The 67,180-nt window shown below is 39.4% G+C and overlaps 3 protein-coding genes across 7 annotated transcripts in view; 1 reads left to right on the forward strand and 2 right to left on the reverse strand.

The window, feature by feature from the left end:
- The window catches only part of LOC126624933 (mitogen-activated protein kinase kinase kinase YODA-like), a 6,976-nt gene extending 6,044 nt beyond the window's left edge, over positions 1 to 932 (reverse strand). For 4 of the 5 annotated variants that reach the window (XR_007624266.1, XM_050293979.1, XM_050293981.1 and 1 more), the window contains exons 1-2: positions 755 to 932; positions 1 to 104 (exon numbers count right to left, since the gene is read on the reverse strand). The exon at positions 1 to 104 is cut by the window's left edge. The gene's annotated coding sequence lies outside the window, so the exon portion shown is untranslated. The remainder of the gene's footprint in view (positions 105 to 754) is intronic. The other variant, XM_050293980.1, reaches the window with a different exon arrangement.
- Positions 933 to 12,105: 11,173 nt separating this feature from the next.
- On the forward strand, positions 12,106 to 12,895 carry LOC126625510 (uncharacterized). The gene is made up of 2 exons (XM_050294584.1): positions 12,106 to 12,456; positions 12,617 to 12,895. The coding sequence occupies exons 1-2, from the start codon at positions 12,106 to 12,108 to the stop codon at positions 12,893 to 12,895; spliced, it is 630 nt and encodes a 209-aa protein (XP_050150541.1).
- Positions 12,896 to 56,019: 43,124 nt separating this feature from the next.
- LOC126626485 (cytochrome P450 86A22-like) lies at positions 56,020 to 58,434 on the reverse strand. The gene has a single exon (XM_050295808.1). It carries the CDS (start codon positions 58,079 to 58,081, stop codon positions 56,474 to 56,476), a length of 1,608 nt encoding a protein of 535 aa, XP_050151765.1. The 5' UTR covers positions 58,082 to 58,434; the 3' UTR covers positions 56,020 to 56,473.
- Positions 58,435 to 67,180: the final 8,746 nt, after the last annotated feature.

The following is a 67,180-nucleotide window of genomic DNA, read 5'->3' on the forward strand; positions in this document are numbered from 1 at the left end:
GTATCCATAAAACCTCTGTATGACAAAACTCAAACAGTCAGCGATAACTCATTTAGGCAGGAGTCCCAGAGGAGCGATTCAATGCAAATTATGCCAACAAGAACCTGTATAGATATTCCAAGCATTTTGTCATTAGCTCTTGCCAAGAACAAATACAATAGACAATTAATTACATAAATGTACGTCGCATAACAACGTAAATTTGAATTATCAGTAGGTGGGGAACCCATTACTCATGTGTTGACAAGCATGCATAAACAACCATAATTCTGATTCACGAACCACTGTCGAGGTCACACATTCCGATTATAAATGTTGGCTTTTTATGTGGAAAGGAACAAACCTCACCAAAACTTTCGAAAGCCAACTGCTTTTTTATTTGCAAAGATTATTTACTAAATAGAGAAATTCACAGCTCAGATCTACGAAATTCGGTAACCCATTTCGACAAATTCAATTGCATAAAGTAAATATCTTCAAATCCAAAAGAAATCAGAAATTGAATAAAATTTCACTCCCACCACCAAACAACATTAACTTCTTACAATTACGAAATTACTACTATTTAAACAAAGAAAATACAAAAAATTAAGCTAATCAAACACAATGGCGGAGAAAACACAAGCTCAAAATCCGTGACGGAGCCGTAATTTCCCAGCGGAAATGCAAAATATTTTCAAATAATTCAATTCTCTGAAGCTCGAGAGAAATTCAAGCCACTAAACTGACTAAAGCAGAAACCCTAATTACTTACAGCGCGGCAGTGTACGTAGAGCCAGAAACGACGTCGCTTGGAGGAAAGCTGGAAACTCAGTGTCTGTCTGTCCCTCTCCGGCACGGCGGAGCGAGGAAGGTGAAAAGATGCCGAGCACGGAAGAAATGTTTTGGAGTGAGCGGTAAAGTGTGCCTCTGGTGAGTGTTGAGAAATATAATAATTAAAGTGAGTAATTTATTAAATTTAATCGTTAATTAAATCCAGAAAAAAGGTAGCGACCATCGCGGTGTATTATGATTTCGTGTTATCGTTAAGGATCACCGTTGGTTTTGGTAGCGATGACCACGGTCGTTGTGGTTTGTGGTTAGTAACGATTTGAGATGAAGGGTGTATGGAGTTTGGGGTGTGGTGAGAGTAGTAGACTTTTTATGTTTATTATAGTTTTTTAACGGCATCTTACTTTATTTTATATTTTTGGAACAGCTTAATACTCCATCCTCATTTCATTTGTGATTTCACAAGAGGATTTGCTAACCACCCGTTGGGGTGGGACATACCCTGCTAACTTGAGGAAGTGGAACTTTAGGCCGATTCGATTTCAATCGGTTCAGTTTTTTGTCAAAATTGAAAACTGACGTAAAGTTGTAGTTCGGGTGGGTTCAATTTCGTTCAGTTTTTTTTATTTAGTTTTTTGGTTTCGGTTTTTTTGGTTCGGTTTCAGTTTGGTTGCTGTTATTTTACTGAATATTGTTTTTCTTCTAATTTTAAAATGGGAAATTTTATTTGAACCCATCTAACATCTTTTTAAACCCAAATTAAATTTTAAATGTGAAATTTCTTTATTACCCTATTGTATAAAATTAACAAGAAAATTAAAAGATTTATTAGTAAACCCACCCCAATAATCAAGCCCTAACTATCACGTAAGTTTTCTTCTATGTTCTGTTCTGACAAAAACCCTAAGACTCTCCCACAGAGAAAAAGCAAACCTTTTTTTTACAGGTGAACGTTAATCTTAAAGTTTTGGATCCTTCAACTAAGTATGAATAGATTTATGCAAGAATTGAATTATTGTTTTATATGTCATATATAACGTTATGACTTTGCTGCCTCTGCAAGTTTCCCTATTCTTTTGTTCTTTTTGGCCTCTGGTCAGCTTTGCTTCATTCACAAGACAACCGATTGTCCTCTCTCTGGTGTTCAGTATTATTTTGTAGGCAAATGAAGTGGCCTTCTCATTCGTATGTGTGCGTGTACGTCTTTTAATTTCCTCTACTTCCTTCAATTTATCCAATAAGACATGATTCATCTAGCAATGTAAGTCTTTATATCACCAAAACATAAAAACTCAAATTCATATGCAACATACATCGTCACGTAAGGTAACCTGAGCTTTATTGAGAACAACGTTGTAGAGGTTGATGAAGACTCCATCAAAAGCAACTGTTGGAAGGAGAGAATGTGTAGAAAATGCATTGATTTTGGCTTTTTATTTTTTAAATGGGTGTAAGATAAATTACAAATTGAATTGAGTTTGTAAGGGTAGCTTAGGTAGTAAATATGAGTCTAAAAGATATTGACAGTTTCATTAAAATTAATATGAGTGTAAAGAGTGAGCTCTGTGTAAAAAGAGGTTATATAGATTCAAATAAAATTTCCCTTCTAAAATGGATCTGTCAGCTATTTTTCTTAGAAGTTCTTACATAATTCATTTGGTAGAACAACAGCAACAACCTCGTATTGTCCTATTTCGTATTTCCCTTGTTTTGGCTTTGGAGCTACAACTTGAGGCATAGACCAAAACAAAAAAAATTATATAAAAAAATTACGAAGATACAAATCAATTATTTTTTACCTTCAAAGCGAAAGCTACAAGCTCACAACAAACCAACAAAAAATAATGAGAGCTAATAACAAGGGACGTTTTGATATAAGTGTCTGAGTTTTCAACTCTATAGATTAAATGACACACCCCGACCGAGATCAAGGCATGTTGGCCGTCACGTGAGGGTGACGTAACCATGTGCATAGTGCGGAAGCAATAAGGATAAGAAGTATATGAATGATTAAAAAACGAAACTACTAGAGTGCACTAGAAAATAGGAAGTATTAGGAGTAAGATACAAAAGCAAATACTCCTAATTAGAGTATAACAAGTCTAGGTGCAGTCTAGTAGGACAAATATTAGTTATACAGTACCATAAGATGTCCTACAATTATTTTATTATGTCAGAACCGCCGAAGTCCTCAAGGCCACCAACAGCAAGCTTACCTAAAACCTGGAGGGGCGCAAAACAGAAAACGTGAGTGAGCAAAAACAAATGTTTTACAAAACCATTTCATTTGTCAACATTTCTAACCCTTCGCTATAAAACATGTATAATTTTTTCCAGAATTAGAATATAAGCATAAACATAAATATATATGTAAATATATCAATTCAACTCATGCTTCACATAATCATATTCATATGTATGCCATGCCAAGATGTAACAGAGTAAGTAAATTCAGGTGAGAATAACTTCATAGAAATATAACACATTAGCCGCAACTCTTGTGGTAGTCTGTACAGCTGAATTCATAGCTCAAAAGTCAATCTAGCTGGAGTCACTACAATGACCTATATGGCACTATACTGCACAAGAGTCGGAACCAAATGAAAATGTTTGTACGACAATACTGGGTGTAATATAATTATGCTCAATACTACTCTCACATAATAGCTGGGCGATAAATCGCCAGTCACCTACGAGTCGGAACCATAGTAAAGGTCTGTATGACAAGACTATGCACCTAAATTAGATCCAATATGAGCATATGGTGCGAGAGGTGACATTATAAACAGGCATGTGCCATATCTCTAGCTAAATCACAATCACCTTAGGTGCAGTTTTATGAGCTCAACATTATTCAATCACATATCACATCATCGATAATTCACATAACCAAACATAACTCATTTGAGCTTACCTGAGTGTCTACAGCACCACAATTATATATAATGCATCATATACCAATTCATATACGAAATATAAATTCATATGCATGGCATTCAAGGCATAATCTCATTTAAACATATTTTCTGGGAAAATATCAAGTATATAAATATATACTAAAAACCAAAAGCCTACTCACTGGTAGCTCCCGAGTTGCCCTTGAACACGCTCGTCCTCGGGATAAGTCTCACTTATATGCGAATTAACTATAAAAACATTATTTAAAGCACATAGACAAAACTAACTAATAAGTTCTCATACGCTCAAATGGGGTGTTTGAATATACCAATGTGATCTACACAACTCCACGAATATCTCCATATTTTTAGAAATTTTTTTCGACCACCCACGCGTCGGCCAAGGCACGGCCCGACGCGCCGCCCACACGCAGGCCCGTGCCTGGCACACCAACGGTAACAGTGACGCCGTTAGGAATATTCCGTTAAATAGTAACGGAATCCATTAAAGTTAACTAACGCCGTTGGAATATTCCGTCAAAGTTGACGGAATATTCCGTCATCCTTAACCTCGAACCTCCAGGGACGGTCGCCAACACCGGAAACTGAGCAAAACTTGAAACCTTGATATCTCACTCGAAATTCAACCAAATTTCAAGAATTTTATGTCAAAATGAAGCTTAGAACAATTAGAACAAACCCATACCAGTTTTAGGACCTAAATCCCACGAGATTCGCCGGAGAACTCCTCGATATTCCGGCCAAACCTGCAACTCGCCGTTCTCGCTATTCCGACGTCCAAATTCTTCCAACAAACCACTCCTAGCCTCGTGAGGACCTCCTTTAGCTACCTATAAGCTTGAAATCCCAAAAAACATAAGATTTTACGTTTGCATGAATAGTACCTCAAATCGGAGATTATGGTTTCTCGGGTTTTTTCACGGTTTCAAGTCCTAAAAATGACATATATGAACTCAGGAGCTTGTAGGGAACAAGAATATCACCTTAAAAACATCGATCCATGCGTGAAGTGTGAGTTTGGTGCTCGTCCGTACGTAAGGGAAGGAGAGAGAAGGAGTCCGAGGGTAAGAGAGTACGGGAGAGAAGAGAGAGAGGGATAATGTGTGTGTGTGTGTGGTCCACGTGGGTCACCAATCCAAAACCACAAAAATTAACATCTAAGTCCCCAAAGTATGTCACACACACACTACAATTTCAACGTCCAAAGATAAGACCGTCATTTTACATCTTCGATAGTAGTAATTCAGGATGGGCTGTGACACTAAACATTTGCTGGTTTTAGAGATTTAATTAAACATTTTTCCTACAAATTTGGAGTCTCATCTATCATAAATATCCTTTATTTGTACCAAAATTACATATCTTACCACTGCCTAAATTCTTCACGTCAGGAAAAAAATGTAGAGATATTGAAACAAATTCCCACAATCTAGCTCCTTTGATTCCCTCTAAAGATAATTAGACCCAAAAAATGATTATATACAATTTATTAAGGAATAAAATACCTTGCCGTTTGATTTTTTTTTCCCTTTCAATGAAGAAATAAAATACCATTTAAGATATTTTTAGTAATCCATATAAAATTTTTTTGTCGTAATTCATATAAAATTTTTTTGTAGTAATTCATATAAGAAAATAATATCAAGAATAATACAAACGTACCAATAAAAAATATGTATGTGTGAAAACAAACCTACTAAAACCGAAAATAAACGTACTAGTAAACAACGTTGAAGAACAAAAGTAAATGGACCAATCAACGATATGTATAATATTAATCGTACCCATATGATACTAAATGGTACAATCCATAATGTATACAAAAACAATCGTAACAAAATCATGAAAAAAAACCTATCAATCAACAAGAACAAAACTAAATGTACCAAAAGCTAAAACAAAGCGTACCAGAAGCTAAAACTAAACGTACCAATCAACGATATGTACACCCAAAAATTAAAACTAAACGTACCAATCAATACAAAACGAATATATGTTAACCAACAATAAGTGTACCATTATCACTAATCAACAATATGTACAAATTCAAATGTATACAAAATAATTATCTAACAAAAAGTATACTAAATAATAAACAAACAAAAAAATCTAAGCGTCCATCATTTCAATTATTTTTTCAATTTTAGGATACAAAAAATGTTTTGAACAAAAAAAAAAATTAAAAGAGATAATTGGTTAAATATATTGAGCGAAAAAAAACAAAATTGTCTCCTAAAAAAGAGTCCACAACTCCTAAAATACATGAATTACAAAAATAGCAGGATAAAAAAAAAATCTCTCAACTAATCAAAGGGACAAATTTAGAAATCAATATGTAAAATTTTAATTTAAAAAAAAATACAATTATTTTTTTAATTTAAAAAATAAGAAATATTAATGTGGCCTAATGTACCAAAGCGTCTTGATCAAAATTCTAAAAGGCATGGATGTTTAATAAAAGAAATTCAAATTTTGGGCGTTTAAATCTAATTAACTCTAATAACAAAAACGAAAAAACATTGATTATAAAACTCCATGCAAATAATTCTTAACTAGTGCAAAGAAGAAGAAAAAATTATTAAAAAATAAAAAAATAAAAAACTAGATACAATAAATTTAAGAAGAAATTAAGTTTTCATCCCTCTTTCTTCTATTCCATTCCCTTGATTAAAAAACCTTATTTCTTTGCAAATTTTGATCAAGGTCCTTAGGTTTTAATGAGTGTCATTATTTCAATAACAAAATATTTACATATTAGCATAATATAATTAAATTTCTAAACTATATTCATTTAATGTTAGAAAAGTTACATTTGGTATATTTATATTTATGGCTATGGTTTGTATTATATATTTCTATTTTTAGTTTCTATCCAATTTTAATTTTCAACCCTTTTTTAAATTTATACTAAAATTCTTTTTAGTTTTAATTTGTACCCATATGACACACCCCGATCCTAGAATCAAGGCGTGCTGGCCGTCACGTGAGTGTGACGTAACCAAAAGTGCGACGCGGAAGTAATAGATAAGAGAAATACGAAGAAATAAAAACCAAATACTAACAATACTAACCAAGCAACGTGCTAGAGTAAGTTTAAGTGTGAAACACACATATTCAGAGCATAAGTACAAGGTGCAGTCAAGTAGGAGCATAACTAAATTACAACACCCGAAGGTGAGTCCTACATTTATGTAGTCTATCAGTACGCCGTGGAAATCCTCGTGGGCCACCAACGCTGCTAACTAGAACCTGGAGGGGCGCAAGACAAAATTGAGTGGGTCAGTAAAACAAAGCTTTTTGAAAACATTTCAATTAATAACATTTCTAACCCCTCGCTATAAAACCTGTATACTTTCCCAGAAAATAACATAATATACATAAAAATCTTCATATATCTCAAATCACAATTCTTTATCAAAAATCAGAAAGCATGTCATGCAATAAATGTCAATAACAGAATAAGGATGCATCAATATAACAGGTGAAATAATGAATCAACCGGAGACCTTGCAGTTGGTCCTGTACGGTTAATTCTAAAGCTCAATATCCAATCCAATCGGAGTCACCGCAGTGACCTGTACGGCGCTACTCTGCACATAAATCGGAACTACCTGAAGTAGTCTGTACGATAAGAAAAGTGTAAGAATACACTTTAGTGCTTCTCTCATCAACAGCTGTATAATAATCTAAAATCACCTCCAGTCGGAACCACTCTATGGTCTGTACGACATGTTGGAACCCTCTCATGGTCTGTATGACATGCACCTACTTGGATCTAAGGTGAGTGTACGGTGCAGGGTGAATAATATAAGCACTAACACCAGGGGTGCTGGTTTGAACTTTCAATACAATTCACATCACAATAAATTACATGATTAACATAAAACTCACCTGATACTCACATGTGCGTCCACAGCACCATTTAACACACACACATATATATATATGCATCGAATACTAATTCATATAATTCATAATATGCATGCATGACATTTTAAAAGCATACTTTCATTTAAATTCAATTTCTGGGAAATTCAGTAGTATATAGGTAATAACAGAAAATAACTGCCCACTCACTGGTAAGTCGAAGGGTCGTAACCCTTGTGACGTCCTTGAATGTGCTCGTCCTCGGGATAAGTATCACCTATATGCGAAACAACTATAAAAACGTTAATTAAAGCACATAATCGACAATTCGAAATAACTTCTCATACGATGCTCAGTTTGGGTATATGAATATACCACAGTGACCTACTCGACGTCACGGACGTCGAGGTATTTTTAGAAAAAAATTTCGAGACTGCAAGCGCCCCCACGCGCCGGGAGGGGCATAGACCCACGCACCCCCACGCGTATCACCTTTTTCCTCCAGTCGCCGGACTGGTTTTGCCGGTCGCCGGAAAACTGGAGATTTTTCAATCTCCTTATTCTCTGTCATTCCTCCACCATTTCTTACGTATAATATATCAAAATGAGGATCTTGACGAGATGAACACATCCATACATGCCTCGACCCCCAACTCGCTGGGGATTCACCGAAAAAAGCCTCGAAAGTTCCGGCCGAATTTGAAAAGTTCCATTCTCAGTCCTCCGACGTCCAAATTCTACCAACGACGTACCCCGAAGCTCGTGAGGACCTCCTTAAGCTCACTGTGAGCTTAAAATTCCCTGAAACACAATGTTTTACGTGTGCATGAACAATGCCCAATTTCGGAGTTATGGTTTCACGATGATATCGAAGGTCTTAAGTTCTAAAATTAGTATATTTGAACTTAGGGACTCAAAAGGAGTTCGATTCTTACCTTAGAACCTTCGATCTGTGAAGATTTGTGGGCTTTGTTCTTTGTCCGTACGGTTTCGAGAGGGAGAGAGTGAGAGAACTGAGAAGGAGGAGAGAGAGAGGGCTCGGGGAAAAGAGAGAGGAGGTGTCCCGTGTGTGTGTGGTCCATACAAAACAAATCCAATTCCAAAATCCTTTAATCCCTAACCACACAAAATGCATACAAAATAAATCCACTTAATTTATTTTCCAAGGAATTAGGAGAGTATGCATTATTCCAAATAATATGTCACACGTACCTTAGTTTTCATCTCTCTTTCTTCTATTCCATTGATTAAAGCCTTATTTCTTTGCAAAATTTTGATCAAGCTCCTTAGGTTTTAATGAGTGTCATTATTTCAATAATAAAATATTTACATATTAGCATAATTAAATTAAATTTCTAAAATATATTCATTAGAAAAAGTTACATTTGGTATATTTATATTTATGGCTATTATTTGTATTGTATATTTCTATTTTTAGTTTGTACCCAATTTTAATTTGCGGCCTTTTTAATATGCACTAAATTTCTTTTTAGTTTTAATTTGTACCCATGTATTAATTTTTTTTTTGTGCTCATATTTTTTTTAAAATTGATTTCTAGTCTAGTTTTTTTTAATCTTTTATTTGTACCCATAATTTATTCATAAATTACCCATTAATGTACCACTTTGTTACGTTAAAATGTGACGACTAGTCCCTAATGTTTCATATAATTTTCTTCCCGAGTGTGTAAAATGACCATTATGCCCTTATTGGCAAAGTGGAATCCGATGTGGACATTGTTGTTCGGCGTTTAATTTATTTTTTGTATTATCGTAATTAAGTTGTACTTGTTATTACGAAAGTGTGAGCGCAAGTTAGATTCGAAATGGATTTGTAATGAAGAATTTATGCTTATTTAAAGTTTGTTAAAGTCGGTAAAATTGTACACTTGTGTGCGAATTAATCAGTGTTAGTGAACTGTGTTTTGGATAGGGTGAACTGTGTTTTAAATTGTGTAAATTGAACCATTTCCCACTTTAAAAACCAGTCCCTCACTTACCACACCAACCAGTCACCTTTCTCCCCTATTTTCTATCACCCAATCTGAAACCCTCTCTCTCTTGTGCAATTAGAATCTCTCTCTCTCTCTCTCTCTCTTTCTCTCTTTTTTCTTCTTTTTCTTCTTCTTCTTCTTCTTCTTCTTCTCTTTAACTGTATATCTCTTTCTCTATGCGATAACAAACTCCATCATTAAACCTCACAGATCGACGTTCAAACCACCATCATCGTACTTTTCTCGTCCCCACGAGTCTATCCGTACGAGTTGATTCGAAAACAAACGAGATTTGAGTTCCCAACTTTGAGCTCCAACTCGGATCATGGTTCTTCAACGTCTTTCCGTTTGTGTTACAAGGTTTTGGAAGGTTTAGAAGTAACTACACAACTCCCCAAGGTCCCTAACCTAAGTTTGAAGTCAAGCCAACGTGTAGACATGCAGTTTTGGGACATTAGAATTAGGGATGAGACTTTCGAGCCATTTTTAGTCCATTTTCGTCCACTTCTTTGGACTTTCTAAAGGTACAAACTTGTTATTTTCTTCCCAAGCTTCATTTCCATATAAAGTACATCGAAAATGGTTGAGAAATGAGAAAGTTATGAAGTTATAAAGTTTTTACAAAAATCCGGCCAACTTTTCCAGATTCTGGCAAACCAGGCAACGGCGATGGCAGACGACGGCAACGGCAACTAGAGAACTGAGGAAGAAAGAGAATATTCCATTAAAGTTGACGAAATAATCTCACACCGTTACTGACTTCGTTAAGGTATTCCGTTAGAGTTAACAGAATATTTCGTCAACTGACAAATATTCCCTAGGGTTTCTGCCAATGCATGTAGGCAAGAGGCCGCGCGTGTGGCCGGTTGCTGGTGTTGCGTCCAGGCGCGTTGCCATGCATATAGCCGATTGCTGGTGGCTCATGGGGGCTTGTGAGGGAAAATGCTGCTTCGTGGCGGTGTGTGGTCGATGTGTACGGGTTCATGACGTTGCGTAGAATGCTTTTGTATATTTAAACTCTCTATTTGAGCAAACTATGGGGGATTTTCCTAGCCTTTTCGTGTATGTTTTAATTAATTAATTATTATAGTTATTTAACATATAGTAGAGAATTATCCGATGACGTACGAGGTCAAGTAAGGCTAGGAGGCTACGATGCGACTACGTATCAGTGAGTGGGCATTTGCTTATATATATATATAGTTTATGGTTTCCATAAATAGTTTTGGATTTAATATTATGCCTATCATGCCATACTTTATTTCATTTTAAAAGTGCTATTATATTTTTGAGATTTATAAATTGTCATGGCATGTTCATATACATTTTACTTGCTCATCATGCATGCTTGCACCGGTACAGTACTCGCCTCGGGCTAGGGTCAGGTTTCACGTGTATGTTCACATCGCATTGCACGCTCACTTTGGATCCAATGTAGGTGCCAGTTCTGTCCAAGGTTGCAATAGGCAACTAGGACTCGTATATGATATGCCTAGCGCTAGTCTTCACGTGATTGTAGTAATAGAGCATATATTATGATTACGCCCAATCCCATTCATGTCAGAATTTCTCTGCATGAACTTGTGAGTTAGCATAGATTGATAAACACTTGATTTTCTTATGCCACGATTGAGATATTATGATTTGTTGTGTTTTTGGAATTATTGATGGATTACATTTGGTTTCATACTTATACGTAGTATGATTTTCTGGAAACTATACATGTTTTACAACAAAGGGTTAGTATGTTCAGAAAATAAATGTGTTTCATAAACCTTTGTTTTTGCCCACTCACACATTCTGTTTTTCGCCCCTCCAAGACTTAGTTAGCTTAATCCTCTGTGGCGTACTAGGGATCTTTAGCGATTCTAACATTTTCCCGAGTAAATGTAGGAGTTTATTTCCAATTACGTAATAAGTACTTAACTAGATTCGACTATTCTACTTATGTCGTACTGTCATCTATTCTCTAACTACTTATGCATTATAGATTCTTCCCACTATTGTGCACTCTCTTTATTAACTTAAATAAATTATAGCTTCGGTTTAAATTTATTTGTATTTCTTCCACCTCACTTTCCCTTTGGCTATGTCACTTTCGGGTGTCGGCCAGCATGCTTTGACTCCGGTCAGGGTGTGTCAATTTGGTATCAGAGCATAGGTTTGGCAGTCCTGCATTCTTCATATTTGTTATAAGTCCTAATAATTTTTTATCTCTTATGTCAGAATCATGCCACCTTATAGAGCACCACTTGTTCCACCTGAGACAAACTTTCTTGATTTTGGACAACTAGGTAAGGCTATCGCCACCGCCATTTAGACAAGAATTCGTCCTCCCCAAAAAAAGTACCTTAGAGACCGCATCTAATCTTCAAATAAATAATTTCTATGGCAACGAGGGACTTGAGGTAGCCGAGGCTTACTTTGAGCATGTTGAAAAGACTTTTCGCACTATGCAGCGACAGGGGAATTTTCTAGTGGAACGATAGGTCGAAACATCGACGTGGTTTTTTCATGGAGGAGCAAAGTCATGGTTGATTTACGAGTCATGCCCAATGTCTGCACAGGACACCGGGAGCTGGGATGTTTTCAAGTGCTTATTTGATGCCAGATTCACACCTCATGAATACAAGGATCGAAAAAGAGACGAGTTTACATTTTTGAAACAGGGTAAAATGTCAACAACAGAGTATCACCGGAAGTTCACTAATTTATCTCGTTATTGTCATACTATTGCTAAAAATCCCAGAGAAATGCTTCATCAGTTCAAGAAAGGGACTCGTAAACGACTTCGTTCTTTAGCGGGGTATACTCCATGCTCCACTTATCAAGAATTCTTTGAGATTTTGCTTCATGTTGAGGATTTTGAAAATGGCCCCTTGACAATGATGATGGAGAGAAAAATAGTAACATTAGAAGAATAACAACAAAGGGCAGTTATCATTTGATCCCCAAAAGATTCAATATTTCAAGAAAAGCAGTAACAGTTGCGGATTATCTATCGGGGGTTCAAATTCCAATACACCTTGAAGAGGCAACAAATTTACTGGCAATTCACATTTTCAGAATCAAAGAAACTCCAACAATTTCGGTGCTCAGTTTTATCACAAGTGCAATAATCGTCACTACAGTGACTGTAAGAGGGGAAATAAAAGATGTTACATATATGGCCAAAAGGGGCACATGTCTAATCAATGTCCTCATAATCTGAAAAATCAGCTTCCTACACTACCAACTGCAGTCACTCCACAACAGAAATTACTTATTATACCTAGTGCCTACCAGCAGACAGGTTATGATGGTGTTTTCCACTACCAGAGTGACATATCCCAGTATCCAAGATGAGCGTACCAGTACTGACTTGACGTTCCATATTACCAGGGCGGCTATCAGCAATACTAAGGAGGTTATACACCGTATCAGGGTGGTGGAGCATAATGGTATACTGGAGGACAATATTAGAATCCCGATATAGCTTCTAGTAGTGGCAGCTCGGGCAAGAAGACAACCAAACCAACTAGGGTCAAGGTAATCAAGGATGTGGCAATTAGAATCAAGCAAACAGAGGTCGTGAAGGTACACAGCAAGTGCAAGGTTGCGTCAACAACGTCAACAACATCACCATACAGGATGCTCAGAGTAGTCCCGACTTAATCATAGGTATGTTGAATGTTCTGGGCCACTTTGCTAGAATTTTAATTGACTCGAGTGCTACTCACTCAATTATTTCTCATATGTTCTAATCCAATAAATTTTTTATTGTAGCCATTTCATCTCATTACATTGTAATATAATGAGGGACTTTAAATCTAGGATTTATATGCCACATATATAGATACACACAATATGGGATTATAAATTTCATATATGTCAAACAATTAATCTCACATATACTAATATTAATATAATGAGGTAAACAAGGTCAAGGGACTTTGATAAAAAATTAAATATCATTAAGGTTTTGGTTAAAAAAATTTAGCAACTAGGGACCGAATCCAAAATTTATCTTTCATAAATAAAAACCAAATTTTACTCCAATTAGAGGCCTTTAAGGATAGAGGTAGAGGGATGGCGTGCTCAATTTTGCATGCAAATACAAAACCAAAGTTATAGAGAATTCCTTTTTGTCCAACCCCTATCTAAATTTTTACAAACCCATCAAAAAATTCATTTAGAAACTTCTACAAAGATACAAATCTAAGAGTATGGCCAGAAAGATTTGTTACAACTATGTGCGAGTGTGGATTCTTGGTTGTCCTGGAAGATTCTTATTGAGGAGAAACAGATCAGAAGAAGCAACAGAGGATCGTGTGATTTGCAAAGGATAAATTCCCAGTTTCTTCAACTTGAGTTGCATAGTTAACTTGTTGCACTGCCTTGTTAAGATTGTAGTCTTCAGCAATGTGTCCAAATGTACTGCACTTATGGGATTTTGGCTTCCCCTTGTTCCAACATTCACCATAATGTAGTTTACCACATATCTTGCAAGGCCGTTAATGACATTGTTCCCTTGCCATTGCTTAACAGGAGTTGTGGTCCTATTAGGCCATTGTTTTCCCTTACTCTTGAGCCCCTTTTGAAACTTAGAATCACCAACTTGATATGTACCTCTATTCATTTGTTTGGATGATAAATCAATACTAGCAAAAGCCCGTTCAACCTTTGACATTATTGCTTTCACTGTGCCTGTTCAAAATTTGTTCATAGCCCTTTAAAATAGCTACAACATCTTATGCCTCAATGGATCCATTTCCTTGGTCTTTTCAATCATAGAAGCTATACTATCATTGGATTTAGGCAAGCTTTGTTGACTTTTGTATATTCCTATAATCTTGGGATTATTAGTTTAGCATGATTTCATGTAAATTAGTTCTTTCCTTATTGATATGATTGTATCATCTTATAAATTCCTCCTTGAGAGATGAATAGAAAATTAATACACAATTCCAAAAGCATTTTCTTCTTGGCACCAGTGCCAGGTCGTAAAAATAGGAAAAAAACCTAGTTGTGCACAATAGCACTGTTGCGGTTCAACTGTGTTTGGTGCACCGATCCTTGATCAACGAGTGACTATTGTCGTTGCTGATTATTGATTAGCAAGTGATTGTTGCCGTTGCTACTCCTCTTTGAATTCAAAATGAACAGCAAACGATGTGTCTCATTGCTGCCTATATTTCTTTGAAATTAGTTTCAATCAGAAACCCAGAACCTAATCATCAGTTTGCCGTTGAGTTAACTACCCACCACTGCACCGATGCATACGCACTGACGCACATGTACCAGACTTGAACCACCGCCACTGACCCTCTATTGACATCGTCATTGTTATCACACGGTTGCCAGGAACAACCGCATGCATCCTACCAACCCAGATCGTCTTTAACCCCGACCTGACTGCATCCAACTGCTGCAACTTAACCAACCAGACCTATTGCCTTGCATTGTTGCAGTCTGACCCAAAGTTGCAATAGACCACGAACACATCGCACCATTCAAATTTCTGCAATCACCCATTACTGTATCTCGATCATGAGCCCTAGAATCACGCTCACACTAGACTTGTTGTGCACCACTAGAACCTAGCATATCCCATAATCGCCATCTTCACGCATTGATTCATTCTTGTATGTGTTCTCACATAAGAAGAAAGAAAAAAGAAAAATGAAGAAAAAAAAAAGGAAAAAATTAGAAAAAAAGGGAAAAAATAAAGAAAAGAAAAAGAACAGAAAAAAGAAAGAGAAAAAGAAAATATTTGATTTTTTTTTTTTGGCCCATGTAGGCTCACTTGTATAGGCTTGATTTGATTACAAATTTAGGGTCCATCATTCTTTCCGTTCCGCTCAGCTCACTTAGCACAATGACATCAAGGGCTTGTGTCCATCATAATCAATCTAACCGAACAAGACAAGAGAGTATGAACAATTGTAAGGCTTTCCAAGTTTCTAGATTACGAATAAGACATAGAACTGATTATGATGTTACTGAACATATGACTTATGATTCTAGACTGGTACAAGCCTGAAAATCGTCCAACAAAACTTTCGTGAAGGTTGCCAACAATAATGCTGCCCCTATTATTGGGGAAGGCACTCTCAATTTCTGATACCCTTAATCTTGATATCGTACTTGTTGTTCCTTCCCTTGATTATAGTTTGTCTTTTGTTACTCAAATAATTGTCGCCCTACATTGTCTTGTGATTTTTTGGCCTTCTTTTTGTGTTTTTAAGGACATTCAAACTTGCAAGATGATTGGCTATGATGTTAGAAAGAAGATGCTCTACTACTTGGAGTTGACATTGAACAGTATCCAAATGTTGACGCAAGCATTTGTCATGGAATGATCTCAAAAGAAGAGGAATAAAGTTTTGGAGGTTTGCTTGTGGCATCATTGCCTTGGAAATGCTTCTTTCAAGTATTTACAGAGGTTGTGGCATCATCGCCTTGGTGTTTGTGAACTATCTAAAAGTCATCGTACTTCGTTTTTGTCAAGTTTGAATAAAAGTTCAATTCCATTTATGATCATCCATTTTGATGTTTGGGGACCTTGTAAAACTACTACATTTGGTGGTGCTCATTGGTTTGTTACTTTTATTGATGATTGCATACGTATGACTTGGGTTTTTTTAATGAAGTCCAAAAGTGAAGTTCCTTATTTGTTTTAACGGTTCCACAAAATGGTACAAGTACAGTTTAAGTCAGAAATGTAGGTCCTCAAGAGTGATAACGGCAGCTAGTTTGTGAATGCTGAACTTTGTGCCTTCCTTGATTATCATGGTATTGTTCATCAAACCACATGTCCATCTACTTCACAATAAAATAGGGTTGTAGAACGAAGGAACCATCAGCTTCTGGAGGTTGTTTGTGTTGTCTTGCTTGAGGAACGTCTTCCCTTATCTTATTGGAGATAAGTTCTTACCTCAGTTGTGTATCTCATTAATCGTGTTCCATCTTGATCAATTGATTTTTAGACACAACTTCAAGCTCTATCCTTAAATGTTGAAGCTTATGTAGTCCCTAATCTTTATTTATGTTATTTTTTTGGCTGTGGAACATTCATTCATCTCCATAAACAACAGAGAAATAAGCTTGAACCTCGGGCCACATAGTGTGTGTTTGTAGGATATGCTTCAAATAAAAAATGATATCAATGTTATCACCCTTCATCGAAAAAGTTGTTTGTCACTATGAATGTTGCATTTCATGAGATTGTTATGTACTTTGCCAATCCTAGGTTTTCCCTTTAGGGGGAAATCAGACAGATGTTCAAACTCTTGATTATACTATTTTGGATATAGATATTATGAATGATTTGGATTTAAGTGGTGATGTTTTAGAAACCAATAGTGATCATTCACAAGAAAATATTGTTGTGAATGACTTGGAATTAAGTGGTAATAACTTGGAGACAAGTGGTGATCATTCACATGAAAACAATGTTGAAAACCTTAAAAGGGATGAGCCGATACAAGAAACCTCACTGCCTTCCTCAACACTAGACAACTCAGTTCCACCAACCATCTCACAGTCAGTCTCCCTACCCTTAAGCCCCAATAACCATTAGCAATCGTCTTCGATCCCGAATGCACCCCCTTCACATTGTCTCCTTGATTTGTCAACTGAGGTATTCCTAAACTCATTTACGAAACTGACCCTAAATCCAATACTAGGTATCCGGTGAATAAACCCAACCCTGAGTCTAATGTGTTATACCTGTTGAGCAATTATGCATCTATCAGTCACATATCAGAATCAAATAAGTCATTCGTGCATCAATTATCTACTGTATCTATTCCTAACAGTATGCAAGAAACTTTAACTGATCCATGTTAGTAAGCAGCGATGAATGAATAGTTGAAGTCTTTGAAGAATAATGCTAACTTGAAGATCACAGACTTGCCAGCTAGTAAGAAGCATGTGGGATGCAAATGAGTTTATAATATGAAATACAAAGTTGATAGGACGGTGGACCGCTTTAAAGAAAGATTGGTGGCGAAATGGTACACTAAAAAAAATATGGAATCGACTATATAGATACATTTGCCCCTGTGGCCAAGATTAACACAGTTCGTGTTTTGTTATCCTTGACTGCAAATCTTAATTGTCCCTTACAACAGTTCGATGTGAATAATGTCTTCTTGCTTGGAGATTTAACAAAAGAGATTTATTGGATCTTGCACTAGGATGTAACGCTCCAGATAAGTACAAAAAAAAGGTGTGCAGGTTGAAGAAATCTTTGTATGGTTTGAAGCAGTCCCCTCAAGCATGGTTTGAAAGATTCACAAAGTCTATGAGAGCCTTTGGCTATAGACAAAGTAACTCCGATCATACTTTGTTTCTGAAAAACAAAATGGAAACTAACTACACTCATTGTGTATGTAGATGATATGGTGGTAACAAGGAATGATTTGGAAGAGCGTGTGACCTTGCGAAGATACCTGTTTATAGAATTTGAGATGAATGACCTTGGATCCCTAAAATATTTTCTAGGAATTAAGGTATCGAGAAATAGTTCTGGAATTTTCTTGTCTTAGAGGAAGTATATTATTGATTTACTGCATGAAACTGACACGTCAGCTTGTTAGCCAATAGCTACACCATTGGAATAAGGGTTAAAGCTTAGTGTTGATCCTAATCCAGTACTAGTTGACGAAGAGAGATACCAAAGATTAGTAGGTCGTTTAATGTACTTAGCACACACAAGACCAGACCTTGCTTATGCCTTGAGTGTTGTAATGAGGATTTTGCGATATCTTTAGGGAAGTCTAGGCAAAGGAATTTTGTTTAAAAGGAATAACCATTTTAGAATTGAAAGTTATACTGATGCAGGTTTGGTGGATAATAGGCACTCAACATCAGGTTATATTATATTTGTTAGAGGTAACTTGGTTACTTGGAGAAGTATGAAACAGAATGTGGTTGCCTGTTATAATGCAGAAGCTGAATACAAAGGTATGACCTTGGGGATTTGTGATATTTTATGGCCTAAACTTCTATTAAGCGATTAGGTATAAAGCATGATCATCTCATGCAACTATTTTGTGATAATCAAGCTGCTTGTGACATTGCACATAATTCGGTACAGCATGATAGGCTGTTTCAAGTCATAAGTTTTCAAGTTTTTTACACGAGTTGGGCATGTGCGACATATATGCACTAACTTGATAGGGAGTGTTAACTTTTTTATATTCCTATAATCTCGGGATTCTTAGTTAAGCATGATTTCATGTAAATTAGTTCTTTCCTTATTCATATGATTATATCATCTTATATTTCTATTTGTTGAAGAACAATTTTTGCACAATTCGTTGATTACTAATTCCTCGCCATTACTTTTCATCTGATTAATGAGATCAAACACTTTAACCAAATAAACAGAAAGAGAATCATCATCACTCATTTGTGGATATTCAAATTCATGCCTAAGTCTTTAAAGCTTGACAAACTTCACTTTTTATCACCATTGAACTCTTGCTTGAGGATGTCCTAAGAAGCCTTAGCAATTTCTTTATTGGCATCCGTGGAAAATTTTGATCGGATACAACACCATGGATGATTCCAATTGCTTTTGCTTCTTTGACCATGTTCTCTCTCAATAGCTTCTTTTCATCAGTGGAGAGGTATTCATCTTTCTTTTCTGGTAATGCAAACCCATTCTCAACCAAGTCCTAGAGCTCATGAGATCGGAAGATGGTTTTCATTTTGATTTGTTAGAAATCGAAGTTATCCCTATTGAATATTGATGCCTCCAATTCATTCCCTCTAGATACAGCCATGTTAGACTCAAATCACCAGCTCACGATTTTTGTTCTTGAACCAACACCCATATTTTTAATGGAAACAGGCTCTGAGGCCATCTTAGAATTCAAACTTTGATTACCATAAATGTAATTCAAAATGTAAGCTATAATTCTCGTATGATGTGAAAAATGAAGAAGAAAGAATGAATACACAGAGGGTTTATCGCAGAGAGAATATAACTTTTGCAGCTAGGATTCTCATTCATCACACTAAACATATGAGCTCAACATCAGTACAAAAAGAACCGTTCGAAGGGAGAGATATAACTAACAAACTCAATCAACCTTAGCCCTCCATTGTATCTAGCCTATGAGCTAATGGAAAGTGTACCATTAAATAGAGCCAATAAAAGAACTCTCCAATAACATAATTACATGTGTAAAGTAAAATCTGAAATGGGATTTGTATTTCAACATGAGGTCCCTCTTTTCCTTGATGTGGGATTGATATTCTTAACACTATCTTCTCCTAGTCCAGGTCAACTTCTTTGTATATGGTGACATGGTGATCGGGATTGCTATTTTGCATAAGGTAGCTGATGCATCTATAACCAGCAGATTCTTTAAAAGTTAGGCTGCAATTACCCTTGGCTCCAGTATTACTAGCGATATAGTGCCTGTATCAGAATTTAATGCTCTAGCATCACTTTTTCCACCGCTGGATTTCCTAAACTCACTGGAGAAAATGTTTGTGTTTAATTAATGCTCCAAATATTATTGCTCTCAAGACTAAAATTGCAAGTTCCACCGTGCCAAATCCTACCCGCTTTGAAGTTGTGTCCGCTCTTATTTGGAAATCCGCAATGGAAGCATCGAGATCAAACTTGAGTTTTGTAAGGCCATCCATCTGGTGTCAAATTGTGAACATGAGGAATATATATATTGGTTCAGCCTTCGGTAGAAGATGTATTGGGAAATGTTCTTGGTTATTTTGTAGCAAAGACAGAAGAAGTGATGAAGATCACAATGATATTCAAAACTTGGTTGCTAAGTTGAGGAAAGGCTTTGAGGAATTTAAGGTGCATTATGCTAATGGAATAAGGGGAAAGATGTATTTCAATTCTCTATGGAATTTGTTAAGTGCATCCAAAATGAGGATATGGACAGTTATTGTAACTTAAGTTGGTGCAGGTTTCCTTTCCACATAGCCAATTTTGGAAGGGAAGGCCATCATGGATGGCCATCCCTAGTAACTGAGAAATGAAAAACACGATGATGTTGGTGGAAGTAAGTGATTGCATCACCATATAAGTGCGTGCGACTTTGAAAAAACAGAATATTGCCTATTTCGAAACCAACCAGGAACTGCTTGCATAAGCTTCTTGGAATACGAGTATCATCCTATAACAATAAATACCAAGCAGAAGTTATGTATGTACACTCCTCGACTATGAACATGCGTATAACTAAATGATGGACGGTCATAATAAGGTTTACAAGTTCACCAATTCAAACCAGGTAACGAGCCAATGAATCTCATTTTCGTTGGCACTGTAACCCTCTATTGTGTTATTCAATAAAAACTGATGTTTTTCAATTATATATCTTAAATATGTTTCACCTATTTATATCTCTTTTTTCTTCCTTTTTCAAATGAGGTTTCTCTAGCAATTCTACACTTATTATTCTCTAATAACGTTTTTAAAACTCGTTAAACAATACAATTCAAGTAACATATTTTCCCTCTCTAGAAACCCAGATCTAGAGCCTCATCTCCAACTTCAACTTTCAGCCGTCGCCTCTTGCGCTTGCTCGGGGTAGGCGGCAACATGCTACTTCCTCCTCTTTCTAGTCTCATTTTTCCCTCATTTGCCTTTTTCTTCTGCTCCATCCCCTCTCACTTCCTCTGCTTCATCCATTCTCACTTCCTCTGCATCCATATCTTCCTCTCCTCTTTCCAGTCTCCTTTTTTGTTTCATTCATGATTCTCCTTGAGTTTATCTCAGTTTTTCCTAAGCCGAATCTTAACTATCCCCTGAGATTGTCTCAAGTTTGGGCTCCATGCCCCTTATCCGGCATCTTTTGCCTACGTTTATTGCTTTTTTTCTTTTAATTTTCCGTCTTCCCTCCTCCTTAGTTGTGATACTTCATCCCTATCCCACCATGTACTCGGATAGGCGGGCTTCGATCAAGAATTGCATACCAAATCTACTACCCTCCTTCACTTCCCCTTTCCCAACCAGCATGCCTATGCTGAATCCCCAACGAGGCCAAGTATTGGGTATTTTACATACGTCCTTAGCCTCACTCTCTACCTGTATGATACTTTGTTTGTATATATTTGCAGGGGTTCGTGAACGGGACTTGGATCTGGTGTCTACTTTCTTGGTTCGGAGTTTGGCTTCTTCCAAGTATGTGATGGAGGCAGCGATCTAGTTTATGTAGCTTGAGGTAAGGGTTCTTTTGTTTTTGCAACCTTTGGGCCTAAGTTTGTGAGGGCCTCATGTTGTATCTTGAGTTGCAGCTGTGGATGCAAATTTTCTCCTCTTCGATCTTGGACGATTTTGCACCTACAAAACAACTAGCACCTTAGGTTAAGGCCAAGAGCCTCACGCGCCCACGATGAATGGGGGGGCTTTGGCCGAAGAACCTCCGATGCCAAAGTTAGAATTTTAGAGAGAAATAGTGTTTAGAATATTTGGGATTTTTTGCAAGAGGTTTGGAATGAATTTTTGGTGAGAATAGGTGCCTATTTATAGGGGTAGGCCTTGCCCCATTTTGAATAATGGGAACCGGCCATAAGGTTTTTGTGGGGGTCAAATTCATGTTTAATTAGCCAATTTATTCTAATTAAATATGAAAATAATAAATGGATGGTTATAAAAATGAATGACTATTTTAATAAGGAAAATGGGAAAGATGAGGATGTGAAAAGTGGGGGGCCGGTTTTGGCTATTAATTGGGTGATTTAATTGACTATTAAGGATGATTTTAGGAGATATGGTAGACATATATTATTTAGCTAATGGATTAGCTAAATAATGAAATAGAAAATACTAGGTCTTGGGAAATACCTTATAGAAAGGATTTTGATGAAAGAGGTTTTTAATTGTTACCTTTTTTGGGTACTTTTGACTTGATTGAAAGATGATTGCCCACTGCTCGCGCGTAGGAATCCTGGTATGCCTCGAGGGTATTTTTGTCCTCTTTTGTCCAAAAGTCCACGTGTCGCCTAGTGAATATATTTGGCTCCACAAATGCCCCCACACCTGTTGGGCTGCTTGCAGAAAAGGCCAACAGGTGTAGAGATTTTCTTGCTTTAGGAAACTTAAGACTGCTTCCTATTTTGATGTTGATTCTCTCTTTAAATGGAAATTAGATCCTTCTAGGAAAAGGAAATAAATTTCTCTCAAAGCCTATTTAAGTCCACCTTAAGTGGGTTATTAAATCAACTTTGGAGAGCGATTTATTCTACCCTACAAGAGAGAGATAGCTTAGAGGATATTTGTTCCCCCTCCTCTAGCAATCTTCTACATCTTGCCCGTGCAAAGGACCGTCTTTCGTTGCTTTCTTCGTCTTCTTCGTGCCGCACCGATGCAAGAAAACTTTAATTTTTCTTGCCTTATTCTTGGATAGTGCTATTGTGGGGTAATCGTCGGGGTGGTGCGGCACATCAGCTGGCAGGGGCCAGGAGCTGGCTCGGCATGGGCTGAGGAGATGTCGTGGTAGGGACCACTGCTTGGGTAGCTTGGCTTGGCTTGAGCCAAGGGTAGCTTATGCAACTGGGGTCGAGGATTATGGCGCTGGGGCGCAGTGCTAGGCGAGCCGCATGGCTCATGTCCTTTGGGCTCTTGGACCTGACTCAGGCCAGGCTGGCGATTGAGAGAAATAAGGAGATTGCGGGTCTCATGGGCTGCTGGAATGTTGGGCATGCAGGCCTCCTGCCTGCTGGAATGCTGGGTTGAGCTCCCCTGCTGAGTACCATGAATGTCGTTGGCTGTTTAGTCCTCTTTGCTGAAAGAAAGGTGGGCTGCTCCGGAAAGAGGAGGTAAAGAGGATCAAGGCGGATGCATTGGCTCGTTTGATCGCTGTCGTGGAGCTTACTATGAATGAAGATGGAAAGAAGAGATCTTCCCCGCCTGCTTATGAGATGCCAGTTAAGAAAAAACTGAAAACTTCTTCTGCTGCTCATGAGGGTCCGCTTGCTACCGAGAGGTATGTGATTGACATGACTTCTTCCAAAGGGAAGAAAAATAAGGCTGCTAGATCTGAGCATGTGGCGTCTTCCATGTTGAGAATGGCTAGTACAATTGTGGATAAGATTGCTCAGCGTAAAGGTTTTATCATGCCCCCAGTGCCGAAGTCTGTACCAGGACGTTCTTTGGGAGCCAAGTCCGGTTCACTTTTGTAGAGACTTGCTATTATGAAGAGTGGTAAGGTGGATTCTGTTGCTAAAGTGGCGCCAAAGCCTGCTCCCTTTGCTGCCGAGATTGATTCGCCTCAGATTCAAGATCTTAAGTTTGCAATTTCTGAGCTTCGTTTTGCTGCTTATGCTAAGAAGGGAGTGGATAAGCTGCAGCGCGTCCGTGTTAGTTTGTTTAAGAAGAATGCGCAGCTGAAGGGTGAGAAGGATGGGCTTGAGGTTTTAAGACCTTCTCTATTTCTCCAGAAGACTTGCTTGCTTTTACTTTTAAGGCTTTCATTGGTGAAGTAGTTGGAGAAGTTAGTGCCCAGACTGGGGCAGCCGGGGGTGAAGCGCCGGATGATGCCGCTGCTAAGAGCATTACGGCTGTTGAAAGTGTGGCAACCCAGTAGTCGTGGGATGTCCAAGCTGCTGTAGTGTAGTATTTTAGGTAGCCTTTAGGATTTTCTTTGTTTTTCCTTGTAGCTCTTGTTTTGCTTGAACTCCTTCGGCCTTTACTAGTTGTTTATAAACATGTTTTCCTTCGTTTTTCTTCATCTTCACTTCTTTTGTTCATGCCCTAACCTTTAGACTTGATAGACCAGTGGCAGGCATGCTACTTTTTTATAAGCAGACAAGCTCGCGTAGCCTATGCAGCCGTAGGTGTTGGTGTAGAACTTTGCAAAGTTGTTAGCCATAGGGTTGGCAACCGGATGCCTTACTTACAGAAGCAGACAAGTCCGCGTAACCACTAGGCTGTTAACCTTGACTTTCTTCAATTCCGTAGGTTGCGTAGCAAGTATCACAACTCTTTAGGACTTGGTGTAGGTTGTTCCGCGCTTGGCAGAGGTGAAGCTTATCGACTACGTAGCATGTCGGCAGTGGATAAAACTTCGTATATGCGCGCTAGCTTGTTTAACCTTTCACAAGAATGTGCGGTTGTATAAGTCTAGTGCGGCTTTACTGCTCGAAGGGCAAGCCGTAGGCAGTCTTCCAGAATCCGTAGGCTACCTTAGTGCACTCGGTAACAGCTTTAGGATTCCAGGGCAGCCGTCCATCGGATGTACTGCGTAATGTGCCCTCTCCGTCTCTAGGGCCCGGTTCCCCACGGATTAGGCCAAGAGACCCAAAATCCTTCAGTTAGCTAAGCCTTGAAAAAGACCATTGCGGCTACTTCTAGGAATCCCGGCGCAAGCCATCGTACATCTAGTTATACTAGGGCAGCCAGGCTCATCCACGTCTGGATATTTGGAGTGTAAAGTTTATCCTCCCGTCTTGGAGAGCTGACCCATATGGGTGTCGGAGAATTGGTTTACCCTCTCGCACTGGAGAGCATGGTTGGTCCCTCGGGGGGCACAATTCCTGCGATGAGTCCCTAAGAAGGGCGCAGTCTTCTTTTGAAGTGCAGGAGTGATTAGTTGTTGTAAGCATGCAGCCAAGCCAAGTTGTGATTACTTCTAAATTCCTCATTGAAAAAACGAGTGAAACGAACAAGAACTTTAGCTGTAAGGTAGGAACTGCATAACAACTGGATAGTCCTTAGCTTGTGAGGTGGTGCCCGTCGAGCTTATTGAGTCTTCGGGTTTTGATGTAGCGGGAGGTCACACATGGTACTTCTTCAGATTGTAGGCCATCCATTGCTTTTCAATCTTTTTGTCGCTTCATGGTGGCGAGGGTGTAATTTCTCTTGCCCCCTACTCTGCTGATCTTGTACGGACCTTCCCAGATGGGATCCATCTTTTTGGAGCCTTCTCTGCCAGCAGTGATGAAGGCTTTTCTGCGCCGTCGACATGCAAATGCCAAAAGTCTCCATCGGGTGGAGTAGGCGCAGCTAGAGTGTGCTCGGCTACTTCTGAGGCATCGTTAGGCCGCTCTGTTGCGTCACCTAGGCCCGGTGTGAAGGCGCAGTAGGGAGCTGTGGAGATGGGGCCATGTCATACGCAGCAGGAGATGCTCAACTACCGGTATTGGGCCACTCTAGAGTTGAATCATTGAGCAAGGGTCGACTAGGGCCTTGTGATGCGCAACAAGAAATGGTACTCAATTGCCAGTACATGTTGCTCCTATGTAGAATCTTTTAGGGTGACGAGGACAAAACTTGCTTTCGAGTGTGTCCTTCCAGTGTTGCATTCGTAAAAAAACTTTACATCCGCCAGGGTCTACGCCTTTATCGTCGTGCGTCTGGTTTGGGCAGAATAGTACGTCATGAGGATGATTGCATGCGTTTGAAAGTAAAACTTGTGCTTCTGGGTTGCAACAACTATCGCCAAAGTTAGCTTTTGAATTTTTTAATAACATCGAGGAGAGCTTTTGAACTGTAGAATACAGGTAACTGTGGAATACAGGTAGTCGGGCCCCCATCTCTTCTCGCATGATGGTAGAGCTTATTGCTACTTTAGATACCGTCAAACATGTGAATAAGTCCTCCGCTGCTTCTAAGGAGGTGATGTCGGGTACTTCTTCAAGTCCTTGAATGTGCATTGGCGAGCCTCATCCCAAAGTGCATACTTCTCTGCCAAAGCAAAAGAGTCTGCCAGAGTTAGATCTTCTTTCATGATCAATTTTTCGAATAGCGGGTGGTCTGCTGGAAGTCCTTTTTGGAAGGCTGCTCTAGCTATCGAGTCGTTGCATCCGACTATTTTTGCCTTCTCTACTTTGAACCTCCTCACATAGTCGCGAAGCGACTCCTTTGGGTTCTTCTTGACGTTGAACAAATGATCAGACTTCTTTTTGATCGAGCGATAGGATGAATATTCTTTGGTGAAAACCAAAGAAAGTTCGTAAAAATTCCGGATGGATTGTGGCGGCAGGGTGTAGAACCAATCTTGCGCCTCGCCTTGTAGAGTGGTGGCGAATATCTTGCACATAAGATCATCGTTGTTTCGATAAAGGATCATTGCGCTTTGGTAACGTTTTAAGTGTCTCTCCGGGTCTTCATCCCCTTTGAAAGATGTGAAATGTGGCATGCTGAACTCTCGTGGAGGCTCTGCCTGCTCGATCTCGTCCGTGAAGGGTGACCTGCTTATGTTGGTCATGTTCCGTCGTAACGCCTCGTCGGTGACCTCGTTGCGTTGGAAATCATGCAATCGCTTGGTCAAGAGTCTCTCTACTTTTTCCTGAATTTGCCTTTGTTGGGGTAGCGGAGCTCTCGGCTGCCCCCATCCATGACTTGCTGGTCTAGGCTGCTCTTCCATGTGTTTGGCTCATCTATGTCGCAGATGCAGTGCATGTGGTGCGTTCCTAGCAGGCGAGCGAGTTCTTCGCAGGCTGCTGGTTGAACTTGAGCTGGATTGAGTGACTGATTCTCCCCGTCCGTCGTGCTGCCTACTCTGATGTGAGGTGGATGATGCTCCTTGTGGGCTTAGCCGCGAATGAACACTTTGTCCGGAAGGTTGCTCATGTTGACTATCGGAGTGTGACCCCAACCGTGAATGTATGCTCATCTGTGGGCCTAGTCGAGAGTACACGCTCCTCCGCGCGCTAAGACGGGAGTATATGCTATCTCGGGGGCCCAATCGGGAATGTATACTGCCTGAACGTTCAGCTCGTGGCTGGTCGAATGGCTGCTTGCCGGGACGCTGCTGGAAAGGTTCGTCTGCCCTTGTCCTACTTCGGGATACCTCGTCTAGGGCACGTTGGATCCCGATGCGTTGCAAAAGTTGATTGACCAAAGTTGTCTGTTGTGCAAGGGCGTTCGTTAACTCTATGACTTGTCGAGACAAGTGTTGTTCGCCATTTGGATTGGAAGAGCTTGGAAGGAATGCGCCTCCTTGGGCAGTGAAATGGTGGTAGACTTCGGGCGCGAGATTTGAGTTGGGAAATGTCAAACCTGCGAAAAAATATGGTGAGAATGCCCCCGGCTCGATGGTAGGTCCGGATGGTTGAGATAGTCTTGGGCCGACTTGGGCTGCTTGGAAAGCCACTGGAGCAGGATAGGCAGTGAGAATGGGCTGCTCGATGGGAGCAGGCTGGGTCATGAGAGCATGCTGCTTGGTAGGAGCAGGCTGGGCCACGGGAATGGGCTGCTCGACGGAAGCAGGTTGGGCCACGGGAGTGGGCTGCTTGACGGAAGCAGGCTGGACCATGGGAGTGGGCTGCTCGTCGGGAGCAGGTTGGGTCACGAGAGCAGGCTGGGCCATGGGAGTGGGCTGTTCGACGGAAGCAGGCTAGACCACGGGAGTGGGCTGCTCGTCGGGAGCAGGCTGGGTCACGAGAGCAGGCTGCTTGGCAGGAGCAGGCTGGGCCGCGAGAGCAGGTTGCTTGGCGGGAGTAGGCTGGGCCACGGGAGTGGGCTGCTCGACGGAAGCAGGCTGCTCAATGCGCGGTGCATGTGAATGCGAGGCTTGAGCTTGGGTCCACGTAAACTTGGATGACACGGCTTGGGTCGTGGTCTTGGTACCGTGAGCCTTGGATGGCACGGCTCGGGCCGTGGTGAAAGCTTCATGGACCTCGCCACGAATGGCTACCGAAGTAGCCACCGCGGTGGTTCCCATGGTGGCCGTGGTGAAGGCACCATGGACCTCGCCGTGGGTGGCTACCGAGGTAGCCACCGCGGTGGTTCCCATGGTGGAAAATCGTGGTGGTGATGCCGCTCCCCTTATTATCGCATTTTGCCTCACGGATCTCCGCAATCTCATTTCTTGTATATTAGAATTTTCACTTATGGAATTTTCTAAATTTCTAGCCATTATATTTTGCTTATACGTTTTATCAAAGAACCTTTGCAAGTAAAAAATTCTAACAATAAGAACGTATGAAAAATATTCAAATGGACTAGAAAATAAAGAAAAAACCTTTTTGTGCGAGAGTCTTCTACGAGTATGGATTTCAACTCTCAATGAAAGAACCAATTTGTGGATGCAAATTTTCTCCTCTTCGATCTTGGACGATTTTGCACCTACAAAACAACTAGCACCTTAGGTTAAGGCCAAGAGCCTCACGCGCCCACGATGAATGGGGGGGCTTTGGCCGAAGAACCTCCGATGCCAAAGTTAGAATTTTAGAGAGAAATAGTGTTTAGAATATTTGGGATTTTTTGCAAGAGGTTTGGAATGAATTTTTGGTGAGAATAGGTGCCTATTTATAGGGGTAGGCCTTGCCCCATTTTGAATAATGGGAACCGGCCATAAGGTTTTTGTGGGGGTCAAATTCATGTTTAATTAGCCAATTTATTCTAATTAAATATGAAAATAATAAATGGATGGTTATAAAAATGAATGACTATTTTAATAAGAAAAATGGGAAAGATGAGGATGTGAAAAGTGGGGGGCCGGTTTTGGCTATTAATTGGGTGATTTAATTGACTATTAAGGATGATTTTAGGATATATGGTAGACATATATTATTTAGCTAATTGATTAGCTAAATAATGAAATAGAAAATACTAGGTCTTGGGAAATACCTTATAGAAAGGATTTTGATGAAAGAGGTTTTTAATTGTTACCTTTTTTGGGTACTTTTGACTTGATTGAAAGATGATTGCCCACTGCTCGCGCGTAGGAATCCTGGTATGCCTCGAGGGTATTTTTGTCCTCTTTTGTCCAAAAATCCACGTGTCGCCTAGTGAATATATTTGGCTCCACAGCAGCTATCATTTTACTTGGGCCTTTTACCTTATTTATTGTTTGTTTATCGGGTTCCTTTTGGGCCTTGTACTAGTTTTTTAATATTTGAAAGTTTTATTGACTAAAAATAAAATATAGATTCAAATATATAATTGAAAAACATATGTGGTGGATGACATGATTATTTAATATTAGTGTTGAGTTCAATAGCTAGTTGTCGTTAACTCATTATGTAGTTTAGCCAAAATCTTTCCTAAGATGGGACATTATTGTATTATATTAGACAAAGAAAACTCTACATATATAATCGAAGATGATTTAAGAGTTTTTTCATTTATCACTTACAAGTAAAGAAAAATATTACCAGACCGTAATACAAAGTAGTGACAATATTCTAGTTATCGACCGAAAAAAAACCATCAGTTATCTCTCTCTCTCAACAATGGAAGCAGCTCCTCCATGCCCAGAAGAGGAAGCTTCAACAGAGTTGACTTTCTGGACGACAAACAAGAAGAGAAAACCAGAGGCAGAGTGCCCTAATCTGAAACACGAGAAACTAGCCTTGGATGATCATAACACCAACAAGAAGGGTGATCTAAAAAAAAAACAACTGCAATGTTTTCCCGCCTGAGCCCGCGTGACGCTTGGGAAATCAAGAAAACCCTCCAAGCCAGCGATCTCGGTAACTTGTTGATCTTGGAAACAAATTTTGTCAAGAACGTCGTTTTTTCTTGCTTGGGCGACAAGAATGCCGAAAGGGTCGAGACCAAAGCAGGCGCACGAGTGATAGAACCCAATTCTCAATTCCCTCAATCAACCTGCAAGTAACACAGATGATAGAGAGGGAGGGGGAAGGAAGAGAGAGAGAGAGCAGAGCTCTTGAATATTTTTTGTTTATATTTATGTTTGTGTAAATTCTGATCTGCCACATTTGAGGGAGCTGGGCTCCTTTTATACAGACTCTACTTCTTAAAACGCCAGCTGGCATATTTAACAACGAGTCGTACGGTTCATGACTGCAACACGTTTTCCAAGCATCGAATGATTTTAAAGCTATTGGAATCGCCGGCCAAGAGTTACGCTTTCGATGAAGATTGGAACCAAAGTCTGTGAAGTGGAGGGAATTGAAAGAAGGTGATGAAATTTGACTTGGTTTGTACACACCCACACCTTCCAAATTCATGTTTACTTTCTCTGTACTTAAAGGGGCATGTCTGGTTCATGATCAAGAATAAGTTTACCTTGCAATTAATTTCGGAATTAACTAGTTGTAACTAGTTAGTTAATTTCCCTTCTCCATTCGTCGTGACGTCGAGTTTATATAGCGACCGCGCTGTAATCAATTAGGTTAAATAGTTCCAAGTAATGAAATTATGTTGAAATAGTATTAGTTGTTTAGATTTGGCAGATCTGTATGTATTCAAGTACCCTATATTCCTCCTGTAGCTCTACGCCTATTGTGATGTTTTAATCTTCCAAGTCTGCTTTGATTTCCTTTCTTTGTCCTTTTGATTTTATTTTATGATATAACGATATGCTAAACCGTCAAGACTATATGTTTTAAATAACAATTCAACTAAGAAATAGTACCAGTTTAAGAAATATATTGTCATCGGGAATTGTTGCATCGGATTTGTGTCATGCTCGTTTCGTTGGGCCATTCTAAACTATATTTCTACAATTTTACTCGATTTTGTTGAGTGGTTTGGAACCGCGTTCCGTAGGGTTACATTGAGTGGGCCGGTATCCTGCTTTGTCTGGATTTCATTAAGTGGTCTAGAAGCCCTCTTCTTACGCAATTCTGTTGAGTAGTCCAGAATCGTGTTTTGTTCAGATTTTTTGGGTGGTTTGGAATTCCATTTCCTTTCGGTTTCATTGAGTGGTCTAGAACCTAGTCTTTGTCTTGAGTGGTTGGAATCCCTCTCCCTGTTTGGTTTCGTTAAGTGGGCTCGGAACCCAATCTTTGTTGCATTCAGTTGAGTGGTCTAAAATCCCATCCCCTGTCTTCGTTGGTTCATTGAAGTCGGCCTAGAATGTGGAAGCTTAATAGCTGTAGGGTTCGGCCTAACTTGTTGCTTTGCCCTGTGCGAGTAAGGGCGGTTATGCAAGAGGTTTATGTATATATGAGGAGCTTTTGGGTGTAGCAGTCACAAGTTAGAGAGCTTGGAGTGATTACGTTATCCTCATATCTTTCCTTGTATTTCTTTTGTACTTTCCTTTTGGGAACCTACGGTCATGTTACCCTAGCAAGGGCTAGTAGCATTTTTGTTGTACGATTGTAAATATGTGTGGGAGATACCCCGCCTGCTTAATCTATTGTGAATTTCATTTCAATATTTCAGTTTGTATTTGCTTTGCACCAATGCACCCAAGTGTCACTTGTCAATCCTAGACATATGTCCAAATCGAGGAGTGACAAGCCAAACCAAAAAAACTCACGCATCAAAAAAACAAAGTGCCTAAAAACCCTTGTGGGCATTGTATCAAACAGTTGGCAAATGTACAAAAAAATTGCAGCTTATCTCGTTTGGAAGTACGTTTAGAATTATTGAAAGCACTTTTTGTGAAATTGATTGTGGGTTTCAAAAACACTTCAAGTGTTTTTTGCAAGAAGAATCAAATTCCTAGATCCACTAAGATTTTTACTAAGGATGGTTTCAAAAACATTTTCACCAAAAACGTTTTCAGTCATTTTAAAAGCACTTTCCAAACGAGTCATTCTTCGCGACTTATTAACTTCAGACTGAATATTTTAGCACCAACAAAGCCAATAGTGGAACATTTATGAATGAACAATATCCAAAACAACTATGTTAAATTGCAGTAAAATTATATATTGGCCACCCCTAGTTGTAAATGAGTCTGGAAGAAGCACCAATTATGTGCTATTCAGGAAGCACTTCAAATATTTTTTTTCAGGATTCACTTGCATTTCTAAAAGCACTTTATCAATAGTGTTTTGAGTTATTTTAAAGCGTTTTTTACCATTACAATCACTGGCAGTAAACAATCTCAACATCTTTGCCCCATTGACCGACTAATGAAAATGTATTAATGTAATTGAAGAAAGCAAGAAGAAAAAGAAATCGAAAGCCTGCGCTCACGTCTTCAAGCCTCGTCTCTCAAAAGAATTCATAACCGCCGTTATTCTGAATTTGAGTCCAATGTTTGAAATTTAATCCTTATTGCACTTTAACCTCATCAAACGTGAATTTGGTTACGAGTTCAATTTAATTGGAAATAACTCATGATGTCCGGCCCACCAAACATGGCTTATGAGTCATAGTTTTCGTATCCTCCTCAGGACATTAGCACCAGCAGGGCCAAATAGTTGAACATTTACAAAAAAAAAAAAAAAAAAAAAAAACTAATGAAAAGGGTTTGAAAACTTTGAGTTTTAACGATAATGACAAAATAAAGGGTAAAGTGAATAATATTAGGATTGACTTTTTAATGTAAAAATATAGTTTTTCGTTAAAGTGAACAACATCGGAAGCTTTTTGTTAAAGTTCCCTAAAAAGAAGGAAACTTTCCTAATTGAAAAAGGTAACAATATTTTTCCAAATCCCATCGGGATATAATTCAAATTCTATAAATAACCAATTGACAACGCCAAAATTCCACGCATTTCGTACTCTCAACAGTCCTAACCCTAGGCCTTGCTAGTAGTACGAGTACGTCTAATCTTCACCCTCCACTAAACAACCTTTCCACTACTCTCGTTCTTTAGGATCTGACTTGGAATTATGACACAAACCCGCGAAAACAACACGAGGCAAACCCTGCTCCTCCCCAAAATTTACCAAAAGTTAAGACAATATCTGCTATGAGGATGAACAAAAATAACAACCAAGTGGTGCTGGAGACTCAGGGGCATTGAAAATCCAGAAGAGGTTGGCGGCAAGTGACCTAGGATACTGCGCGAGGCTGTTGATTCCAATTGATTCGGTTAGAAACCATGTTCTGCCTTACTTGGGCGACAAGTTTGTCAAAAGGCTTGAGAGCGAAGCTGGGTTTGAAGTTGTTGGTACCATATATTGGGCCTCGTCTTTGGGCCTCATCCTTAAGCCCATGATTTATGTAAAAGGGGAGGGAGCCCTTATTCTATAAAATGGACTCTCTTTCACCCTCATAAACAAGGTCTCACGTTCACTAAGAGAGGTCTCACATCCAGAAGATCCAAAGGGTCTCACACTCAACCCTCACAACAATAGAGGGCAATACCCTCTCAGCCAAACAGATAGCAAAATGAGGTGAACCACGATACATCTCATACATACATACATAATCAACATCAGTGTGGATATAGCCTAAACATTGGGGTGAACCACGATACATCTTTGTGTTCTTGTGCGTTTGTGTGATTCACGGCCGAATTTACGTTGGTCCAAGATCTTCCGGATTTTATGCATCAACATTTGGCGCCGTCTGTGGGAAACGACACAAAAAGCTATGTCGGTTCTCTTTCATTTTTTCATCTCACCACCGTGAAACCTCACCATAACCTCTACCGTGAATCTGCAGAAACCCAAGAATCAAACATCTGCATAGTCACTGCAAAACTCATGTCTTCCATTTCAGCTCCCGGTCACGGTGGCATCAATGGAAACAAACACTGCAGTTATGCATGCTCGTCCACCCTTCGCCTGCGACCCTCGAAACCTGATAACCAGAACGTTCAAGTTTTGCAGGGTGAGGGTGCCAATCCACGGTACGGTTCATGACTTGATTGGACGGTTGACATTGCAGGAGAAAATCGGGCTGTTGGTGAACAATGCCATTGCTGTGCCCAGGCTTGGCATTCAGGGGTACTGATGCGAAAATTATCTTAACACACAAATTTAACCCTCTTTTGACAATTGTAGTACAAGTATAAGTAGGGATCGTTTTGGACCAAGGATTAGGAGGGCTTGCTAATAACCTCTAAACTGACTCAAAAACATAAAACTAAACTTAAAAACACTTAACAAGACTCACAAGACTCAAAGCAAACTTAAAATACTCAAAACAGCTTCAAACAACCAAATAAACTTAAACTAGACACTAGGAATGACTTTGGACGAAAATTGACTTTTACTTGAATCAATACACTTAAAAACACAAACTAAAACATATTTGAAACACTTTGAAACAAGAAACTAGAAGGGGGGGTTTTGATTTGGATGAAGTTGAAATAAACAAATAAGTATGAAAAACTAGACAGATTGTAAAACAAATGTGAGAAATAAGATGATGGATGAGATGGCTAGAGGCTTTTTCTCCACACATGACATGTATGCAAATAACTTGATTTCCAGTTATTACTTCATTGAATTATGAACGACAATGCTCCAAATTAACCGTGACATCACTAGTTAACTCTCAGATTTTCCTTGTTTTATTGGATTGGATGACATCATTCGACAACCCAAAACATTCTTCAAAAGTTCCCTACATGACATCATAATAGAGATACAATCAAAGATCATTACGTTTAATAAAAGTCATAAGCATTGACAAAGCACTTGCAACTATGACATCATGTCGCTTATGCTAAGAATTGAACTTAACGCGATCGTTTATAAGCGACCTTCACTACATGTGAATATAAGTTTGTAACGATTATGTGAAACTTCCTTATATTCTAGCAACGGATTTATGCATGCCAATTAAGTGTCAACCCTTAATTAACAAATACAGATAAGTTATCAATCAAATAGTTAAGCCAATTGCATTCACAATTCAAGAGTTCATAACCAGAATTTATCAAATTATATTTCACACATAATCATGGCTTTGAAATCATCCTTAGCCAATAGGGGTTTAGCCACTCATATTTACAACAAAACGAAAGAAAATGAATTTCAACATTAGAAACAAAAGAAAGAAAACACCTAAATGCTCCAACGATCCAAGTTGGACAGCAAGCACATCCAAGCACTTTCCTTCCCTTCCTTTGCTACGGCACAAGGTGTTGGTGAGTGTTTGAAGGTTTGTTTGTATGGAGGAATGGATGTGAAGATGAATGGATATGTTTGGATGAAGGTTGTATTGAAATGGGGATGAATGATCTAACAAAGTATGAACTAAATTTATGTTACACACACTTCCTTTTATAGAGGAAGTGCATGGCAATGGAGGGGAACATGGAGTGGTGTAGCAATTGAGTGCAATGATGCATGAAATATGAAATGATGGAGGGAACAAGGAATGGTGTAGCAATTGAGTGCAATGATTCAATGTAATGATGCATGAATATGAAATGATGGAGGGAACAAGGAATGGTGTAGCACGGCATAGGAATCCAAAAGGAGTGCAATGGTGGTGCACGGCAATGATGGAAAGGTGAATGGTGGAGTGACACCCCTTTGTGGCTGAGCTCTTTGTCCTTTTTACATTAATTTGTTTTTTCTCTTTAACACATTCCTAGCCTCTTTAGTCTTCAATTTCGTCCATCCACCTTGCTCCATGCATGTGCTATTCATTCCAAGCCCAAAACTGCTCCAAAATGCACCAAAATGCATCTTATTGCTTCATAAGGCCTATGGACCTACAAACACACGAAAATAGCTTAAAATACATAATTAACTAAGAAATAACAACATAAATGCATGAGAACAAGCTAACTTAGTCGCATAAATATGCTCCTATCAAATTCCCCCACACTTAGCTTTTGCTAGTCCTCGAGTAAAACAAAACAAACGAAACAAACAAAACACAACCTAGACCTTCCAACATTTTCCTCAAGGATTTTTAATGAAACATGACATGTTCAAAATCATCATTCCGACAGATTTTGGTCATCTTTACACTTGAGCACATACTTAATCATAGTCACCACTTACTAGTTCACAATTAACCAATTAAAACGATGTTTTGAATGTAGTAACATGCCTTAGAGAATTTGCTCAATTTCTTACAAGATACTCTCTATTTTCACACACATTTTCTGACTACACACCCTACACTAGTATATGTGAGAAGATTAATGTAAACACGAAAGACTATGACTCACATATGTTATAACAAAGAAAGCAATTTTCTGGAGTTATTAAGCATGTTTAGATATGATCTCATGAATGGAATGCTACTACTTAGATGCGAGAACTAGTGACACCATATGCTCATACCAATTTCGAACTCGACAAATTGAAACGCACAATACCCAAGATTGAAGTCAAGGGTTGTAACAGGGCTTGGGGGTAATGGCTAATAAAGAAAGGATATGAATAACAAACGTTCTTAAAGCAATAGCAAGCAAAGCAATGAAATAGACACTTGGAATTCACTTTAGAATGCAGAATCAACTTTTAAATACAAACGGAAGATTCATGCAACACTTAGGGCCGAATTCAATGTTTTGGACCCTTTTTTAACAAACTTTTTATTTTCACTCTTTTTTTTTTCTTTTCTACCCGTGCCTTATTAAGGACTTTGGCACACACACACACACAAGAATCACTTCCCCCACACTTTTTTTCTGCAATACATTGATAAAAAAAGAGTTCATTTTAAGTCATGCTTTACTATGCTTCAAGAACAAGGGTATGGATGGTCCTAAAACTAGGCTAGGTAAAGATACTGTGGATTAACAAAGAACATAGGCTTAACAAGGCTCAACGGGGTTAAACTTAAACACATAATGAAATAGGGGCACGGCAATTTGGCTTTAGTGGTCACTACACAACTTCATCTTGAATATGTGTTATGCAAATCAATAGCATGCTTTGAATGAAATAGGCATGAGTTCTAGCATTTGGAACTAAATGATGAAATGCCTTCTAAGTAGCAACCAAGCAAAGAATAATGAGATCATGCAACGAATTTAGAAAACAATGATGCACGGATTATTAACTCTCCAAATAAACGTTTAGGCTCAAGTCCCACAAGGTTGTAGCGTTCATTTGAGTTCCTTCCTTCAAGCATGTTACAAAAACTGATTTTTCCTTTATGATTGCATGTGAATTCATAAATTATAACCACAACCAAGCATACACCAAAGAGTAAATCAAATTTCATCCATGTTTATAACTCGCTTTAATAGTCATGTAATTAAAAACCAAATCCTCATCATTGTGTTGGAAGGTACCCTAAGACACAAATAAACACAAAAACAACTCTTTTTGGGTTTTTCAAAACAATTTTTCAAATTTTAATGAGATTTTCGGATTTTTATGTCAAAACACACTAAAACACTCCAAAACAGCTTAAAAATACTTACAAACAGCAAGGAACAACACTAGAAGTAATGAGTGATAAACTCCTATGAATTTTATGCAAAACAACTTGGTTACCCCCCCCCCACACTTAAATCAAACATTGTCCTCAATGTTTCAAGCATAAACTCACACAAAAACAAGCAAACAAGCAAACAACGAATAAACATGACAAGTATAGCAAAGTAAAAACCAGGCAGAGTAGAGTTTAAGAACACAAATCTGGTTTTGGAGATAGATGATCTTGTTGACTTTCCACAGCTTTGATCTCAAACTGGTTTGGAATTTTGAGTAAAGAATATTAGAGTTCCTTGGTTGTGCAGTCTGCATTCTTCTCTGCTTGTTTCTTTTGCACGGCAGGTAGGCACGAGGTAGAGGTGATGGTCTGTTTCTTTCTTCAATATTTCCAAGTGCCTACCATTTGCTTTCTTTCTCCTTGTCCCTAGCTGAGGATGAATTAGCACATTGTCTCCACATGCTTCGAGGTATCATTTTCACTTCCCTTATTTGTTCCTCAGGCATATGTGGTAGACGAAGAGGAAGCATAAGATGTTGAAGATGAGTACTCGAAAGCAAGGCTAGGTAAGCAATCAGGAAGGGGTTCCAGGCAGTCGGTTCCAGATCGAAAGATTGATACCAAATGCTGGCTGATTGCTCTCTTTCTCCTTGTCCCGCAGATGAAAACAACGATAAGGAGAAGGACAATGAGAAAGCATGATATGAGATACTCTTGCTTTCAACCTTCATGATATGAAATACTTTTGCTTTGGATGAGTTGTTTGCAGAGGTACCCCAAGGAATAAGGAACACTGAGTGACCCGAGAGGCTTCGTTGGGAAAGCATTCTCGGAGATGAAAAGTTATGTATGTCTGCCTTGCAATGGAGGGTGAAGGTTGATATTTATAGGAATTAATAAGCGATACTATTCTTTCACTCTTGTCGGTAATCGTTGGATGATTTAACAGTAAACTTCACGTGCCTTCTACTTCACAAGAAATCTTCGACAGATTGCCCGTAATTTCCACAAGGCTGAGTGTGCATGTGACAGACGCTGACACGTCTGGAAAAGCAAGTGCCTCTTCGATATCTGAAATCGGCCATTCAACAAACTGCCCGTGATTTTCGCAAAGCTGAGTGTGCATGTGACAGATGCTGACACGTCTGGAAAAGTAAATGCCTTTTCGATTTCTGAGCTTGCCTCTTCGATTTCTGAGGTCCGTTGAGTGCAGAGGTTGCATGTGACAAGTGCGGACAAATTTGGAAAATAGGATGGTCGGTGGTTTCTGAGCAAGCCCAGCTTTTGAGAAAGCTAGCGCTTCTTCGATTTTTGAATTGGCCTCTTCGATTTCTGAGCTCGCCTCTTCGATCTCTGAAATCCCGTTGAGTGCTAATTTTTATAAAGGATAAGTAGTTCATTTCTAAGCATACTTGAATTTCTACCTGTAGAAACTCCCTTCATTACACTTCTAAGATCTCGATTTGTTCGACCTTTTCTTTCTTCAACACCTTTTGAAAATGTCTGGCCCCTCTTACCGTCATTTTGACTTGAAACTTGGTGAAGAGGCATCCATGCCTTCTCCAGACAACATATGACGCCCATCCTTCATATCCCTTACTAGTCATCTTACCGTTGGGAATTCGATGATGAAGAATGATATGACCGCTGCAGTGGTGGCCCGAAGCTTTGTCACTCCCAAAGATAACAGACTACTTTCCAAACGGTCTGATGAGTTGGCTGCTAAGGATTCTCTGGCTCTCAGTGTGCAGTGTGCGGGTTCTGTGTCTAATATGGCCCAACGTCTATTTGCTCGAACCCGTCAAGTTGAATCATTGGCGGCTGAAGTGATGAGTCTCAAACAGGAGATTAGAGGGCTCAAGCATGAGAATAAACAGTTGCACAAGCTTGCACATAACTATGCTACAAACATGAAAAGGAAGATTGACCAGATGCAGGAATCTGATGGTCAGATTTTACTTGATCATCAGAGATTTGTGGGTTTGTTCCAACAGCATTTGCCTTCGTCTTCTGGGGCTGTACCCCGTAGTGAAGCTCCAAATGATCAACCTCTGATACCTCCTCATTCTGTGGCTCCGCTTACTGCTGATGCTCCGCCGACTACTAAGACTTCTCCTAAGCAGCCTTTGTGAAGGCTCCTTCTTGTATTTTTCTGCCTCATGTTCATTTTCAACGAATTTTAATGTAAAATACCTTGCATATATGTCAATGTTTCAAAAATAAACCCACACCAAAAACAATTAAACAAGCAACAAATAAAAATGACAATCATGGCAAAATAAAATTGCAGAAAAGGGAAGGTTTTTAGGATCGCAAAACATGGGTTGCCTCCCAAGAAGCGCTTGCTTTAACGTCTTGCAGCCGGACGAAACTTCCTTCTAAGCTTGGATAGGGCCCATGGCACTGAGTGGGATTTCTTCCACAATCTGCTCCGTATCATTCTTATAGTATAACTTCAGGCGATGCCCGTTCACTTTGAATTCGTCGCCGTTTCTTAAGCTTTTAACTTGGACTGCACCATGGGGAAAAACATTAGTGACAACAAATGGCCCAATCCACTTAGACCGTAACTCACCAGGGAACATTCGTAGACGGGAATTGAATAGTAGCACTTTCTGTCCAATTAAGAATGTTTTTCCCCGAATCATTTTGTCATGAAACGCCTTTGTTTTCTCCTTGTAAATTCGTGCATTCTCATAGGCTTTGTTTCGTATCTCCTCAAGTTCATTCAGTTGGAGCTTCATATTCATTCCAGCAGCATCTAAGTTCAAATTGAATGTTTTCACAGCCCAATGCGCTTTGTGCTCCAGTTCCATAGGTAGGTGACATAACTTGCCGTAAATTAGTCGAAATGGAGACATCCCTAGAGGTGTTTTGTAGGCAGTGCGATATGCCCACGATGCATCATCTAAACGCAAGCTCCAATCCTTCCGGTTTGGCCTAACAGTCTTCTCCAAGATTTGCTTGATTTCTTTATTTGAGACTTCGGCTTGGCCACTTGTTTGAGGGTGGTATGGTGTGGAAATCCGATGCTTCACATTGTACTTTTTAAACAGCACCTCAATGGTGCGATTGCAAAAGTGGGAGCCTCTATCGCTTATGAACATCCTTGGCATGCCAAATCTAGAAAAGATGTTAGCCTTGATAAAATCTGCCACCACTCTAGAATCGTTAGTATGGGTGGCTTTGGCTTCCACCCATTTCGACACATAATCAATGGCTAGCAAAATATAAGTAAAACCATATGAGGGCAGAAAGGGTCCCATGAAATCCATACCCCATACATCAAAGATCTCCACATTAAAGATGGGGGTTTGCGGCATTTGGTCTTTGGCACCGATTGTACCTGTTCTTTGGCATATATCACAAGTTATACAAAATGTTCTAGCATCCTTAAACAATGTAGGCCAATAGAAACCACTCTCTAAAACCTTAAGAGTTGTCCTTTGAGTGCCAAAATGACCCCCATATGCATAACTATGGCAAAATGCAAGAATTAAATTAAACTCAGAATTGTGCACACATCTACGAATAATCTGGTCAAGACAATACTTCCACAAATATGGATCATCCCACGCATAAAGTCGTGCATCATTGCTGAATTTATCACGCTTGTATTTATCTAGAGTGCTAGAAACTTGTTTTGTGACTAAATAATTGACCAACTCAGCATACCAGGGCTCACTTACCTCTAGGGACAGCAATTGCTCGTCAGGGAAAGTCTCTAGAATGGGTAAGGAGTCCTCCCCGTGCACCAAACGGCTGAGGTGGTCAGTCACCACGTTTTCACTCCCCTTTTTGTCTCTTATTTCAATGTTGAACTCTTGAAGTATGAGCATCAAACGAATCAGCCTTGGTTTGGCCTCCTTCTTGGTGAGGAGGTACTTCAACGCTGCATAGTCAGAATATACAATCACTTTAGTGCCAAGTAAGTATGAACGAAATTTATCTAAAGCAAATACAACTGCAAGAAGTTCTTTCTCAGTGGTAGAATAATTCAATTAAGCATCATTTAGTGTCCGGGGAGCGTAGTGGACGACGTGGGGCTGTTTGTTCCTCCTTTGGCCTAAAACTGGTGGCATGATGATAGGGGCCAAAGTCAACATGTCCTTGAGGGTTTTGAAAGCGGTCTCACACTCCTTGTTGAACTCGAAGGCTACTTCCTTTTGAAGTAAACGGTAAAGGGGTTGGGCGATTTTTGAGAAATCATTGATGAATCTCTTATAAAATCCTGCATGGCCAAGAAAAGAACGAACCTCCCTCACCGAAGTGGGAGAGGGTAAGTGACGTACAAGATATATTTTAGATTTATCAACCTCAATCCCTTTTTCTGATATGATATGCCCCAAAACTATACCTTGTTTTACCATAAAATGACACTTTTCCCAATTCAAGACAAGATTAGTTTTGATGCATCATTGTAAGATCAGAGTAAGATTATTCAAGCATGCACCAAATGAGTCACCAAAAACACTAAAGTCATCCATAAACACTTCAATGATCTTTTTCACAAATTCTGAGAAAATACTTACTATACACCTTTGGAATGTGGCTGGTGCGTTGCATAGCCCAAATCGCATGCGTCGATAAGCAAAGGTACCAAAAGGACATGTGAAGGTAGTCTTTTCTTGGTCATCGGGAGCTATCACAATCTGATTATAACCCGAATAGCCATCAAGAAAACAATAAAATGAATGACCGGCTAACCTTTCCAGCATTTGATCAATAAAGGGCAGTGGGAAGTGATCTTTTCTTGTCATAGCATTGAGCTTCCGATAGTCAATACAAACTCTCCATTCAGTTTAGATTCGAGTGGGCACAAGCTCATTATCTTCATTTTTTACCACAGTGACTCCGGACTTCTTAGGAACAACTTGGACCGGCGAGACCCAATGGCTATCAGAAATTGGGTAAATCACTCCACAATCTAGTAGCTTGATGATTTCCTTCTTCACAATTTCCATCATGGGTGGATTGAGCCGGTGTTGTGCTTCTCTAGATGGTTTGGCTCATTCTTCCAAGAGTATTCGATGCATGCAAGTGGTAGGGCTAATTCCCTTGATATCGGCCAATGTCCACCCAATGACAGTTTTGTATTCCCGAAACACCCTCACCAACTTGTCCTCCTCTTGTGCAGTGAGTGAAGAAGAGATGATGACGGGCAGTGTCTCTTGTTCTCCCAAAAACACATATTTCAAATGGCTCGGCAATGGTTTAAGCTTTAGGAATGGGGCTGGATTACAGAATGAAGCAACTTGTTAGTCGAATTGGGAATTGAAATTAGGTTAGGAGACTTACCAATATGCCTTGGATTTGACTCTAGGGCAGCAACCATCTCCACCAATTCTTCTTGAATAGGCATGGCAAGATGTTCCTTGTTGTTGCCGTGTGCATGCCTAAGTGATAACCCTTCGTGTTTTGAGTCAAATGCTTTGCGTGAGAGTTTTTTCAAGTGCATCGTCACTCAAATCATCAAGGAATTCCTGTGCCCAAGAGTCAATCACATCAATAGAGAAACAAGAGTGACCATCATGAGGATATCTCATAACATCAGAAATATTGAAATCAATAACTTCCCCATCAAATTCCATGGTCAATGTTCCCTTGAATACATCTATCTTTATACGAGCAGTCTTCATGAATGGTCAGCCAAGTAATATTGGTAATTGAGGGGAATGGTTCGAGTTCCATTTCAAGCACGTAGAAGTCTGCCAGAAAGACTAGGTGATTCACCTGCACTAAAACATCTTCCAAAACACCTTTTGGATACGCATTAGATCTATCGGCCAGTTGAATGATCACTCCATCATTTTTTAATTCTCCCAAGTTCATAGATGCACATATTGAATAAGGCATGACATTTATTGATGCACCTAAATCTAACATGACAGCTTCAAATCGAGTATTTCCTATAACACAAGGAATTGTAAAACTGCCTGAATCTTTGCACTTAAGAGGTAATTTTCGTTGCAACACAACTGAGACATTCTCACTTACCCTTACCACCTCTTTGTTTGAAGCCCTCTTCCTTGTAGTGCACAGCTCTTTCAAGAACTTAGCATACTTGGGGACTTGTTTAATTGCGTCTAGAAGTGGAATGTTGACTTGCATCTTTCTGAATGTGTCAATGATGTCTTTGTCACTCTCATCCTTCTTTGATTGCATAAACCTGTGAGGAAAATGTGCATTGGTTGGAATGGAATTAGAAGTCATGGAATTTGAACCCAACTTACCTTTGGTGGTTGAATTAGGGTGTGTAGGTGGCTGCGGCAACGATTGCTCAATCCTTGCTGAGGGTAGGCCTTCTTCCTTCTCCTCAGATTGCATCTTTTCGTCCTCCTTTTGATTGGATTTAGATGGGCTGGGATCAGATCCAGCTTCTTTTCCACTTCGCAAGGTGATGGCTTTGGCAGATTCGAAGCCTCCTTTTGGATTCACATCCGTCGAACTAGGTAACTTACCTGGTTCTCTACTAAATTGCCCCATGAACTCAGCCATTTTTCGCATTTGTCTCTTCAATTCAGTCACCTCTCGAGCTTGATTTTGCAATTTCTTGGCGTAATTGTGCATATCTTTGGCTTGATATTCCTAACCCTTCGCTGACGTAGTTAGTAACTGAATAACTTGAGCATTATCAAAAGACGAACCTGAGTTATTTTGGGCAGTTGTGTTTGGGGTTGTGCGGGTGCATACGGCCTTTGATAGAATCCCGGAGGTTGCTATCTGAATGCACTTTGTTGTTGGGTTTGTTAGGGCTCCCTCCATTTGAAATTTGGATGATCTCTCCAACCTGGATTGTATGTATTCGAGAACGGATCATTCCTTGGTTGGTTTTGAATCCCAAAACCCACGGCGTTGGCAGATTCCCACCCCCCGTTCTCGATCAATTGAGGGAACTTATCCGTGAGATGTCTATTCAGTGAGCACACACCACAAGTAGCTACACTTTGTTCTTTTGGTTTTTCAACCACCTGTGAAAGAAGAGTAGTAAGATTAGCCATTTGATTTTGAAGTTCGGAAATAGCACTTACCTCATTAACTTGTTGCTGCCGTGGGTTGTCTCTTTGACCAATGCCTTCATATTGTTGAGCATTCAATGCTCGGTTAGCAATTAAGGTCTTGACAGCCATGGGTGTTTTGTCCACCAAAGCTCCTCCCGCTGAGGTGTCTAACATTTGACGTTCAATTGGTAGAAGCCCTTCGTAGAAATATTGAAGAAGAAGCTCCTCCTTCATCTGGTACTGTGGACATGAAGCAACAAGGGTTTTAAAATGCTCATAGTAAGTGGGAAAGGATTCACCTTGGTTTTGCTGAATGCCACTAATCCTTTTACGTAGTAGAATGACTCGAGAAGTTGGGAAAAACTTCTCCAAAAATGCCCGTTTCATACTCTCCCATGATGTGACAGTTCCGGGGGCTAGCTCATACAACCAATCTTTAGCCTTTTCCAAGAGAGAAAATGGAAAAGCCTTCATTTTCATAATGCTCCCATCAACATTCACAGGGGTCATGCTCGAACAAACAACCTCGAACTCTTTCAAATGTTTATTAGGATCTTCCATGGACAACCCATGGAACTTAGGAATATAATGCAATAAACTGGACTTTAATTTGAACTCCTCGGTCTTGTTTTGGGCCGCCCTTGGATATTGAATCCATAAAGGCAGAGCATTGTCCAATCCCGAAGCAGAAAGCTCCTTGATTGTTCGATTGTTTACTGCCATATCTTGGACTTCTTCAAAAGTCCTTGTCGTGGCCTCCTCTTACTCTTCTACTTTGTCTTCTTCAAGATCTGGTGCAGGTTGAGATGGTTGGGGATCTTGTTGATTCCTTGCTCGTCTCAAAGTTCATTCAAAATTGTCGTCAAAGTCAAAGATGTGCTTATGAACATATTGAGAACTTCGAGTCATAAACCACCTAAAACAAGAAAACAAGTAAAATCAGCAACTAGGAACAAAAACACATGAAAATACACAAAACGAAATAACAAGGGATTAGCAAAGTTGCTAATCCTCGGCAACGGTGCCAAAAACTTGATGCGAAAATTATCTTAACACACAAATTTAACCCTCTTTTGACAATTGTAGTACAAGTATAAGTAAGGATCGTTTTGGATCGGAGATTAGGAGGGCTTGCTAATAACCTCTAAACTGACTCAAAAACATAAAACTAAACTTAAAAACACTTAACAAGACTCACAAGACTCAAAGCAAACTTAAAATACTAACAACTGCTTAAAACAACCAAATAAACTTAAACTAGACACTAGGAATGACTTTGGACGAAAATTGACTTTTACTTGAATCAAAACACTTAAAAACACAAACTAAAACAGATTTGAAACACTTTGAAACAAGAAACTAAAAGGGGGGTTTTGATTTGGATGAAGTTGAAACAAACAAACAAGTATGAAAAACTAGACAGATTGTAAAACAAATGTGAGAAATAAGATGATGGATGGGATGGCTAGAGGCTTTTTCTCCACACATGACATGTATGCAAATAACTTGATTTCCAGTTACTACTTCATTGAATTATGAACGACAATGCTCCAAATTAACTGTGACATCACTAGTTAACTCTCAGATTTTCCTTGTTTTATTGGATTGGATGACATCATTCGACAACCCAAAACATTCTTCAAAAGTTCCCTACATGACATCATAATAGAGATACAATCAAAGATCATTACATTTAATGAAAGTCATAAGCATTGACAAAGCACTTGCAACTATGACATCATGTCGCTTATGCTAAGAATTGAACTTTACGCGATCGTTTATAAACGACCTTCACTACATGTGAATTTAAGTTGGTAACGATTATGTGAAACTTCCTTATATTCTAGCAACGGATTTATGCATGCCAATTAAGTGTCGACCCGTAATTAACAAATACAAATAAGTTATCAATCAAATAATTAAGCCAATTGCATTCACGATTCAAGAGTTCATAACCAAAATTTATCAAATTATATTGCACACATAATCATGCCTTTGAAATCACCCTTAGCCAAGAGGGGTTTAGCCAATCATATTTACAACAAAACGAAAGGAAATGAATTTAAACATTAGAAACAAAAGAAAGAAAACACCTAAACGCTCAAATGATCCAAGTTGGACAGCAAGCACGTCCAAGTACTTTCCTTCCCTTCCTTTCCTATGACACAAGGTGTTGGTGAGTGTTTGAAGGTTTGTTTGTATGGAGGAATGGATGTGAAGATGAATGGATGTGTTTGGATGAAGGTTGTATTGAAATGGGGATGAATAATCTAACAAAGTATGAACTAAATTTATGTTACACACACTTCCTTTTATAGAGGAAATGCATGGCAATGGAGGGGAACATGGAGTGGTGTAGCAATTGAGTGCAATGATGGAGGGAACAAGGAATGGTATAGCAATTGAGTGCAATGATTCAATGTAATGATGCATGAAATCTGAAATGATGGAGGGAACAAGGAATGGTGTAGCAATTGAGTGCAATGATTCAATGTAATGATGCATGAATCTGAAATGATGGAGGGAACAAGTAATGGTGTAGCATGACATAGGAATCCAAAGGGAGTGCAATGGTGGTGTACGGCAATGATGGAAAGGTGAATGGTAAAGTGACACCCCTTTGTGGCTGAGCTCTTTGTCCTTTTTACATTAATTCTTCTTTCTCTTTAACACATTCCTAGCCTCTTTAGTCTTCAATTTCATCCATCCACCTTGCTCTATGCATGTGCTATTCATTCCAAGCCCAAAACTGCTCTAAAATGCACCAAAATGCATCTTATTGCTACATAAGGCCTATGGACCTACAAACACACGAAAATAGCTTAAAATACATAATTAACTAAGAAATAACAACATAAATGCATGAGAACAAGCTAACTCAGTCGCATAAATATGCTTCTATCAGGTATGAGTGGTGGTTTGAGATGCTTCATGGTGTGTCTAACGTGGGGCCTGGAACCAAGTTCGATACCTTTCTTGGGGCTACTAGCTTCCCTCAAGTCATCACCACCGCTGCTTCCTTCAATGAGTCGCTCTGGGAGGAAATCGGACGGGAAACCCACCTACCCCTGTCAGACTTAAAGCGGCAAGAAAACCTGCATTTTCTCAGGAAACAGACAACCTCGACCATAGATCCTTTACGACTTCACTCGCCACGTTTACATCACTTGCATCGTCAACGTCCTCATCACCTTCCGGCACTGCGATGAGTCAGGACACTCGAAAAAGGGCGTGCCAAACTTTCTCACTCCCTCCCGATGCCATTTCCGCCAATCGCCCAAACCAGCGCCCTAATCTCGTCACTGAATACAACAGCGAAAATGATATCGTGGAATAGTGCCAAGGACCTAGTGATGACGTCGGACGACATTCTTTTCGGGACGGGGTCGTGGTATCTCTACGCCGGCTTCTCGTGCCTGCTTTTCCTCTTCGTCGGGATCATGTTCGGCCTCACCTTGGGGTTGATGTCACTCAACCTCATCGTCCTTGAAATCTTCCAGCGCAGAGGTAACCTCACTGAGAAGAAACAAGTCACTAACATACTGCCTGATGTGCAAAAACAGCACCAATTTTTGGTCACGTTGCTTCTCTGTAGTGCTTGTGCCATGGAGTTTAAAGATCGTTGCGGCTGAAGAACTTGGCGAGGAACATGGTGGCATTGCATTGGGCTTCGGGTGAGTCGATCCAATACAGGCACGACCTTAGTATGCATGTGTCGCTGCATCCCTTTCGGAGCACTTGGCAGCCGTTGCAGCCCATCTCCACTGTCTGGAGGAAAACCAGGAAGACAATAAGTTTTCTATTATTAATTATATTATTATTCTCTTTTGATATTGTCTGCCACGCTTAAAACACATCCTCACATCATTACTGAGGGACAACATTTGCTTTACAATGAGCATATTCTTTTACAGTGTGCATATGCTTTACAGTGTTTGTTTGTTTGCAATCTTCAAGCTTACAGTCCTTATTTATTCTTTAATATTTTATTAGTATGTTTGTTACATGAGTGTGGCATTCACAAAACTTTCACTAATATATATATATATATATATATTGGTTGTGTGCCCCATTGTCATTATAATAAAGTTACATGATTACTCTTATGTGCTTATTATGTCAGGTCACATTGCCTTAGATTCTTACGTTTACTATGTTATTATTATTATTGTTTGTGATGTTTATCACTACTTTGATCACTATAAGACCACTACCATAAAACATGGTAAAGTCTGTACACCCACTACACCATTTACATTATATAATTATTGTATCACCTCATCTAACCAAATTGGATATCAACAACTTGAATGAAAATATAATAATATATATATATATATATTATTCATTACCTAGTGACATATATTTAAACCAATTACTTATACAATATTTATTCATGGCCTAGAGTATTGTGACTACTATTAAACTATGTCACTTATACAACATGTGATTTACCACACGACTGAATAAATTATTTATTTATAGAAGGCACATAGTACAATATTTTGCCTTGACAAACTTTGTCGATTTTGATTTATTCATTGTACGGTCATACTTATACTGTCATTTATTGTTAGGAATTATTGAGCAACTAGATCCACTGATCAACATTGTTGCTGATTAAAAGAACCCAATATGAGAACCCGACAAGTGGACCCGAATCATGTCGAGAATCAACTCATACTGAGTGCACGCTGATATAAAGTACATACTTGCAATGAGGAATACCACGAGCCGAGCCACCTCACAGCGAGCATAGCCTCTAGCCGAGCAACCTCGCAATGAGCATCGCCTCCAGCCAAGCAACTGCCTCGCCGCAAGCATAACCTCCAGCCGAGCAGCCTCGCAACGAGCATCGCCTCCAGCCAAGCAGTCTCATAACGTGTGATACCTCTAGCCGAGTATTGCTTTATGTTGAACATTGCCTTATGTTAAGTACTAGTTTAAGACATTTAGCCATTTCAGCCCGTACATGGATTGGATTTAAAGTCTCCAGCCAAAAGACTCTCTTGACTAAAGACTTGGAGGACTCCTATTGGTACCATATATTGGGCCTCGTCTTTGGGCCTCATCCCTAAGCCCATGATTTATGTAAAAGAGGAGGGAGCCCTTATTCTATAAAAGGGACTCTCCTTCACTCTCATAAACAAGGTCTCACCTTCACTAAGAGAAGTCTCACATCCAAAAGATCCAAAGGGTCTCACACTCAACCCTCACAACAATAGAGGGCAATACCCTCTCAGCCAAACAGAGAGCAAAATGGCAAAGGCTGCATCCACAGAGAGCTCCCTTGCCGATCTATTGTAATCCATACATACATACATATCAACATCAATGTGGACGTAGCCTAAACATTGGGGTGAACCACAATACATCTTTCTGTTCTTGTGCATTTGTGTGATTCACAGTCGGATTTACGTTAGTCCAAGATCCTCCGGATTTTGTGCATCAACAGAAGTGATGATTCAAGATTGCGACACGAACATTAGCCATCGTTTGATTTTCAAGCGTTGGAGCTCGACAAAGAGCTACAATTTCAATGGAGACTGGACCGGGGAGTTTGTGCATTGGAGAGGCTTAAAGGAAAAAGATGTTATCGGACTTTACTGGGATCCTTCGAAAGCCGTGTTCATGTTTTCTCTTCTTTAACGGGCAACAAGCCAATAGACCTATTTGGTGTCGTAGATTTAGATTAACTCTACATTACTGAAATGTTTTCTAGCAGATCATGATTAATTTTGTTAATCCGTAATCCTGATCTCGGAATTGTAACTAGCTAGTTCGATTACTTACCTTTTTAATTCGTGATTTTGTTTTCTTCATGGCCTCGGTGTTAGTTAGAGTGGGGTGGGTAATTCTATATAAATGGGTATTTGCCCTTTCCTCTGTCTAATGTGGGACAGAATGGGGTTCCAACACTCCCTCGCACGTGAGAAATTCCACACATCGGCAACCACGTGGAGTCATGTCAGGACTCACCCTATCGCATGGGGCCAATGGTGACCTACCCAATCACGTGGAAGTACAGGCCCGTCCTTTGGCTTTGATACCATATAAAAATTTTCAGGTCGACATACCGATGGCTCATTCCAACAACACTGATATTGTCCTCAATTAACCACCTGCACAATCCTCAGGTGTGTGGTTTTATCACAAAAGGCTTCGGTGTTAGTTAGAGTGGGATAATTTTATATAATGGGTCTTTACCCTTTCCTCTGTCCGATATAGGATAAAATAGGGTTCTAACACATACAAATTTCCTTTCTTGTTATAACTTTTGTTTTGGTTAAGCAATTTCAATACGTTGAAATTTGTTGGTTGGAGTCAGCACTTCACTATATATAGTACTAGTGGTCCTTGTTAGACAAGGTCCACATGCAATTTCATCTACCGTGCTTTGAGGAGTCCATCGTTATCTGAGGAGTTCAGTTTTGTTTAAAAGTGTTACTGGATTAGGTTTCCTTGTTTGTAGGATATGATTTCAAATATGTAATCTGTTGATTTTTTGATTTGTTTGTTTTTCAAACTTCCTTTTAAATAGGGATTTCAAATCCTCAGATGTAATCGTGAAGTTCTTATAAATACAACCATCCCACAGTCGAATGGGTATGCAATCACAGTGAAAGAATCTGAATTCTTATAGTCTTATATGGTTTCTAGAACCTTTTTTGTCTAACGACAAAGATTCTACTTCTCATTCTTCTCCATCCACGCTTCCATGGCTGACAACAATATTTCCGTTGTTAACTCCAACCCTCAAAACACCTTCCAACCCTTCTCCACTGTCGTCAATATCAAACTTAATAGAACAAACTACCCACTGTGGTTGGCTCAAATGCTCCATATTCTGAAAAGTAGGGACCTGATGGGGTATGTTGATGGCACGTTGTTGTGTCCCCCAAAACATGTTGTGAACTCCACCACTGTCAATCCTGCATACACGGCTTGGGTTCAGCAGGACCAAATGATCTTAAGCTGGATAAATGGATCCTTGATTGCATCCGTCCTGTCTATGGTGGCGAGTAAAAGAACAGCTCGAACTACATAAGAAGCTCTTGAGAAAAGGTATGCATCTACCTCTCAAAATCGAATTTTGTTTCTGCGAACTGAATTATTGCAGACTAAAAAATGTGATCTATCCGTGGCTAATTACCTGGATTGCATGAATGCAATAGCTGACAACCTCACTCTTGCCAGGCAACTTGTGTCTGATGAGGAACTTGTTCAGATTGTGTTGAACAATCTGGGACCAACGTTTGAGATGACTGTGAGTGTTGCACAAGCTCGGGATACCCCTATCGCGTATCCAACACTTGAATCACTCCTACTGACTACGAAACACAAAATGACTGAACAAAATGTGCCTTTGGCGAAATGTGCTACTGTAAACGCCTTTGTTGCTTCCAAAGGCTGTGGTGGTCGTCCTTGTGGTGGTGGGCGAGGCTATGCTTCCAACCGTGATAGGAATCAAAGAGCCTACAATAATTGCAACAACAACAACATTCAGAATAACCAAGGTAATGGTGAAATGATAGCTTTTTGTGGTGATCGAATTATTTATCAAATTTATGGTAAACCAGGCCATCCCACATTGGACTGCTACCAATGAAATAATGCTGCCTTTGAAGGAAGGATTCCTACCAAACATCTCTCGGCCATGACCTCTTCTCCCATCACTCTAAATAAGCAACAGAATGGCTCTTGGCTACTCGACACCGGTGCCAACGCACATATAACTCCAGATATTCAAAATCTGGCCCATCCTAAGGAGTACAATGGTAATAATGGTGTGGGAGGTGTAGGTAATAATTCTGGTATCTCTATTGCACATTTTGGCTCAAATCATCTTCAAACTAATGATTGCTTATTTGATTTACGTGATATTCTTCACTGTCCTTCTGCATCAACCAATATCATTTCTGCCCATAAATTCACCTTAGCTAATGATTGTTACCTACTAATATTTCCACATTTCTTTCCTGTTAAGGACCTCAAGACACGGAAGACGCTTTTCCGAGGGAGATGTGAGAATGGGTTGTACCCATTTCCAAATGGCTGTGGACATCTCAAGCATATTGTTTCTGCATTTGTAGGGGTTAGGGTCTCGGTTCAAAGGTGGCATGCGCGTCTTGGCCATCATGTGCAACCAATAATAAATTTTTTAGTTTCCAATCAGTTGGTACCCATTCATGGTACCTCTAATGTAAGTTTTTATGAGTCTTGTCCTTTAGGTAAAAACACTAAGCTTCCTTTCAATGTGTCCGAGCCCATGTCTCAATTTCCTTTGCAACTTATCCATTCTGATGTGTGGTGTTCTCCAATTTAATCCAATGAAGGTTTTCATTATTATTTGTTATTTGTTGATGACTATTCACGATATTCTTGGGTTTTTCCAATGAAAAACAAATATGAAGTGTTTGAGATATTTGTGAAATTTAAAACTAAAGTTGAGAACATGTTTAATTGCTCCATTAAAACTATACAATGTGATGAAGGTGGTGAATACAAAAGTCATGCTTTCCAACGATTTTTGGATGTTCATGGTATTTCACAACGTTTTTCTTGCCCTAATCATCCTGAACAAAATGGTTTAGCCGAACGCAAACATCGCCACATTTTTGAAACTACAATTGTCATGCTTTCTCAGTCTTTCATTCCAACTTTGATGCCTACTCAACTGCTACTTATTTAATAAACCGGTTACCAACTCGAGTTCTGTCTAACATCTCACCTTTCGAAAAATTATTTTAAAAAAGGCCAAAGTATGAAATGTTAAAAGTTTTTTGTTGTTGTTGTTTTCCTTGGTTAACCCCATACACCCAAAATAAATTGCAACCAAGATCCAAGTCATGTGTTTTTCTTGGGTATTCATTGGACAATCAAGGATACAGGTGCTTGGATATGTCCGCACGATGAGTTTATTTGTCTCGCCATGTTCTATTCGATGAGGACTTCTTCCCTTTTAAAGGGCTCACATCTTCTTCTAAAAGTGTCGTATCACCAGGTAACATTCTTTTACCTGACCTACTTTTTACGTTCCCATTATCCAGTGTTTCACCTGAGAGTCCTATTTTGAATTGTCCACCTCCACAAATATCTCCTAACTCTAACTTGCTGCTTTCATACCATCCTATCCTGACCCCACTACTTCTCAACCTGACACCTTGCCTCTTAATGTTATCTCTCAGCCCATCCCAGCTTTACAACCTAACCTGCCCCTAGCACCCTCACCGTCATCAAATGAGCAAGTTTTAGTAGATACTCAACCTCTGCAAGCCACTGTGTCTAGTGATACTGGCCATTCTATGACTACACGCTCCAAATCGGGGGTTTTAAAACCCAATCCAAAATATGTTATGCATGTTGTAGTTGACAAATTTCCTGTTGAGCCTACATGTTTCAGTCAAGCAGTCAAGCATCAGGAATGGCAGAATGTTATGGTGCAGGAATTCAATGCCTTACAGCGGTGTGGAACCTGGAGTTTAGTTCCATATTGTCCTAATATGAATGTGTTACCAAACAAATGGGTATTCAAGCTTAAAAAACAAGCAGATGGTACTATTAAACGTCATAAAGCTCAATTAGTAGCAAATGGATGGCTGGCGTTGATTACATTGAGACTTTCAGTCCCATGGTGAAACATAGCACCATTCGACTTGTCTTGAGTCTTGTTGTGTCAAAGAAGTGGCATGTACGTCAACTTGATGTTTAGAATACGTTTCTACATGGTTACTTGACTGAATAGGTTTACATAAGTCAACCATCGGGGTTCACAAACAAACAGTTTCCCAATCATGTTTGTCAGTTGCAACGTTCTTTGTATGGTCTCAAACAAGCACCTAGAGCTTGTTTCCAACGTTTCTCTAATTATTTGCTTCAAATCGGGTTTGAAAAGTCTACATGTGATTATAGTTTATTTGTGTTCAATAAACGAGGTGTTTATTTAATTCTCCTTATCTATGTAGACGACATTCTAATCACAGGGAATAGTCCTCGTCAAATGGATCATTTGATCAAGAAACTTGGTAGTTTGTTTTCCATGAAGGATTTAGGAAACCTAAGTTATTTCTTGGGTATTGAGGTAAAATATGAAGGTGATTCCATGCATTTATGCCAATCTAAATATGCCCTAGACCTCCTCTCTGGCACTAAATTCACAGAAGCAAAACCTATCTCTACTCCGGTGCCGTCTGGTCAGAAGTTAAGTGTTTATGTTGCTGATCCTTGTGTTGATCCTGTGCTATATCGTAGTGTTGTGGAGGCACTCCAATACCTCACGATCACTCGACCTGATTTGTCATATGTTGTGAATCAAGTGTGCCAGTTTATGCACTCTCCAAAGAACACGCACTGGATGGCAGTCAAGCGGATCCTTCGATACTTGAAGGCTACTTATGATCATGGGTTATTGTATAAACTAGGCAATGCTAGGTTGACAGCTTTTTCAGATGCTGATTATGCTGGCAACCCAGACACTCGTCACTCCACAGGTGGTTTCTATGTTTACTTGGATTCTAACCTTGTATCCTGGAGTTCAAAGAAGCAGAAGACGGTATCTCGATCAAGTGCAAAGGCGAAGTATAGGCAATTAGCTTATACTGGTCTCTTTATAAAGATCTTCATATGCATCTTGTTCAACTGACCATTTGGTGCGACAATATCTCATCAATTGCTCTTGCATCAAATCCAGTTTTTCACTCGCATACCAAGTTCTTGGAGGTTAATTACCATTATGTTCCTGAGAAGGTTGTTCATGGTCAGCTACTGGTTAATTATGTGTGTTCCCAGGACCAACTGGCTGATATTTTCACTAAAGGACTCTCATCGTCCCGTTTTAAGTTTCTTGTCTCCAAGCTTCCAGTGGTTCCTCCCCCTGTTAGCTTGCCGGGGGGGGGGGGGGGGGGGCTGTTAGACGAGGTCCACATGTAGTTTCATCTACCGTGCTTTGAGGAGTCCATCGTTATCTGAGGAGTTTAGTTTTGTTTGAAAGTGTTACTTGATTAGGTTTCCTTGTTTGTAGGATATGATTTCAAATATGTAATCTGTTGATTTTCTGATTTGTTTGTTTTTCAAACTCCCTTGTAAATAGGGATTTCAAATCCTCATATGTAATTGTGAAGTTCTTATAAATACAAGCATCCCATAGTTGAATGGGTATGCAATCATAGTGAAAGAATCTGAGTTCTTAAAGTCTTATAGTCTTGTGGTCCATAGAATTATTTAAACACTTAACCTTGCTTTATATTAATAACCTTTGTCAAACTCTTCTGTAAATACCCATTTTTGCTACTTCATGACTTTGTAAAAACTTTCTAGAAAGCACAATCGAGGAGGTTCTGTCTAAATCATCGTGTTAATATGTCATACCAGATCAATTTTAAGCACATAATAAATTAAAATTTCCAAGAATATGTTGCCCCTTAAATGTAAATGACACGAACCACGATTCGGTCACGGGTGGCATTACAATCACGATCCGTGTACAGTACAGATACTTGCTAGATTAAACCACACTCATCTAATTAATGACACATATAATAATGCAAGGGTGATATACAAACTGAGCTTCATTTCTCTTATTTCTCATCAAATATGACATGTAGATACATAGACCAAAAGTCCACTGCAAACATACATAATTATGTTTCAAGTCTCCCACCAATCAATGTCTTGCTTACCCTAATAATATAGAATCACTCAAAATATAAGGTCCATAATAAACTGCAATAATTTCTCCATTATTTTTTCTCATATATATATATATATATATATATATATATATATATATATTACTAATACTATAAGATATAGAGAACTTTTATTGGCACTCTAAAAATCTCATTTGGTACTCCTCACAAATATATTTTTCTTTCTAAATATAGAAAGTTTGTAGTACAAAATAATAATTTTGGAGTGTTTATTCTAAGATATAATATTATAACAATAAGAGCTATACGTGACATTGGCCTTAATTAATTACTGCTCACCATATTCACATGCCAGCCCTCTCAAACCACAATATCGACATCTTCTTTTCCGCATTGGTCACCCTTGCCTATTTTTGCCAAAAGAGGCGTCAAATCTCTAGGGTGCACGTTAACCCTGAGGCCATACTTCATGAACAATGTCAATGACATCTTTTGCTCAACCCGGTGGCCTGGCACCACCGCGAGACGGTGCCTAAGCAGCACCGCCGCCGCGATTGACTTCATTTGCAAGTAAGCTAAATCCTTGCCTAAGCAAATTCTCGGACCGGCATTGAAAGATACAAATTTGTAAGAATCTTGTGCCTCCATTTTTTTGCCATCAGAAGACAACCACCTCTCCGGCTTAAACTCTAGGCAATCTTCACCCCAAATGAACTTCATGCGACCAATTGCGTAGATTGAATATGTGATTGAAGATCCCGCCGGTACAAAAGTCCCGCTTGGCAAAACGTCGTCTTTGATTGTCTGCTTGGAGTCTTGTGGAACAGAAGGGTAAAGCCTTAGGGTCTCGGACAATGCGGCCTTAAGGTATGTCAGTCGATCAACTTCTTCAAAGAATAAGGGCTCCTTCACCCACTTGGAAGTATCACTGCCACGTGCCTCCATCAGAACGGTGCAAATTTCAGAGAGGATTTTCTCCTCCACTTGTGGGTTTTGAATCACCAACCAAAAGAACCAACTCAGCGCGACGGATGACGTGTCACGTCCAGCTAGGATGAAGTTGAGCGCCACCTCTTGGAGAAATTTGTCGGAGTAGGAATTTTTCTTCATGAACCGAGACAACAAGTCATCATGTGGGGTCCCATTGCAAAGACCTTGTTGCTGGCTTTCCAACTCGAGCTTACGGGCGTTGATGATAGCGGATAGGTATTTATCGATGTGATGGAGGCTATGGTTCAAGCTGACTTCCATTCCGAGCCCAAGCCATTTTTTGAACTTCCAAATGATTTCAGGCAAGATAAAGCGTTGCAACGTGGCTTCCGTGGCTCGGTCGAAAGCATTTGCGAATTCATTTTCGGGAAGGCCCGGAGCTAGCGTCTGTGGATCTTTCCCGAAGGCCAACCCGCATATGTTATCGAAAGTGAGCCGGAGCAAGAGATCTTGAAGATCTACAGGCTTAGCTTCGTTCTGAGCCGTCTCAAGAATCGGGCAAAACCTAAGCTCAATGGCTCGGCTCACCCAACGGGCCATGGCTTGGCGGAGCGTTCGGGTGGTGAATTCCAGTGCCGCCGTTTTACGCTGGAACAGCCACGTGTCACCATCACTGTTGAAGATCCCATCACCAAGCAGATCATGGAACACAGCTTGCCAGGTAGGACCCTTGGGGTAATTATCAAACCGAAGCTTCAAAATGTGCTCCAAGTTCTTGGGGTCGCATGTGACAGTCACGAGCCCTTGCTTGCGTGCCAGGAAGGGAATGGCACAGGTGCACGTCTGGTAGGTGCCACAGCACGCGCGGAGATTATCGGCGATCCAGTCGTGCATCCGGTTCACGTTCTGGATGAGACCCGGGAGGCTGCCGACTACCGGCCAGACACGTGGACCGTACATTGACCGTGAGATCATCTTGAACCAAATTAAATACGCCGCTATGGCTGATAAGATCATTAAAGCCATTGATGCCTCCATCTAATAACTGATTAGCAAGCCCCCGCTTGAAAATATTTAAACCACTTCACTTCCCAGTAATACGAAAGTTAACCCCTGACCCAAGTAATTAAACTGATCCAAGAAAAAATGGACGGACAAGCAAGAACATGAAAAATTATCCGTATCGAAACTGAAGGGCGAAAGAAATCCCAGATAAATTGTGAAGAAAAATGATTATCTGGCTGGCTAGGGTTTGGAATGTGAGATCTGTATTAGGGTTTCTGCGACAATGTGCATGATGAAGGAGAACAAGAAGAAGAAGAAGAAGAAGAAGATGGAGAGTGAGGCAATGAATAAAGGAAAGGAAAAGAAAAAATGTTACTTATAACACGACAGAGGAGGGGAGAAGAGGGGCCGGGGAATAAATAGGGAGGCTGAAAAAGCGGTTCGTTTCTCTTTTTCTTTCTTTTCAGTCCATTAATTTCCTTTCACTGTCTCTCAATTTCTCTCTGATCATTCATATACAAGAGAAATTATCAAGAAACGATGGAGCTTTAGAGGAAAATCCCATGAATTTCTCACCTAATTTGGAGGAAAGTGCACCTTCATCTAAAATTTTCGCATTCAATGAAGGAGTGTGGGAGTTAATGAGATTAGTTGAGCAAGCCGTATACATGTGTACTATTGTGTGTATTTGTATGCATGGGAGACATGGAATGGTGAAATTTACATGGTTTTGGGTCGAGATTTCGTAAGAAACACTCTTAGGCATTTGAGCTACAAGTATCTTGTCGATATAGAAAATTATAGTTACTGAAGTGTACTAGATTCACAGTTTAGTAATCATAATGAGAAATAAATAAGTAGAGAATTTAGAGTTACAAGAGTATGTTTATAAAAGTATAAAACTACGTAGTTTTTCAATATAAATACAATATTATCATGGAAAATAAATGAGAAAAATTTAGGATACAATAAGCCCTCGAGTTTAGGTCATATCTGAAAATGGGTTAGGCTTAGGCATACAAATGATTTGATTCCTTCCATTGTAATTTAAAAGAATTCGGGTACAATACTGATGTTATCGTCGAGTATGAAAACTTCCGTATAAAACATTCATTTGTTGTTAATTCTTTTTCTTTATTTATTGCGACAACAATATTTGAGTAGAGTGGAAATTTCAGTTGTCACTTATCAATCATATTTTGTCATCAAACTCAACACGTATGAGCATGACTTCTACTAGAAACGAAGGTGGGTGCCACTAAGCTGTGATTATACTCTGACAATTTGTTTTTATGCAACTATAAATTTAGAGCAGATTGTTGACATGGGAGTACTTGTTTGGTTGGGTGAGCTAACCACCAACATTTATTTTGAGCATACCAGCTTATACGGCGTTGCTTTTATCTAGAGCACGGTCGTTGCAATCAGTCCATAACGTTTGGCGAGAAAAGTCGTCCAATATATATTTTGTTGTTCAGTTTCGGAGTAATACTGTACCTCTCAGTGGCTCTTTCATCATGTTATGGTTCGTATTATAAGACCCGAATAATTTTAGAAAGTTTAATGTAATATCAATGAGGTTTTAGTGACCTAACTAAAAACAACATTGAATATAATGACAGGAATAGTTCATGAAAGTATAACTCGAGTTGTATTTCCGATATGAAGGGTTTAAGGAAGAAGCAAATAGGAAGAACTTGAGGGCTTGGGAGAAAAGTATGTGAGAAAAAGGGAGAGTAAATATGTAATTTTATACCTGTGGGACCTTTGCGCAACGAAGACTTCGTCGTGCAAAGCTCATGGTAATTACTTGGCCTTAAATGGCTTAGCTACCATTTCATAGCACCTTGGGCAACGAACACTTCGTCGCTCAAAGTTTTCACGGAAAAATGGTCATCGCCCAAGATGTTGGCACCAAATCTCCCTCTATATGTGTTTTTTTTCAGCCTTTGCGCAACAAACATATGTTGTTGTCCCGCAAATGGTTTTTTATACTAGTGATCCCTAAACCCATATTTGAAGGTTCCTGTCTTTTAATTATATAACTTCGTTCAATTTTCTACAAAATTTATGAAATATAACCTGATTTTCATTTTTGCCCTTAAACTCAAATGACAGATGCTCTTGCTAGATTTTATCTCGTGTTGCTCTGTTGGTCATTTTTACTAACTTCGTTTATTTTTCTTAAATTATGAAATATAGTGCAGCACAAAATAGAATTAGACAATAACAATTATTAGACATGGCATTTGTGTCGTGTTTCCCGTGTTCATGTCATTTTTGTGAGACACCCGATATCTTAACGGATCGTGTCTTGTAACATCCATTAAGGTAAACGGGTAATATGACCTAACCCGAAATTGACCCATTAATATTATCAGGTAATATGACCCAACCCGTTACTCGTTAAAGAAAATATATTTTAAATCAATAAATAATGAAAATGAAAAATATAATTTGACCGAAAAAAAATAAAAAAACATAATACCTGAAGCATCCCGACCGAGATCAAAGCATGTTGGCTGTCACGTGAGAGTGACGTAACCATGTGCATAGTGTGGAAGCATTAAAGATAAGAGTTATACGAATAAATAAAAACCGAAAGCTACTAAAGTGCACTAATAGACAATAAGTGCTATGAGTGAAATACAAGTGTAATTACTCCTAATCAGAGCATAGAAAGTATAAGGCCTCGTTTGGCAGCTCGGACTGTATTGACTATTTCTGTCGGATAGGATAAATAGTCACCGGATAGTACTGACTAAATTAGTCGGGCGTTTGGTGCAGTATCGGACTAATGACCGTATTATTTATACTGTGTTTGGTTTTATACCAGATAGGCTAAATCAAACTTAAAATTAAATTAAACTTATAAAAATAAAAAATAAATCTGAAACCATCCCTTCTTCTTCCCCGTTCTCTCCGCCGCACCCCTCAAACGCCCTCCCTCTCTCTCCCTTCTTCTTCCCCGCTTGCCTGCACATCTGGTGAGCAACCATGAGTCATCAGATCCACATCAACCCAAATCAAGATGCAACAAACGAAACAAACTAACGATTTGTTGACAAGGTTACCTCCTGCACTGTAGCATCGCAAGTGGAATGGACTGGTGGCGGTTTGACAGAGAGAATGAGAGTAGTTTGTTGGCGTTTTGAGAAGAAAGGTTTCCCAGACACCATGCCGGCCAAGAGAGTGCATGCTTCTTTGCAAGACCCAGTTGCAAGGGAGGACGACGACGGCGACGGGGAGGACGAAGATGGTGAGAGAAGGTGACGGGGGGGGGGGAGGACGACGACGCCTAGAGAGAGAGAAAGAGAGAGAGAGAGAGAGAGAGAAAGAGGGCCGAGAGAAGGCGAGAGAGAGAGAGGGCCGACTAATAATCCCAGCCTTTTGGTTGGTTTTATTAGTCCGGTGTATACCGTGCTAAATAAGCACACCGGTTAATTTAATCCGGCGCTTATTTAGTACGAGTGAACGCCAAACACCCACGTCCGTATAATTAGTCCTATCCGATCCTCTATCCGATCTGCCAAACAGGGCCTAAGTGTAGTCTAGTAGGACAAGTACTAATGATACAGTACCATAAGATGTCCTACAATTATTTTAATATGTCAGAACCACCAAAATCCTCTTACGCCACCAACAGCAGTTACCTAAAACCTAAAGGGGCGCAAAACAGAAAACGTGAGTGGGCAAAAACAAATGTTTTACAAAACCATTTTATTTCTCAACAGTTCTAACCCCTCGCCATAAAACATGTATAATTTTTTCCCAAAAATAGAATATAAGTGTATGCATAAATATATATATATATATATATATATATATATATATATATATGTAAATATATCAATTCAATTCATGCTTCACATATTCATAATCATTAGTATGCCATGCCAAGATATAACAGAGTAAGTAATTCCGGTGAGAATAAATTCATGGAAATATAACATATTAGTCGGAACCCCTATGGAAGTCTGTACGACTGAATTCATAGCTCAATAGTCAAATCTAGCCGGAGTCATTACTATGACCTATACGGCATTATACTGCACATGAGTCGAAACCAATGAAAAGGTCTGTACGACAACTGGGTGTAATATAATTATGCTCAATACTACCCTCTCATAATAGCTAGGCAATAAATCCCTAGACAACTCTGAAGGCAACTCTGAAGGCAACTCCAGCATGTAAGCAACCTCACCGACTCGTTCAGTGATCATATATGGTCCAATGTACCTAGGACTCAACTTGCCTTTCTTTCCAAATCGTACAACACATTTCCAAGGTGATAGCTTCAGAAATACCCAATCACCTACATTAATCTTCAACTGATAGTATCCCGACCTCAAGTCAATCTTAGAAAATACGCAGGCACCTCTGAGTTGATCAAATAAATCGTCTATACGAGGCAATGGATAACGATTCTTAATGGTTACCCGATTCAATTGCCTGTATTCAATGCACAGCCTCAAAGTTCCATCTTTCTTCTTCACAAATAAAACTGGAGCTCCCCAAGGTGAAGTACTAGGCTGAATAAAACCTTTATCCACGAACTCTTGCAACTGGACTTTCAATTCCCTTAATTTAGCAGGAGCCATTCTATAAGGAGTTAAGGATATGGGATTCGTATCTGGAAGCAGATCAATAACAAACTCCACCTCTCTATCTGGAGGCAATCCAGGCAAATCCTCAGGGAATACATCCGGAAAATATCTAACCACCCGAACATCCTCCACACTACTAGGAGCATCATCATTCAACACCACATAAGCTAAATATCCCTGACAACCTTTCGACAACAATCTATTTGATTTCATGGCTGAAATAATACCATGCCTCACCCCACTAGGCTCTCCTACAAATGTAACTTCAGGTAATCCAGGACAATGAAATGTGACTGTCTTCCCATAATAATCATCTTGGCACGATTATAGTGCAACCAATCAGTGCCCAAAATCACATCAAAATCCATAATATCCAACGGCATAAGATTAGCCAGCATAATAATATCCTCTACTATCACTGGACATCCTGGATATACCCGATCCACAAAACATCTATCCCCTCTAGGCATAGAAAACTCTAAATTATATCCTAGAGGTGTAGGATGAGGTTGTGTCAATTGAGCAAATGTATGAGAAATAACAGAATGTGTAGCACCACAATCAATCAATACTCTAGCAAAATGACCAAGAACATTTAACGTACTCATAATTAAATCTGGATTATTTTGGGCATCTTACAGTGACATGTTGTGGATATGCCCCTGATTCTGCTATCGTCCACCGCGACCTTTGTTGGCATAAATACCACGTCCCTGCCTTTGTTGACCCGACTGCCTCGAAGATCCTACACTACTAGCAGCAATCTCTCCCTGCTGAGTCTGTCCCATTTGGTACCACTGAGATCCACCGGCTGAATGTGGCTGATAAGACATAGATCCTCCCTGATACTGAGGATACCCACTCTGATACTGAAGATCCTGAGAATACTGCTACTGTCCTGAAGTGTGAGGAACAGTGTCGCCCTGATAATGGTAGGCACCTCCTCGTCCAGTCTGAGTATAACCACCAGATCTTGAAGCTTGTTAGGTCGGTGCAGATGGTGGGAAAGAAGGCTGCTGGGGTCTCTGCTGACTCTGAGGGCATTGGGCAGCCCTATGACCCATCTATCCACAAGTGAAACATTCATTGCCGCCTCTCCTACACTTCCCAAAATGCCGATTATTACACCTGCAGCATAAGGGAGCACCAGATTCACCTGAACCACCAAAATATCTCTGCCTCTGGAACCTAGGGCCTCCAATAAATCTACCACCTCTCCTCTTCATATTAGTACTCAATCCTCTGCTAGAAGAGCTGGAACTGCTACCACTCCTCTTAAAGTTCTGGGTCTTGTGGGGTCCCTGAAATGCTTGCCCTTTTCCTTTGTCATCTCGTTTCTGGCCCTCATTCTTTCTTTCCTCATCCTCACTTTCACTAGGTATGTTCTCTGAGGCCTCAATCCTCAGTAGAATCACATAAAACTCCTGGTAAGAGGCACAGTGAGTCGACGCCGCTATGGAACGCCATTTCTTCTTAGTACCCAAACTAAAACGACGAAGCATCTTTACCGAATTAGCAGCAACCTCCAGATCATATCTTGACAGATCAGTAAACATCATGTAATACTCATTAGCAGACATCTTTCCTTGCCTCAGATGAGTAAACTCATGTTTCTTACTATCAATATACGCAGGAGGAATGAACCTTTTCCGAAACAGCTCTTTAAACACTCCCCAGTCCACAATCTCTTCTGGGGTCAACTAGTAAGACTCCTGTCTCCACCAGAATGCAGGCTGTTCTCCCAAAAACTAGGTAGTCGTCTCGACCCACCAATTAGAAGAAAGATTCCCCTGACTCTGCATCACTTGAAAAGTCTTCTCCACATGATTCAGCCATTTTTCTGCCCCCTCAGGACCTTTATTTCCAATGAAGTGAATCAACTTCAAATTATGAACTGTCTCAAGAGGTGTCCTTTGGGGAGTACGGAATGCAGTCTGAATGGCAAAAACTATAGCTTCCCCTAATTGAGCAATATTAGATAAACTAGATCCAGCTGATTGGGCTCTCTACGAGGCGGCATAGTTTTGACATAAGACATTACAAGGTTTAGAATATTCAAGAATTATACAGGACTGCTAAACCTAGACTCTGATACCAAACTGACATACCACAACCAAGATCAAGGCATGCTGGCCGTCACGTAAGAGTGACATCGCCATGTGCACAGTGCAGAAGCAATAAAGATAAGAATTATACGAATAATTAAAAAAAATTGGATTACTAGAGTGCACTACTAAACATGAGGTGATAGGAGTTAGTTACAACAGTAAACACTCCTAACCAGAGCATAATAAGTCTAGGTGCAGTCCAGTAGGACAAGTACTAGTTATACAGTACCAGGAATGTCCTACTATTATTTAAATAGGTCAGAACCACCAACGTCCTTAAGCCACCAACAACAAGCTTACTTAAAACCTGGAGGGGCGCAAAACAGAAAACGTGAGTGGGCAAAAACAAATGTTTTACAAAACCATTTCATTTATCAACTTATCTAACCCCTCGCTGTAAAACATATATAATTTTTCCCAGAATCAGAATATAAGCATATACATAATATATATATATATATATATATGAAATTATATCAATCCAATTCATTCTTCACATAATCATATTCAAATATATGCCATGTCAATATATAACAGAGTAAGGTAAGAATAAATTCATAGAAATATTGTAACACCCCGCCCCGAAAATATTTATTTTCGGCAATAATTATCGGTGATAGGCCCAAAAATTTAAACTCTCGTTTATTTAGCTACCAATCTTCACGACACTTTAATTAAGTTCCTTAATTCCACACGTTTTATAACCTTAATTCTCTTAGCAAAGCATAATACAATTTATTTATCAATTTACTACCTTTACTGCACTTAAATAAATTTACGATCAAAGAATAATTCTCAACTAAAATAACATTCTCGATTATTTAAGGCTGCATCTAACACTGTTAGACTGCCTACGTACCCTTGAGCGGGATCAAGCCTCTCGTAGTTCACATACCATTCCCAATTCATTAACTTTAAAATCTTAGTGACCAATAATCACAAATTTAGTCCAAACATTTTCGTCACACCAAGTGAACATAAATTATGGATTCAAAACATCAAAATTAGCATGAAAAATGGCAGAGTCGGCTCACTAGCCAGGCGCCGCCACACGCGCCGCCGCGGGTGGCGGTCGGCCATCCCGACTTGCCGGAAAAATCAACTTTTTCCAAAAATTTCCAAATTTTACAGTTAAGTAGAACTTAATTAGTAGAACAACTTTCATACTTGTGGCCAAAGCCAATTTGGCCGGGAAACACCACAAATTACCCACGAACCATCGAAACCCTTATTTTTGGGTGTTCTTGATTCGACTCCAAAACAACTTCGACGCCCTAACCAATTTGTTCCTGGGTTTAGGGAGAGTATTTTGATAGTAGTAATTGGAGGATATAGCTTCATAATTGGTGAAACACCACCCAAACCGCCGCACCCTTCTTTGAGGGTTTTACATAAAATCGAACCCAAATTTAATGGTTTTAGAGAGAAATTAGGAGGGAGATCGAATGGAAATAGCATGAGGGTCATTTTGGCACAGCGTCAAAGGTGGTCGGAAATTCGAAAGGTGGCCGGGTCGGGTCACGGGTTGAGGAAAAAACCCAATTTCCCCATGCTTCTCTCTTTCTCTCCTTTCCCTCCTCCTTCTTTTCCCCCATTCGTTCCTTTTTTTCTCCCCCCTGATTCGTCCATCACCCTTCTTTTCTATCCTTTCCTTTTCATCTCAGCCACACATGTGGCATTACAATAATGGCTTCAGAAATCTGGAGCCTTCTAATTATAGCCAAAATTACAAAAATGTCCTTGACTTTAAACGCTAATAACTCTTTCGTTATAACTCCGTTTCACGAATGGTTTGCGCCTACGCGTTCATGAGATCGAGCTCTATCCACATATATAAATTGTGACATCAAAAGGTCTACGGTTTTTAATTTATAAATTTTCAAACTTTAAACTTCGTAACTAGTTTAATTTTAAACTCAAGTGAATTAATATAAATTCTCAATTTTTTTTCACATAATCATAATTTGGACATTCAATTCATATATTTATATATTTAAATTTTTCAGGGTATTACATTCACCCCCGTTAGAATAAATCTCGTCCCCGAGATTTAACCATTGAATAACGAAAAGGGATTTAGAACTAATCCCCTCGTTCCATTTGTACGGGACAAATCATAATGATTATTAAACCAACGAATAGTAATCGTGATGCTTACTCACAGTCTCAGGTTTCAGGTCACATTTATTAACATAATAAATATATAAAAAAATTTAGTCATTCCCATGGGCAAAATAAGAACTTACATCAAGCCACAGTCCTCATAACTTAAAATAATTATCAAATGACCACATTTACTATTGGTTATATGGATACTAACTTAATAATCACAATTATTGGTGAACCATCCACCATCATTGGCTATACGTCACCGTAACCACGATTTTTCCTCAAAATTTCTAGCCACATTCATTGGC

Source organism: Malus sylvestris, chromosome 6 (genome assembly GCF_916048215.2).
Source record: "Malus sylvestris chromosome 6, drMalSylv7.2, whole genome shotgun sequence".
Lineage (NCBI taxonomy): Eukaryota > Viridiplantae > Streptophyta > Magnoliopsida > Rosales > Rosaceae > Malus > Malus sylvestris.

Bases quoted from the DNA above. Each gene is read 5' to 3' on its own strand.
- LOC126626485 (XM_050295808.1), bottom strand. From the start codon at position 58,081: ATGGAGGCATCAATGGCTTTAATGATCTTATCAGCCATAGCGGCGTAT.
- LOC126625510 (XM_050294584.1), top strand. From the start codon at position 12,106: ATGTCTGCACAGGACACCGGGAGCTGGGATGTTTTCAAGTGCTTATTT. The intron at 12,457-12,616 runs GTAACATTAGAA...TCACATTTTCAG, and splicing joins TGATGATGGAGAGAAAAATA to AATCAAAGAAACTCCAACAA.